General features: G+C 39.7%; 3 protein-coding genes and 1 long non-coding RNA gene across 4 annotated transcripts; 3 read left to right on the forward strand and 1 right to left on the reverse strand.

Moving 5' to 3' along the window:
• Positions 1–24419: 24419 nt before the first annotated feature.
• On the forward strand, positions 24420–26315 carry LOC138875500 (uncharacterized). Its single transcript, XM_070154333.1, has 3 exons — positions 24420–25070; positions 25191–25386; positions 25930–26315. Exons 1-3 carry the CDS (start codon positions 24420–24422, stop codon positions 26313–26315), a joined length of 1233 nt encoding a protein of 410 aa, XP_070010434.1.
• Positions 26316–26369: 54 nt separating this feature from the next.
• Positions 26370–28057, forward strand: LOC104216316 (uncharacterized). Its single transcript, XM_070154334.1, has 2 exons — positions 26370–27027; positions 27864–28057. The coding sequence occupies exons 1-2, from the start codon at positions 26370–26372 to the stop codon at positions 28055–28057; spliced, it is 852 nt and encodes a 283-aa protein (XP_070010435.1).
• Positions 28058–29578: 1521 nt separating this feature from the next.
• On the reverse strand, positions 29579–39393 carry LOC104216314 (uncharacterized). The gene is made up of 2 exons (XR_708449.2): positions 39322–39393; positions 29579–29938 (listed from the first exon to the last, which is right to left on the reverse strand). It is a non-coding gene; the product is annotated as an uncharacterized lncRNA (long non-coding RNA).
• Positions 39394–45759: 6366 nt separating this feature from the next.
• Positions 45760–50346, forward strand: LOC138875501 (uncharacterized). Its single transcript, XM_070154335.1, has 6 exons — positions 45760–46157; positions 46471–46706; positions 47051–47511; positions 48792–49112; positions 49317–49547; positions 50170–50346. The coding sequence occupies exons 1-6, from the start codon at positions 45760–45762 to the stop codon at positions 50344–50346; spliced, it is 1824 nt and encodes a 607-aa protein (XP_070010436.1).
• The last annotated feature ends 21743 nt before the right edge of the window (positions 50347–72089 follow it).

The raw sequence follows: 72089 nt of genomic DNA on the forward strand, positions 1-72089 counted from the left end.
ACAGGCTACCTTCAACATGCAAACGAGCTTCAACTATGTCATCTCCAAATCACAAGGCTTCGAGCTACTCAGCCTATGAGCTAAACCTTCCAAGGTGCTCGAACATCGCCGTTAACGCCTTGAAATCGAGGTTCTTCCCGAACCGACGACCCGTCAGGAAAAATCATTTCAAAAACCCCTTAATGAGAGGAAAATAAAGCCTACACATGCCCACGGGCAAAATCGTAAGAGCCATTGTCGCCAGCAAAACGAGCCTCAAGGCCACACACTAAAAGGTCGCAACGACCAACAACGTAAGAGCCACTGTCACCAGCTTGAAAATTGAAAACTTGAGGATTAAGATGAGCTCAAGTCGTAACCCGATTTGGAGACCGGATCCAAAATAGTTAACTACACATGCCTAAGGGCACAGCGTAAGTGCCATCGTCTCTAGTTCCACAAGCCTCAGGTCCATATACATAAAATGTCGCTTTGACCCAAGGCATAAGAGCCATTGTCGCCAGCCCATGTAGACGTAAAACTTGAGGGTGGATCGAGCTCAAGTCGGAGCCCGACTCAGTGAATGAACCCAAAAATGGTTAAAATTCATACGCCCAAGGGCAAAAAATAAAAGCCACTGTCGTCGGCCTAACAAACATCAGGGCCATATTACAGGTCCGAAGATTTATACCAATCCAAAGGTCAAATCGACCCTATTGAGATCTTGATGAACAAGAGTACTGAAGATACAAATTGCAGGGTTCCCCCTCTTATTTTTACATATCGACGGTGAGGCGCAATATCAATCTACAACATATTATGAAAGCTATGTGCACAAGAAAAAGGTAGGGAATAAACATTTACCCCTTCAACTACTATGGCCCAGCGGCTCCCTCCTCACCGTCTTCAGCATCGGACAGATGGAACTTGGCATAATACTCCTCCCCTTTGGCTTGCTCGATCTCTCCTGAGAGATCAAATCCCCTGGCATGAATCTCCTCGAGGATTTCCCTCCGGGATCTTCACCTCGCGTACTCCTTGCTATTGCTTGCACGATCAAGGGACCTCTTCAGCTCAGCTTTAGCAATGACAGCATTCCTCAAATAGGCCGCCACTTTCTGCCCTGCCTTGGTATTATTCATCACAACCTCGGCCCGAACATTCACCACCTCAGTTTTAGCCTTCGAAAGCTTGGACAAAACCCTTGCAATCATTTTTGCCCGAGCAGAATCGTTCGCACGAACGGTCTGGATTTGCGCCTCAAGAGCAGAAACCCTGGCCTGAGCCCTCTCTTTGGCCATAAAATGGGCACTCGCATGTACCTATAGCTCGTTAAATTCGCGTTTGACTTGGACAACCTCGCCCCAGGCTATCCCAGCTTATCCGCTTTGTCCTTCAACTGAAAAATCAAAACACCAAGACACCAAGATAGAAAGGAAGTACAAGCCATCATGAAATACAGGGTACCTGTTTCTCCAGGAAGATCTCATAGGTCCGGCTCCGGTCAACCTCACGCCGTAAGGAAATGAGATCGCTTACCGTTGCCGCACAATGAAGCTTGAGGGATTTCTCCCTATCCAAAGCCTCCCGCAATGGGGCCTCGCTACGAAGTAGCTCGAATTTAAGCATGTCAAAGGCCTATGAAAGAAATCCAGATAAAGAAAACAAAAAGGGGAAAAAGGAAAAGCATGAGCCCGGAACAATCTTACAGCAGTCAAAACTCACCATAAGGCCAAAATGCTGAGCCTCACCGAAGGCCGAAGAAACGTCCGATGGCGTACCACTTCCGCAAGGTGGACGATCGATCGAATCGACTCTCCTTAACCGCTGAGAGGGAGTCGCCTCACTGAAAGCCTTTTCGCACCCCGGAACATCTTTTCTTTTATCAACACTCTTTGATCCCGAGGCCAGCAATCTCTCTTCCTTCCCCGGAGGACACAACCCCACTTTGAAAGGACCCCCGGCACCTACGACAGTTAGATCAAATAAAACGGCAAGAAAGGCGCCTTTTTTAGGAGGCAGAGTGCTGGGCACCTACCGTGATGCTTTGCCTTCCACCTTCCTTTGGACAGATCTCGCCACCGGCGCCTATCATAAACCGGGCAAGTTGCCAGCTTATGAGACCACTCGGCTAAATCAGGGACCTCGCTCGACGATTAATGAGTTTCTACAAATAAAAAATAGAAAGATATCGTTACGGAGCCTGCCTCTGGTCAATACGAATATAGTTCATATGAGGCACTTACGTATGAAGTTCAATTTCTCATGAAATGGCAAAACTTCTCCAGGAATGACATCGGTCGTTCGAATATGTACGAACCGATTCATCCATTCCCGGTCCTCGTCCTCCTCGCTGCCGACTACAGGAGCTCGGGTGGATCGACGTTGAAGAGCAATCAGGCCCCAATAGTGCAACAGCCGATATAACCTCATGAGATGGCTAAGAGGAAACTCTATCCCGGCCTTGTCGGCAAAATATCTCATCGCCTGCACTATTATCCAAAGGGAGGGATGAGCCTGCGCCAGTGTTACCTGATATCTCCGATAGAAATCAAGCCCGACCTGGTCGGGGGAACCCGACACGAAGACATGCGTGTATACGCTCAAAAATCCCTCAACATTTGTCATAACGCTCTCATCGGGGGAAGGTACTTGCAAAAGCACGCCTTCCCCCCATCCGCAATTTTTTATGATCATCTCGAGGTCTTCCTCTCCCACTGAAAAAATGATCCTTGATACATGTTCCCGATAGCCCGGAACATTGGGAGGTTTCCCCGGCGTAATAGCTCTCCTCGAGGCAGGGCATCCCAAGCCTCGTTCACCTATCATCGGAGGTGAGCCGCTGGCACCAACCGAATACGGAACGCAGAAGGGACTCCCCCCCACCCGATGATAGGGCGTCGACATAGTAGCCATGGCTACGGCAAAGTAAGGGGGGAGAAATGATGATATGAGCAAAAAAAATTGAAATAGGGGAGAGGAAGGACTAGCACAAAGCGCCAGGCTCTGCGGAAAATATAGCCTTTTCAAAACAGCAAATTCGCCGTTGGAGAGACGGATGGAAAAATATATAGGGGCAAAGCAACAATTGCCCGCCAACCCAAGAGGTCCAATTAATTCTGGCCACATTAACGTCACCCTCTCCAAGGGAAATGTACTAGCAGAATCACCCCGGGCCCTTTTTATAAAAAAATCATACAAATATTATTACCCCACGTAACTCAAAAACCTCTGAGGCCTCGGGGAGCCCCCTGACGTCACGAGCATCAGTCCGAGAGAAGTTGCAATTTAACCCCGGGACATGGCCAGTTTCAGGGTCCCGATTGCTCCGAGATTATGTTTCGAAAGGCTAACATCGAGAGGGAGAATCTACAACACGAAAGCAAAGGGCAAAGAAAAAAGAGACTAAAAAGAAACAAAGGGATGACAGAATGAAAACCCCCCTTTTTACATTGTCAAAAAACATCTTTATACAACCCATCACCCCGGGGTCCGCATACAAGGGGAAAAAGAAGGGATACAAAATTACTCGGAGACTACTCCTCAGTGCTATTGTCTTTGCCCTCATCGGGGGCAACTAAAAGAGCCACTTCTTCCTCCAATTCACGTGCGTCCTTGAGATCATGGCAGCGTCTCGTTCAACCTCAGACTTAGGCATGGCCAAGGCAGCAACCTCCCTACGAGCATTCTTGAGAAGATCCCGGGATGTCGCCAACTCCCCGGACGCTATTTCATTTTGCTCCCTCAGCCCGGAGATCTCCATATTCAGTTGGTTAATCTGTGAGCCACTCTGCTCGACCTACAAAAGAAAGGTAAGAAAATATATGTGAGAACACGGGAATATAGTAGGGCACGAGCAACGCAAAATACCTGAGCAGCAAGATCGGCCTTCTCCTAGAGCACCGTTTCCAAAGTGGCTCGGAGTTCTCTTAGTTCTTTCCCTCCCCGGGTAGAGCGAGCCTCAGAATCCCGCAGCTTAGAGGTAACTTTCTTACACTCCTTTTCATAATAAGAAAGCTCCTCACAGAGCTGAAGGATGGCATAATCGTACATCTCCTTGCACTACGGCATAGCAAAAAAGTTAGAAAAACAGAAAATGACATTTGAGGATGAAAGAAATGCATGAGAAATGGCTATCACCTGCTGCATGAACTTTTCCACCACTTTGATGGCGCCGGGAATATCAAGATCGGTGGTATCACTAACACCATCAAAGATGTTTGCAATAGAGCCTCCCCTTGGAGAGGAATCCCGTTGTGACGCCGACCATCCCTTTAGCATCCCGCAGTTCCCCTGACAAAACCTAGAAGCACGAGAGGAAGTCGTTCAAGTCACCGACTTCTCCAGGAGGCAACCCATGCTCCTGAATGGCTCCGAGCCCCAACCCCTCAAGATCAACGGCAATAATCCCTCCGACGGAAACTGCATCGAATCCAGTTGCGCGATTTAATGCTATATCAGCATCCTCTTCGAGGGTCCCCGGTTCACAAGCCTGACCAGAGTCAGCTGTTCCGGACTTATCAGCCTCCGACCGAGGCGCCTGCGAGGGTCTCGCATTCGACCTTGACCTCCGCTCTAGCGGGCATTCGTCGTCATCCTCTCCCTCGGCGTCAGGATTCACCTCTGAAGTTGAAGCAAAAGTACCAGCAACGGGTCAATGCTCGAGTGACCTGGTTTTCTTTGCTACAGGAAGGACAACAGTTGCCTTGCTTTCCTCTTCTTGCTCGTGATAGGCTCCAAAGCTCCTACTTCGCCACCAGGGGGCGGCCTCATCTGCATATTCTCGCTAAGACCTGCACCAGCACAGTAACAGAAAAACTTCACTAAGGGCTTAGGAAGAAACACAAGTACAAGGTGTAGGTAGTAAAGCAACTTTACCATGATTCTTAGCCACTCAACACTTCTTTGCCAGGTCGGTCCAAGGTCGAACATGATATGGGAACTTCTCATCCAACCTCTTGATCCATTCTGACAAATCTGGAACCACCTCTAGGTACCAAGCAGCGGCTGCAGAAAGCACAAAAGAGATCATTATTTCGAAAGGAAGAATAGTTGAAAAACATCTAAGGGAAACAATTGCTTACGTCGTGTATTCCACCTCTTCGGAAAGGGCATCCTCTGGGCCGGGATGATATCTGAGGTCTTTACCCGGATAAACCTGCTCGTCCATCCTCAATCCTTTCCCTCATCGACGCTCAAGAAAAAAGATTTTTTGGATAGATGACGGAGCCTGATTAAACCTCGATAAAATTGAGGGCTTTACATCCTGATCAGATGATTGAGGGTAAAGATCTCACCCTCAACCCCTTCGGTGAAATGGCGAAGCATCAACACTATCCTCCAAAAAGAAGGATAGATCTAGCCAAGCATCACTTGGTATTGGTCGTAGAAGTCAAGGATAACCGGGACTATCTCCAGGGGAGAGGACTCGAAAGAATTATTGGGACCTAGGGTGAATAGGTAGTTGTACACGTGAAGGAAGACGGCCATATGGTCCGTTATATTATTATTGGGACAGGGAATCTCCAACCCCACTGCCTCGCTCCATTGGCAGTCTGTCCTCACCTTGCTAATATTGGTCACGGCGCTAACATATCGGGACACATGCTCGCACCAGCCTAGTGTAGATGAAGTGGCATCGACGCTAAAATCCTATTACATATCGGGATCAGGTGGGGTACATTGTTCCAAAGAGGGAATCGCTCTGGTTTCCTCCTTAGGCAATCGGGAAGATAATGCAGCGTCGTTCCACTAGGGAACCGTCCTAGAAGTCCTAGCCATGTCAATGGTAAAAATTCTTCTATAATAAGATGAAAGAATGTAAAAGACAAAGGATTTTGACTCGTGAGCTTGGAAATGGTGTGAAAGTAAGAAGTGTCAAGCAGCCTATGCATTTATAGGAACCGCTTGGGGAACAGAAAGGACGAGCAAATGGCAGTTCGTGGGTTCCTCGATTATCGCATTTGACGGCGGCCTTGCACAGTTATCTGGAACATGGTATTTAATGCTCTTAAATAGTTGACGTCACGGCAATGATGACCTCGAGATGACGATTCAAAATCGTTTCCTTTTACTTCGTTCTAGGAAACGCGGAGACTATCTATATATGGTCCTCCGATTTCTCGCCATTAAGGTGCGTTCGGGGAGTCATATTGGTATCTCGAGGCTGTGGGGTTTCGGTCAAGCTCCCTACCCCAAGGTTTATTCACGTCCGACCCAACAAAGATTTTGAAGGTGGGGAACTCCCGAGGCGAGCAACTAGTATCGTGCCTAGCCGTCCCATCCCCGTGTCTTTACACATAATGCATTCTGTACTATATTGTATTCCCCCTCCTATATAAAGGGGATCCTCAGCATCTTGTAAGGGGCTACTATTGCTCCAACCATTCTACACTAGATCAATAATATCTTTCTCTCTCTTTCTTCTCTCTAACTTACTCGCTCTTGCTCGTTTGAGGCCTATCTTTGCATTTATTGCTTTCATACTTTTTCTTCATTTATTGCTTGGTATTGGCCATAACGAGACTTCTTTAATTATATATTAATTGTTATCCCTTTCCCGGTTACTCCCTATAGCTCGAGCTCGAGCCAGATATCAACCCTGAGGCCTTTCATCGACTAGTCCGAAGCCCGGGTAGCAAGCCGTTCGGTTTGATCACTGCCCCATTTTAGCTTATACTTCATCGTTAAATCTCATATGCCTAGCATCAACTGCTTTAACAACTAGCGTAAAAATAGATGACGTATTTCTAGAGTCCCATTTACAAATTTAATTGTTGTTACCATTTTTACGGTAAACATCTACGATGTCGATCCACCTGGCCCTTTGTTGCCAGTAATGAAGAAGATGGGGACCGAGGGTGGATGAGTCGATTTGTCTGAGTGCGGACTATCGATATTATCCCCGTAGAGTTCCCGCCATTTCCTGAAAATGGAATTTCACACGTAATTGGCACACTTGTGTTTTTATCATTTTTGTTCATGGCGGAGGCAGACTCCGTAAAGACATTTTCCCTCTCTTTTCTACAGCAATCCCGTGGCTGCCAAATGAGGTCTCCGACCTGGTGGATTGGACTCGGAAACTGGCAGCTTGCTCGACTTAAGATGAGCATAAGGGGAGAGATCTGTGCTAGGGTATATGGGAGGCAAAACACCACGGTACGTGCTATGTGGTTTATTTTCTTTTATGTGTTTTAACTCCGTCACCGCAGGCATTGGAGAATTTTCTGAGATGAGATCATTCTCCCCCGGAGAGGAGGAAGAATCGACGGCTTTGGGGCCGAGGAATGATAAAAAATGGAAGGAATCCTTGACTGAAGAGGGTGTTCATAGCGAGGCGAGACCTTCTTGAAGGCTCAAAGGAGATGTATCGGCTGAGCTTGCAGCACCGGAGGCTTCTAGCCTTGTAATGATGGCTCCTCCTTTGCCGCCGTCTTCTTTTCCCATCGAAGGTACTTCGAGGGATAAAATTTTCAGCCACCATCTTCTTCTCCCGTCGAAGGTACTTCAAGGGATACAATTTTCTGCCGCCGTCTTCATCTCATGTCGAAGGTACTTCAAGGGATGCTATAGGCCAGGGGCCACCTAAATCAAGCGGGGCCTCGAGTGACTATGTCACCACTAAGATTAGTTCAACTGGGGTCGGGGAAACCAGGCCAGAGATGTACGCTCAAGTTTTGAGGAGGCTCAGCGGCTCTGTTCTGTGGTTAGTTTTGGTTAACTTTTTTGGTTCGTTGGTTTTGCATTTTCATTTTCTTACTAAGCTTCCTTTTTATAGGCCTTTGACAAGCTCAAGTTTGAGCTGCTCTGATTGAAGCCAGGTTGCGAAAAGCCTTGGACGGGGAGAAATCCCTCAGGTTTCTTTGTGACAAAAGGGCAAAGGAGCTGAGACACCTTCGGTATGAGATGAATCAAAGCCTGAACTACGAAGGCCGCCTTAAGAGATAGGTAACCTTTGTTTCGAGGGGGTGCATGTTTCTTCTCCTATTTTTCGGAGATTAATATTTTGATACTTTAGTTGCAGAGTAAGATGGAGGACCTGGAATGCCTTTGGGGCAATGTTGGTTAGGCCAAATATGAGTTTAATGAGCTAAGGGCTCAGATAGATGCCCAAGTTGCGGCCGAGAAGAATGCTTTGGCCAAGGCTTCTTCCCTCGAGGTGCATCTCCGGAACACTCGTGAAACCTGCTTGGTCTAGATGAGTAGGATGTCAAGGCTCAAGTCTGACGTTTTGAAGATGAAGGCCAAGGTTATGGATAAGAAAGTGGTCGTCTATTTAAAAGATGATGCCGACGCTCGAGCTGAGTTGAGAGGGGCTTCCGATCGAGAGGCAGAAGCAATGAATATGCCCGGTGCAAATCCCGGAGGGAAACCCTCAAGGAGATCCACGCTAGGGGCTTCAACTTCTAGGAAGAGATAGAGCAGGCCAATGCGGATGAATACGACACCAAGTTCCTCGCATCCGATATCGGAGATTATGAGGAAGAGGCCGATGGGCCTGCAGTCCCCGAGGGGAACATAGGCTAGGCCTTTCCGTTCTGATTCTACGTATAATGCTCATAGAGAACCCTACAAATGAAGCTTTGTATTTTTTCACATATACATATAAAAAGAAGCCTTTCAGTTTTCTCCTTTCATGAATTTCTCTTTGCTTGTGTTTGTCTTTCTTTGTCTTGTATTTTGACGTTTGTCAATGATTAGCCAGATGAATTAGCCTTCGAGAAACCTTAGTTTTACAAATTGGTCCTGAGGCTTGTTAGGCTGGCCCGTAGGCTCTTACGCATTTACCCTTAGGTGTTTTTTAGCTAACTGTCATGGGCTCAGTTTTCAAGTTGGGTTTCGACTCGAGCTCATTGAGCCTTAAGTCTTTTACTTTTAAGCAGGCTTTTAGGCTCTTACGCGCCGGGTCGGTACGACCTCTAATATAGGCTGGCGCTTAGGCTATTACATAATGGGTAGGTACAACCTCTAATATAGGTTGGCGCTTAGGCTCTTACGTGGTGGGTCGATACGACCTCTAATATAGTCTGGCACTTAGACTCTTACCCGGCGGGTCAGTATGACCTCTAATATGGCTTTATTTTTCCCTCGTTAAAGACTTTTTGAAATTTTTGTGTTCGTCCGACTCTTTGACGGTTTGATAAGGACCTCGATTGTGAGTAGTTATGTGATGATAAATGAGCACCTCGGTAGGTTTCGATTGATGGATAATTTTTCTTGAAGCCTTTTTATTGTTTGGAGCAGATAGGATCGAAGCTCTTTTGCTTATGCTGAGGGTAGCCTGATTAACTGGATCTTTTCGAAGTATTTTTAAAGTAATTGAAGGCCCGTGATTTTATGGCAACGGTTGGGCATCCCCGAGTCGCGTTAGTTTGGCCTAAGACTTATGACCATAGTCATTGTGTTTGGTTGTAGCCTTTTAATCCCCGAGTCAGGTAGCCTTGGCGTTTATATTGAGGGTATGCCTTTTTAGGGGTCTTACAAGTTCGAATATATAGCCTTGACTTGAAGATCGGGATTATGCCTTTTGTAAGGTCTTACAAATTTGAACATGCTTTGCTTGAGGTCTTACAGATAGGTTACTTAGTACAAGTTTTATTCATGCCTTTCTTGAGGTCTTATAGGTTTGGTATTGCCTTGTGGAGGTCTTTCGGGCTCGAGGTTGCTCAATTGGGGTCTTACGGCCTCGAGTTTTTCATAGCTCGATGAGGTGACAGTCAGCGACAGTCCCCGAGACATTGAGAGTTTTTGGCTCTGGATCTGTTCTTTGATGTTGCCTCATTGAGGGCGTATGAACTCGAAGTTTTCGGCCCGGAGGTCTTATGGTTTCGAGTTTCTGACGTCAGTTCCCGAGAGTTCGGGAAATTCCTGGCCCTGGAGCCGTTTCTTGTGAAAATAACAAACTTCTTTGAAGCGCAAAGTGTTTTGATGGTAAGAAATCAAAAAATATTCCTTGATTACATGGCACAAGTATACATAGTTTTCGTCATCGAGGGTTCGATTATTCTATGCGGACAAGGCTCTTTCGACCATTTGGCCCTATACATTATTTTTCTACTGGGACCCTCTTTGGCTCGTCTTAATTTTTTCAGGGAGATAATCTCCTGGGGAGATGCCCCCCAGTATTCGAGGTTGGTCGAAGAGAAGCCTTGAATACTTGTTAAGTTCTCCTTAGGTAGCATATAGATGTTGCCTCGTTAAAAACCTTGCTGGTAAAACCCTTCTTGGGATAAAATCCGATCGAAGGAAAAGAGTGCAATGCATGCTTTAAAACCTAAGGTATTCAAGCTGGAAGGTGCACAGATTCTTCGAACCGGATGCTGATAAGTTAGGATTTTAACATGTTTTATGACCCTACTTGCCTATGCTTTGATCATATATTGTTACAAAATAGTCCTAAAAGGCTCACAAGTTGTGCTTGATTGCAGGTTTGATCGACAAAGTGACGAAATGTCAAAGATCGTCTCAAAAAGGAGTGAAACCTGCTCAAGTATCAAAGACCAAGAAATCTAAGGAAAGAAGGCCTAGTGCGGACCGCGCAAAGTTGAATGCAGCCGCACTAGGTGGTTCAGAGAATTGGTAAACCAGGCTAAAGGCAACGCGGCCGCAGTACACATCTCGCAGTCTGCGGTGAAGGCTCCACGACCGCACTACTCTTTTGTGTGGTCCGCGGTCATGAGATTCAGAGAGATGAAAGTTTGAAAAGCCAATGCCATGCGGTCCGCGATCATGATTGTGCGGACCGTGCCAGCTCCCTCCGCGGCCACAGTCCATTCTACGCGGTCCGCGGAGTCCAAGTTCAGAGAAGCAAAAGTCAAAATCAAAGAGCCCAGTGCGGCCGTGGTACATTTAGTGCGGCCCGTACTGACCCTGCAGGGGTATTTTTGTCCAGTTTTTCCCTTCTTGAGAAAGAGAGTCTATGACCCCAAAATTGACCCAACAAGGAATTGGGATGGACTCATGAGAAATGATAGTCCCAATTAACGGGTTAATCCTCGAGAGAGTAATTACCCTACTTGAACCCTAGTTGCTTGGTCTAATTTGCCTACCCATTTGGTCTCGAGAGAGTGAATTGGGCAAAATCACTCTCTCTATTGAGAGGTGTGAGAGTGGGTAAAATTGTGCAATGGTTATAGCATAAGCCCCAATTATGTCAATCGAACCTTAGTAACATCTACCTGTCAATTAGCCACCTAGGTAGTGTCATGACCCTAGTGCCCTTTTCCCATTAGATACAACTTAGCAATATTCTAGTAGCATAATTTAATGTTAATCAATAATTTTTATAAAAATAGTTATAATTCGAAAACCTAAAAATGTTTCAAGTGACATTAGGAGTACAAACACATCTCTAGGCTAGATAGACAATCCAACTCCACTACTAGCTCCCTGAGGAAATCGATCCCGACCCTCATATCGGGTAAAAGCTATTGGGACCCGCTCTTCCTACCTTAGTGTAGTGTCGAGTTGGCAGCGATCAGATGCCTGCACACAGGTTAGTGTAAGACGTAAATAAAAGGGGATACGGTTATACCTTAGTCATTATGGCGCTCGAGCCTTGATATGCTTCAACCGCTCGCTCCGAGGAAGCGGTATGATCATTTGCTTATTTAATCGGGTGCAGCGGAGCATGTAGCTTCTAATATCTACTTTGTTGTTTGCTTATCCTTTGGATCCTTCGATGTTGAAGGTGTCGACGCCGATGACATATCGTGCTCCGCGAACATCTCTATTGTTGCATGCTGCTCTCCGTATACGGTTTTTATTCCGTCATTTGTTGGAAACTTCATCATTTGATGAAGGGTTGATGGTGCTACTCTCATGCAGTGTATCTATGGCCTTCCGAGCAAGGCATTGTATCTCATGTCTCGTTCGATGACATGAAACTTGAAATTTTGGGTTGTGCCGACCACGTTGACTGAGAGGGTGATTCCCCTTTCATTGTCTCGCTCGCCATGTTGAATCTGTTGACGACTCGAGAAGCGGGAACGATCTGGTCGAGTAGTCCGAGCTGCTTTACCACCCTCGATCTAATAATGTTGGCCGAGCTACCTGGATCCACAAGTACACGTTTAATTTGAAATGTATTCACATGAAAAGAAATTACCAATGCGTCGTTATTAGGTTGCAATAGGGTCTCGATGTCCTCTTCGCTGAATGTGATAGCGTCCTCGGGTATGTGACCTCGAGTTCGCTTTTCCCTGGTGATGGATATTTTTGTTTTTTTGATAATGGGTTCCTATGGGATGTCGATTCCTCCGATGATCATGTGGATGACATGTTGTGGCTCTTCTGTTTCATTTTTCCTTTTTGTCTCTCTTTCCCAAAATTGATTTTTGGCTACCGTCGTTGAGGAATTCTCGGAGGTGCCCTTTGTTAAGTAGCCGGGCTACTTTTTATTGGAGCTATTTGTAATCTTCGGTCCTATGACTGTGTGTGCCGTGAAATTTGCACATCAGGTTAGGGTTCCTTTGCGACGGGTTTGATAGTATGGGTTTTGGCCACATGGTATCTTTAATTTTACCTACGGTTGATACGATGTCCGAAACATCGACGATGAAGTTGTACTCAGATAACCGGGGTGCCTCCGTCGACCCTGTGTATCTATCCAATCCGGCTACACTCACGAGTCCCCGGGGATTCTGACCTGGATCTGCCCTTCGATCGTTTCGGGTTATGTAAGCCTTGGGGAGTTTCTTCGATCTTCAGTGTGGTTGGTACCTTTTCTTGTTTGGCTTTGGCTCCTTCGCCAAGAGCCTACTAGGATATACTGAGCCCGAGGGGGATCCCAGTTCATCATCCTCGACCCTAATCTTTGATTGATACCTGTTGTGGACATCCGCCCAAGAAACGATGGGATATTCAACCAAGTTCTGCTTTAGCTGCTTCGAAGGCCTGCACTGCCCAATTATCGGAGACTGGTGGTAGCTCCATTCGCTTCATTTGAAAGCGAGATACAAACTCCCGTAACTCCATTCTCTCTGTTTGATTTTAAAGATGTCGGATTTCCTTGTAGCAACCTTGATAGCACCGGCATGTGCCTTAATAAAAGAATTTGCCAGCATGGCGAATGAGTCTATCAAATTCGGGGATAGATTGTGATACCACATCATGACAAATTCAATTTCATCGTCATTCAGGTCATTTCCCTTTACGGCATAAGTGTAAGCAGTGACGTGCTCGTTGGGATCCGAGGTTCCGTTGTACTTCGTGAGATTGGGCATTCTCAATTTCTTCGGGATGGGCTTCAGAGCCGCACTTGTTGGGAATGGCTTTTGTACGAATTTCTTTGAATCAACAACCTTCAGGATCGGGGGTGCCCCCGGGATTTGATCGACCCTTGAATTATACGTCTCCACATTTTTATCATTAGCTTCTATCTTCTTTTCACCCAATTCAATCCTCTTTGTGAGGTCCTCGAGCATCTTCATAATAGAGGGGTCGGCTACTGACCTGTTGTTGCTCGATCATTCCGGTACATATTCCGCTGGAGGAGCCGTTTTTGGTACTGCTGTGCTTGGAGTTTTTTGTTGGCTTTGCAGTTGAGCAATCGCAAGTTGTTGTGCCTGCAACATCTCAAAAATGATGTGAAGGCTAATCTCTTGTTCCTCCAGAGCTTGGGTTTTCTGAGCTTCTTGTTGGTTTTTTTTGGCGTATACTCTCGTTAGTGTGGGAGCTTATATCGACGTGTTGGGCATTGCGCGAGACCACATCCACGGGGATTGGCTCTAGTACATCCTCAGGGTTTCGCAGTGGTACACCGACACCTGGAACAACTACACCATTCTCTCTGTGGTCCTCAGGACCGTTGTTTTCATGTGCATTTACTGAGTTAGACATTTTGACCTGAAATCAAAGATTCTTGGGCAAGAAAAAGTGCAAAGAAAAACTTGTGTTTTCAATAAACCAGCACGAAAATAATTACTATTATTTTTAGCCCCACAGTGGGCGCAAAACTGTTTACCTTGAAAATGGTAATTCCAATTAGATTTGATTTTGTAGTTTTAAAAATACGTGATTTATTTTTATGCTGGTTGTTAGGCAATAGATGCTAAGTATGAGCTAAGAAAGTAAAGTAAGAGTAAAAGACAATGTGGTTATTCACACCGAACGGTTGCAAGTCGGGGTCTCGGTCCGGACTAAGCACGGGCTCGAGGTCGAGCTAGACGGGCTTGATTGGGGATGGTCGATGAAGCACTAATAATTCCAAGGGCCTCAACAATGGCCTTTATGAGCAGTGATGAGTAATAAATGAAGAACCATCAATGAAACACAATAAATGTAAGCAATAAATCAAAGGAAAGATAATGGAGAGTGTTTAAGTTAAAGAGCAAAGAATATTCTTGGTCTTGTATTGAATACATGTGTGCAGGAAATAACAAGAGTCCCTCATCATCACTATAGTTTAGGGTCGGTCGATGCTGCTGGGTACACGTGCTTCCCGTGCTCAGTCTACACTTGCTGCACGTTTTGTGTGCAAGTAGTGATCAGGGTACGAGTTGAGTATCTTTCTTGGAGCTGATTTGAGGTATTTCGTGGAGTTCCGGGGTATGCTGATGAGTGTCCCGCAGGATCATACTTCATTCTATCTTTGCTATTCCTGTCTTATTTCTAATTAAAACAGTTTATGTAGTAGCATCAAACTTGTACTCCTCGTAGATGCTCATGTGCTGTGACTTCCAGGTTTTGGGGTATTGTATTGGCTTAGACTATACTTCCTTGGTAGAGTTATTATGAGACTTATATCGCTTTCTTTATTTAATTTCCGTACATAGTTATGTTTCGCGAGTTAGTCTTGTTTAGGAGAATTTGGGTCGTGACACCATCCAAATAAGGGTAAAGGTTAAACTAGTTAAAAATATATCTTGAATCCACATCTTCTCTGTAACGCAACCATCTTCTCGAAATTCTAAATTCACCTCCATGTGTATATGGTTTTAGATGCTCAAATTATTCAGGAACTCAAATATGATTGACTAAAACTGAAGGAATTGTTTAATTACGTCTTTTTAGTGCGGAGGTTGATCTATTTTTGTTCTCTTATATAACTGTAAAAGATATAATCAATATTTATTAAGTTAGGAATATTTTGGTCTAACATAGTGGAACCTCAATGTACTTATTTATATAAGTTAACGTACTTAGTGGCATATAACACACAAGATTATGTAAGAAAGCTAAGTACAATATATAAGGTTACGAAAAGACATGCATACTCCTATTCTTGACGGATCAGTTGAGATAAAAATTTATCATGTTTTTCTAAAGTTTACCTATTTGAATTTATTTACTCGTCAAAAAAATAATATCTTGAAGTTTTGTTTATGTCTACACAAATAACACTTTTTTGTTATAAATATATTATATTATGGATGTTCATTTAGTACTCTGTTGTAAATAATCTTCCTGAAGAAGCTTATCCATATGGGACTCCACCGTAAATATGTTTATCTATTTAGTACTCTATTGGAAATAAGCTTCCTGAAGAAGCTTATCACTTCGGTACCCGGTTATGGATAAACATTACCCTAGGTAGAAGATTATCCATACCGGGTATAATAAGCTTATCCATTCAGTACTCCGTTATGGATAAACATTGCTCTCAGTAGAAGATTATCCATATCTGGTATAGTAGCAGCTTACACAGCAGCTTGCAGTAGCAGCTTACACAGCAGCTTGCGTAGCAGCTTACACAACAGCTTCCTTTCTTCTATAAATAGAAGAGATTTCAGTTCATTATGTACATCAGTTTGAATTCGAATAATATATCAGTTTCTCTCTATACTTGTCTTTACTTTATAGTCTTTATTTTATAACACGTTATCAGCACGAGACTCTGCCATCTCGAGCAAATATTTTGAAAGTATCTGAGGTAAGAACTTTCTTTTCCTAAATAATGTCAAATCTTTCTAAACTTGAATTTGTAGCCCTAGATATATCGGGCAAAAGCTACATGTCTTGGGTGCTTGATGCTGAAATTCATCTTGATGCGATGGGTCTGGCAGACACCATCAAAGACAAAAAACAGGCATCAAACCAAGATCGTGCCAAAGCAATGATATTCTACGCCATCACCTTGATGAGGGCCTGAAAATGGAATATCTTACTGTTAAAGCCTCCAGTCATACTGTGGAATAATTTGAAAGATAGATATGACCACCTGAAGATGGTCGTTCTTCCACAGGCACGATATGATTGGACTCATCTAAGGCTACAAGATTTTAAATCTATCAGTGAGTATAATTCTGCTATGTTCAGAATTATTTCCCAATTGAAGTTATGTGGTGATAATATTACTGATCATGATATGTTGGAGAAAACTTTCACCACTTTTCATGCCTCGAATATGCTCCTGCAGCAGCAATATCGAGAGATGGGATTTAAAAAGTATTCTGAACTTATCTCACATCTTCTTATAGCCGAGCAACATAATGGGCTATTAATGAAAAATCATGAAAGCCGACCTACTGGTTCTTGTCCATTCCCTGAAGTGAATGAGACGAACTTCCACCAAGCTAAACGTGGAAAAGGTCGTGGCCCCAGTGGTGTTCATGGTCGTGGTCGGGAAAGAAAATCTAATCATGGTAATAATAATGCACCAAAGAACACTCCTCACCACCAGTAGTGGAAAAAGAAGGAACAAAAGCATGAAGTGGTGCAAGCACCAAATGCAGAAAATGCATGCTATAGATGTGGAGAAAAATGGCACTGGTCACGTACCTGTCGTACGCCAAAGCACCTGGTTGAGCTTTATCAAGCCTCCCTAAAGAAGACAGAGAAAAATGCTGAAGCAAATTTTATTTCTGAAGATAATTTAGACTTCATTCATTTGGATGTAACTGATTACCTTGCACTCCCAGAAGGAGAAACAAGTCATGTAATCGGTGGTGAATCTGTAGAAATGTAAATATTTTAATTTTTGTTATTTGTAATAGATAGTATGGTTATGTAATTGTTGTACATAAAGAAAAATTATGATTTGATAATGATGTTTACTATAATATATCTTGTTTATGTCATTTTGAAGAATATGGATAACATTATTAGATCAACTTAAACTCTAGCAGAGTTTGCAAGAAATATACAACCACAAGAAGTGGTTATATTTTGTATATCTCATTGTAATTATATTTTGTTAACTACCAGAAGTGGTATATGCCTATGATCACCAGAAGTGATAATTTAGGCTTTCTATGGTTACAATTGAAGATAAGCTACATAAATATTCTCTATATTAAATGCACGCCTCGATTTGCTCCTGAAGTAGTAAATATTTTAAAAGAGGTTGAGGCATCACAATTTGATGTGATTAATGCGCATTCAGATAATTATGTTCGATTTCCTGAAGGATGAGAACTTTTGATAATATTAATCCATTCCCTGAAGTGAATGTGACAATACTAATAAGTCGGGTAAATATGAACGCGCTCTTGATGTGAATACATTACAATTCACCTCCAGAAGAGTTAATATAATTGAGAGAATATATACTCAATATTTCGTATTTTAAATTTGCTCCTGAAGAAGTAACACAATTGAAATTGCCTCCTGAAGTGGAAAAATATTATGAAGAGGAGTTTTCGTGTGCTTAAACAATTGTTTTACATTGTTTATTTGATTGTGATTTTCTCTCATGACACCAGCAGTGTCTGAGCAATATTTGATAGTACAAAATGTATCAACAACTCCTGAAGAGCTAAATGTTTGCCTAAAGAATACATGACACCAGTAGTGCCAGATAAATATTAGATTGTGGATAATAAATGAAGGCTCTCGAAGAGCTTATATACAAATATGTCATTCATATTATATGATTATGGTCAAAACATATGTTGTAGTAAACCTGAAGTTTACTAATACAAATGGCTATCATATTGAGACTACAAATGATTGGAAGATTGATAATCTTCATGTTTCCACAATCATAGGGGGTAAAATAATATGTATGTGAGAAGTTACCCGCCTTATTCTTTAATTTGTACTATATCATGTATCACAGTAAACCAGAAGTTTACTAAAGCAAAAGTTTATGCCATAGTAAACCAGAAGTTTACTAAGAGATAGCACATGACATGATAAACTTGAAGTTTTCATTTGCCATTTTTAAATGAGCTATTTGAGAATTCAGATAAGCATATACTAAAGAACTAGAAGATTCTTCAGGAATTCTCATGTGTTGCTTGTTCTCATAATGAATTGATTATACCAGCTAAAGTTGGGACTAAGACCCCTGATTCTGAAATATATAAAAGGTGAATATGGGCCCGTTCACCTATCATGTGAACCACTTATAGGTGCATATATGAGATGGTTACATGTGTAATTATTGTCAACCTGCAGTTTGGCATTTGGAATTGCTTTTCTCGATTAAGAGCATAATTTTCAGATTATGAAATCAAGACAGTTCATCTTGATAATGTTGGTTTATATCCAAGCTGGTTTAGCATTGAATACCTCCTATTAATGGCTAAACCATTGCTTATGATAACAAAGCTTCATGTGTTGGTCTAAGATTTTCTAAATTGCATATAGCAGCACTTGTATGCATCAGATCAACAATATATGATAAGTCCTCCCTTCACAATTGGTTTAGGATCAGAAACCAAATATTTTTACTATCTTTTGTTGCGTGGTATATGATTAATTTCTCTACCATAATACACAAAGATATGTTTCCCAAAGATGATTGGGGATATATGTTAGTTTTTCTAACATTTGGGGGATGGAATAAACAGTTGAAAAACATGTTATATGAATCGAATTATCATGATCCTCACTTAGAAGATAATTCAAGTCGAATGCCAGAAGCATTTGCTGATCCAAAATTAAATATCATATTTCAGCTGCAAATGCTCCTATTAAAATTAAAGTCCCTGAAGGATAGAGTTTACTGTACGCATGAAGCGTGGTAGACCAATCGGTTCCAAAGGTAACAATCCTTGAAAAATAGTAGGAGCTAATGATCAAAATGAGGAGGAAATAAGCTCTAGAAGAGCCCACGACATAACATTTCATGAAACTCCCGAAAAAGTTCAGGTACCTGAAAATAAAGAAAGTGATGAGATCTCCACAAGTTATGTCGCTTCGGAACTGACACAAAATGATCATCGACGATATATTTAATACAATATAGTGCACAATATTGTAAACGATTGTGAGGATCGGACTAGCAGTCCAGACACTTAAAGATGTCATACCATTTAGATACAAGTCTTAACCTATATGACTTATTTGGCTAAATCTATATGAAGATCCTTGAAGGATTGAAAATGCCCGAAGCATATAATTCAAAGTCTTGAGAAATGTACTCGATCAAATTATAAAGATCTTTGTACGGTTTAAAGCAATCTGTGCGCGTGTGGTATAATCGCCTCAGTAAATATTTGCTGAAAGAAAGTTACATAAATTATGTTATTTGTCCATGTATTTTTATAAAGAAAATGTCATCAAAATTTGTTACACTTGCTATTTATGTTGGTGACATAAATCTTATTGGAACTCCGGAAGAGCTCCAAGAGGGTCTTAAAAATACTTTTACATGGACAAAGTGTACCCATTAAGTACACCAATGAATATTCAATCACTTGAAGTGAATAAGGATCCGTTCCAACCTCTAGAAGAGGATGAGGAGCTCCTTGGTCCTGAAATACTCTATCTCGGTGTAGATGGTGCACTTATTTATCTTGCTAATGCTAACAAAAGTGGTGCAGATCGTATTGGTAATGCAGATGCAGGTTATTTATCTGATCCCCATAAAGCTCGATCTCAAACCGGCTACGTATTTACATATGGAGGTACTATCATATCATGGCGCTCCACAAAGCAATCTATTGTTGCTACTTCTTCAAATCACGCTGAGATAATAGCTATTCATGAAGCAAGTAGGGAATGCGTATGGTTGAGATCAATAATTCATTTTATTCGAGAAAAATGTGGTTTGGAATGTGAGAAAAGACCCACAATTTTATACGAAGACAATGCTGCATGCATAGCCCAATTGAAGGGAGGATTTATAAAAGGAGATAGAACGAAGCACATTTCACCAAAATTATTCTACACACACGATCTTCAGAAAAGTGGTGACATTGATGTGCAACAAATCCGTTCAAGTGATAATCCAGCAGATTTATTCACTAAATCTTTGCCAACTTCAACTTTTGAGAAGATGGTATACAAGATTGGAATGCGGATACTCAAATATTTGAAACAAGGTTTTCATCAGGGGGAGTAAAATACGCGATGCACTCTTTTTCCCTTACTAAGGTTTTTTTCCCATGGGGTTTTCCTTATAAGGTTTTTAATGAGGCACCTACCAATGCGTATTACTAAATATGTGTATTCTTTTTCCTTCACTAGGATTTTTTTCCCACGTGGTTTTTCCTAGTAAGGTTTTAATGAGACACATTATCTTTTAATGAACATCCAAGGGGGAGTGTTATAAATATATTATATTATGGATGTTCATTTAGTACTCCCTTGTAAATAATCTTCCTGAAGAAGCTTATCCATATGTGACTCCACCGTAAATATGTTTATCTATTTAGTACTCTATTGGAAATAAGCTTCCTGAAGAAGCTTATCACTTCGATACCCGGTTATGGATAAACATTACCCTAGGTAGAAGATTATCCATATCTGGTATAGTAGCAGCTTACACAGCAGCTTGCAGTAGCAGCTTACACAGCAACTTGCAGTAGCACCTTACACAGAAACTTGTAATAGCAGCTTACACAGCAGATTGTAGTAGTAGCTTACACAGCATCTTGCGTAGCAGCTTACACAGCAGCTTCCTTTCTTCTATAAATAGAAGAGATTTCAGTTCATTATGTAGATCAGTTTGAATTCGAATAATATATCAGTTTCTCTCTATACTTGTCTTTACTTTATAGTCTTTATTTCATAACAATTTTCCTTTTTTGCTGCTTTTCTTAGAGTTTGAGAGATAAAATTAATGTTTTATCTTCTTACACTTGTTTGCTCATCACAAAAACAGTTTTAAGGTAAAATTTTGAAATTTTTTCTATTCTCTTATTATAGAAGCAGCAGTGACCATCCTGTTTCATCAACATGTCTGCTTCACACTCCATCTCCATGTATTTTGCTCCTGTTAAAACACTAGGTTTCTCCGAAAAATTCCACCGATTCTAACAATTCCACGTAACTAAACTCTTGCACTGGCGTTGCATCTTCTAATTTCAACTCTGCTCGAAACCCTAATCCTGTCAATTTTCTATTATTAGAAGTGTTATTGTGTGATTGGCTTCTTCTTCACCACATCTGTCTTTTCGAGCTTCTAGGGTTAATTTTTGGTAGATCAACTGGCTTCTTCTTCTCCACATCTGTCTTTTCGAGCTTCTAGGGTTAATTTTTGGCAGATCAACAAACTATTCGGCTGGCTTTGTTCTCCTCCACATCTGAATTGGTTAGTCATTAGAATTCATATTCCTCTATTTTCCCGATGTCATTCAAACTGTACTATTTGGATTTCTGCCCTTGTGATTACATCATAGCTGTTGACGGAGGTGAGAGTTTGATTTATTCAAATACTTGTATGTCCCCTTTTATTTTGCTCCTTTTGTTCCTCGATTTTTGTTGATTAACAATTCATAAAATTCTCGTTCTTAATAAAAATTCATGCTTTTCACGCTTTCTCTAAATACGCATTAAGAGTTTCAAAATTTTTAAACTAATTGGGATCAAGACTTACTTGCTTAAAATAGACTTAAGGCTAAGCAGCATCTTGAAATGGGTGTTTTTGATTTTGGATGCTTCGTTACAATCTCTTAAGGCTTGAGGAAATTCCTAGAGATTTAAATGGGCTTCGGCGCTATTACAAAGAGTTAAACAGAGGGATTTTCTGAGAGGTATTTTCGATTTCGGATGCTTCCTTACAATCTCTTAAGGATTGAGGAAATTTCTGGAGATTTAAATGGGCTTCGGCATGATTACAAAGAGCTAAACAAACGAATTTTCTTTGTTTTGAGAGGTTATTTGAATTATGATTTTTGTGGGTGTTTGGGTTCTATTGTTGGAACTATTTGAATGAGATGAAAATGTAATTAGTGGCTCTATTTTGCCGAGGAAAATATTTTCGTACAATAAACAGAGAGACACCTTGAACAAAAACTTTGATTAGCACCATTAAGAATATAAGTTTCACAAAGCCTGGGTATTTAATCACAAAATAAAAATTATCTATGAAGATCTTTAGGATTCTATCATATTCGTATCTCTTTAAAAAGCATTTGCATATGCTGTCTTGATTTGCTGTGCTAATTGCACTTCATATTTTGTGTAATGTTAATTTCATTATTCTTCTCTATCTTTTAAATCCAAGGAATTAAAATTTCGTTGTTGATGTTGTTTTCAATAGTTCCTAATTTGTATTTTTGTTTTTGTAAAGTTTCTATCGCATCAGGTAATCTGAGTTCCTGAAATTAAATTAATATTGACTTTCATCAAGTGTTTTCTATTTAATAAATTTTTCACTATAGGTCTTGCACCAACGCATATTTGGGAGCAAGAAATTTGAATATTGATGGACTTTAGACAAACAAACAAGCGTCCATGCTTTGAGAAAATATGTTTAGATCGGAATGTTAAACGATGTGAATAATATAAACTTAAGATGGCGAATGAAAAGAGTGTCTTAGAATTACAGGAGGTACCTACAAAGCAAGTGCTGAAATATCGTCCCTTTGAAAGAGCGACTTCTATCATTCCTACTGAGATAACAACAACATCAGGACATTTTCAATGTACTACTACAAAGGACTCTTGCTCTACTCCCAAAACAGGTTAGTATATCAATTTTATATCGCAGTCTTTATAGTATGCGCAATTGTTTCATTATTTAGTGCAACTGAAATTTCGTTGTGTGCATGAATATGTATGATAAATTTAATATTGCGAACATATGTTGTGCTTATTGCCTATCTGTAGATAGTGACGTCACAATCCTTCCATCGTTGCTTGCTTTTGACAAAGAAAATCCTCTTTGCACTTATGAGAAAGGCAAGTTACTGAAAGTTACCATAAGCTTATGCCAATATACAAGACATACTATTGTTCACTAAAAAACTCAACTTCACCAAATGAACAATATGATACAACTAAGATAGTGATAACTAGAGGTTTGTATTTGTATCATCTTTGAATAATGTTATTTTTTTCTTCCCGTTTCACTCCTTACAACTTCTAGAACGTGCAGGTCGCAATCAAAATAACATAACTGCTATGAATATTAAACTACGATCAGACTATATACCATTAAAAAGGTTCCCAACTATAAATTCTTCTCTGCGAAAAGATTTGAATATGAATCTGCTGAATTTTGTTGTAGCAACGGTACAATTAAGATAATTTCACATCGAATGCCCGCCAAGCTACATGATCTATATTTCAAGAATAATGAAAAATCCCAACACTTTCGGACATACATCAGAACATATAATAATTCGATTTCATTTACATCGCTTGGTGTAAACTATGATACAGACTTAGCGAGAAGGAATCGTGGTATCTATACTTTCAGAATTCAAGGACAACTGTATCACCTAATAGACGATTTGTATCCCGGAGAAAAAAAATCGAGAAATCTACAACTGTACTTTTACGACAACAACAATGAGTTAGCAAATAGAATGGCATGCTCTAACAAAGTTAATGAATCTATAGTGAGAGAGCTAATAGATATTTTGAGAGTTAACCCATACTCCTTTTTTATCCGATTTTTGATAGATATTCCCGAGCTATAAAACTTCCATATTTGACTCAAATGTGATCCTGGTTTAGATCAACGAGTATATAATTTGCCAAGTTCATCAGAAATTGCTGCAATATGGGTTGAGAACAATGACAATAGTATAAATCATGCACCACATATTCAAATTTACACGCAGAGCAATAGAACACAAATAGTGAACTATTATTATGGATGCTATGACGCCTTGCAATATCCTTTGTTGTTTCCATATGGACAAAATGGGTGGCATTGTGGTATTAAGAAAATTCCTAAACCAAAAAATATTCGTGGAAGTTATACTCATGAATGTCAACAGTTATCGAGCATACAAAATCTTTGCTCTCTTGATTCATATCTTCAAATGGAATCTCAAACTTTAGCAAGGGGAAAGAAAGAAAGAGATACAGTTTCTGCTCGTGAATATTACTGTTGTAAACTTCAAATGAGAAATGATGATAAAGATGAGTTGCTACATACTGGTAGAATATTTCAGCAATATTCAGTTGACGAATATATAAAAATTGAAACCCAAAGATTGGATTTTGCTTCGTTTAAGCAAGATTTGTTTAGGATAGATATACTGCAAGGTCTTCTAGATATTTTAAGATTTGGAGAATGAGATTCTTCTAATATTGGTAAGTAAAAATGCCTTTCAGCTTCCTTTATAGGTGGACCTAGAGATATGCGACAATGATATATGGATGTTATTGCATTAGTACAACGTTTTGGTAAACCTGACATGTTTATAACTATGACCTATAATCCAACTTGGCCGGAAATAAAAGAACATCTATGGACTACTGATGAAACACAAAATAGACCTGATTTGATTAGTCGAGTATTTAGAGCTAAAGTTGAAGAACTGAAAACAGATATAAGCAAGAGAAATATCTTTGGAAAAATTGTTGCTTTTATGTATACTATTGAATTCCAAAAAAGAGGTTTATCACACGCTCATTTTCTTATAATTTTAGATAATGAATATAAGTTATTGACATCAGAGTCTTATGATGGAATTACTAGTGCTGAATTACCAGAAACTTATTTGGATAAAAAGTTACGCTCACTTGTTCTTAAACATATAATGCATGGTCCGTGTGGTAATCTGAATCCAACAAATTCATGTATGAAAAAGAATGATCTTTGTAAATTTAATTATCCAAAAAGTTTTGCTGAACAAATAACAAAAGGACGTGATTCTTATCCCATCTATAAAAGACGAAACACACGAGAAGTTGTAAAAGTATGGGAGCAGTATTTAGATAATTCTTGGGTTGTTCCATATAATTCTTTTTTACTTGGTAAATTCAACTGTCATATGAACGTTAAGGTTTTCTCTGACATAAAGGTTGTTAGATATCTTTACAAATATATTTGTAAAGGACATGACAAAATTGCATTTTATATACATGATAATGATACAAACAAAGAAATAGATGAAATAAAAGAGTATCAATTTGCTAGATAGGTATCACCACCTGAAGCTGCATGGCGTTTATTTGGTTTCTCTATTAGTGAGATGTATCCAAGCATTTATTATCTTCAGCTACATCTTAGAGGGCAACAATTTATTTCTTTTAAAGGCAATACAGATATAAACACAATTGTTAATAATCCAATGATTAAGAAAACAATGTTGACAGAATTTTTTCAGATGAACAGAAGTAACAAAGATGCCATAAAGCTTAACTTATTGTACAAAGAATTTCCTAAACATTTTGTATGGTCAACAACAGACAAAACATGGACACGACGACAATAACGTTGTGCCGTTGGTCGTATTGTAACGTGTCACCCAACTGAAGGAGAACAATATTTTCTGAGACTACTACTGCTGAATGTGAGGGGACCGAAATCATATAAAGATCTTCGAACTATAAATGGGGAACATTATGATACATTTAAAGCATCCGCAAAAAAGGGGACTATTACACTGTGATAACAGGTTAATTGATTGCATGTCAGAGGCAGCAAGTTATCAAATACCATATAGTTTAAGGAGTTTATTTGCTACATTATTGGTGTATTGCAATCCAGCCAATCCAAATGAAATATGAAAATAATTTGAAGAGTCAATATCAGAAGATTACAGAGTGTTACCTAATGTTGAAAGAAAAGATATTCAATATCAAGCTTTAAATCAGATTAATGATGTTTTGCACTCTATGGACATAATATAAATGAATATGAGCTTATCCCAAAAACAGTTCGACCATCTATATTGGAAAAAGAAGCAAAGGAGGTATTCTTTGAAAGAACCATCACAGTTAGTGAAGAGGATATACTGTTACATAAAAAGCTGAACACAAAACAATTGAAAGCATACAATGTGATTATTGACCAAGTATTTTCCAAGAAACCAGGAGCTTTTTTTATTGATGACCCTGGAGGAACTGGAAAAACTTTCTTATATCGTGCTTTATTAGAAACTGCACGTAGTAAAGGATACATAGCTCTAGCAACTGCTACTTCCGGCGTTGTTGCTTCTATTCTTCCAGGTGGGCGAACTGCACATTCACGTTTTAAATACCTATATACATTGATGAAAATTTCAGCTGCAACATCAGCAAACAAAGTTCAACTGCAGGTCTGATTCGTGATGCAAAATTAATTGTATGGGATAGAGTATCTATGGCTAAAAAAAAGAATGCTTGATGTTTTTGACTTGCTCTTAAAAGATCTTATGGATACAAATATTCTATTTGGGGGAAAAGTTGTTGTTTTTGGAGGTGACTTTAGACAAACTCTTCCAGTTGTTCGAAACGGAAAAAAAGAAGATTTTATTAGTGAAAGTTTGCTATATTCTACCATTTGGGACGAACTTAAAAAATTGCAACTGTCCGAAAACATGAGGGCAAAAACAGATCCTGCTTTTTGTGATTACCTTATGAGAATTGGAAATGGACAAGAGATGATCAACACTAATAACAAAATTGAACTTCCAGATTCTATGATTATTCCTTTTACAACTGAAGAAGTATCTCTGGACCATTTATTCGCTGTGATATTCTCAAATGTACACACATGCTCCTCTAATCCATTTTTTGCAGATTCTCGCATTGTTCTGATGATGAAAAATGATTTTGTGAATAAAATCAACGATATTCTTATAGCAACATTTCCAGAAAAAGCAACTACATTTGTTGGCTTTGACGAAACCATTAAGCCTAATGATCAAAGTCAATTTGAAGACCTACTACAAAATTTAAATCCTGCTGGTTTACCTCCTTACAAATTAACTTTAAAGGAGAATTACCCCATTATATTGCTGCATAATTTGAATCTGTATGAAGGTTTATGCAATGGTACACAATTGATATGTTGTGATATTAAAAAACATGTTATTAGTGCTAAGATCGCGACAATCGATTTTAAAAATAAGCACGTATTTATCCCAAGAATACCATTATTATCGTCACAGGACGAAAGAATACCAGTTCAATTTAAGAGAACACAATTCTCAGTAAGATTATGCTATGCTATGACTATAAATAAAGCGCAAGGTCAAACTCTGGATTTCGTCGGAATATATTTGCGAGAACCTATTTTTTCACACGGTCAACTTTATATTGCCTTATCCAAAGCAAAGAGTTCAAGTTGCATCAAAGTACTGATCTGACCGTCCACACTAGACAACCGTGATGATCATTCTATATACAACATTGTTTATAACGAAATCATCCAAAGAGCGTCCTTGTAAGTCTTCTCCTACCCCAAGATAGAATAATTCTTTTTTTATTCTGTTTGTCGTTTTACTCACGTACATTTTGTTTCATTTTTTATTAATCTTTGAGTAGTTAAACAAACAAACTTATAATGCTCTTGGCTATGTAATATTATCAGCACTGTGTTGCTACATTCATTCTTGTGCTATCTAATTATTTTATGCCAATTCATACTCTCCATTTTCTTTGATTTACCTTTTCCATTTTCCCCCAGATTCTTCCATTTATCTATTACAGAGAGAAACTAGCAAATTTAGTTGAAACTTTCTCAAAATTACAGTAAATGAATGGGTTGATGATGCTCTAATCCTTGTTGTATTATTATTTACTCTAGCGTTACGTGTGTTATATGAGATGGATTTAATAGTTTCCTGTTGTTGGAAAATCTAATGTAAGAAGCTTGAACCAACTTTCAGTGTACATTCTATTTGAGAATGCTATAAAGGCCATGCGCTTTCAAGAGTTTGATTCTGAACCATATGTTTTTGCTCCTGCCATTATGAAGGTATTCTTTGCTACGTCCTTGATCAAGATTGATTTGTTTTGGATCTATTTTGGGTGGTGCTCTCTGGCTTCCTATTATTTCTACTCAGTCTTTAATACAAATTGAATTTTTCTTTTGCTCTTTCTGATGTATCCAATAAAGTATTTTCGCTGAATTTGATGTATAAGTCCAATATTTCCATATGGAAATTCGTAAAAAGGATAAAAGAGAAAAGGTGATGCCTCCTTTACCATTTCAACAGTGGAATGAGATGGGGGATTTTTGCTCTAATTTGATCTGGTTGGTTATTGGGAAAGGGTCTCTCTATTTGGTATTGAATTGGCTGATGTCAATCTTGAACTGGAATTGATATCAATCTCTTATTAGGTACTCCATAGTGATATAAGAAAGTATCCTCTTATGACTTTGGAATAGAATTTGGACTCCAAAGGTCTCTTTGAATTTTTCCCTTTTCTCTTCACATGTCATAATTAACATCTTTCCCTGTAGTTATGGATAGTTATGGATCTCCACTATTTTATTTACAGCAGACAGACTGAAAAAAAGAAGTATCAATGGTTCGAAGAGGGTGTTTAAGGATGCATCCTTTTCACTGTAAGACATGCTTCTGCGCCTTCATTTGTAGTCTATCATATTTTTTGTTTGAATCAATCTAATTATTGAATATTTGAGTGAAACTGGCCAACATAGAGAATGAATAAGGCATAGTTGGTGTTATAGGGTCGGCTTGATAATTAAAGACATTCAAGAGTCCCTCAAATGCATGCTTTTGGTTGTTATATACAGCTGTAAAAGTCAAGCCTGTTTCGGAGCGTTGAGTTTTGGAGAAGGTACATTTTTGCATAGTTGTCCCAGGAGAAAGAATATAATACTAGAAATTTTGTAAAAGCATGTTACTTAATATTTGGCAGAATTATTTCTAAAGCTACTTATATTATGGATTTCAAAATGTGAAGTAAAATTTAACTCCTTAATTTGATAATAGACAAACTGTCATTTGAAGTAAGGTTCAAATTCAGGTGAAAAGTTTAAAATGAGCTTATAATAATATGCTTTTTGGCCTCACTATTATTAGGTATTTTCTAAATATTTAAAGAAGTGTTATCAATTACTTTATGAAAAAAAAAATACTTGAACAAGTGCTTTTCCACTCTAAAAGCTCTTATATGCCGCATTCCTAAAAGATGCGAAGTGAGTTAATATACCTTTAGATTAAAAAAGTTTATGTCTATTTTATAGAAGCTTCTTATATAATAGCGAATTATGATACACGAGTTGTTCATCATAATAAAGATTTATACACTTTCCTGGTTTGAGGTAACAGACTTGAAGGATGGTTAGTCAAAACAGTTAGACGTTTCTTAAAATTATTTCTTGTTCTCTTCATTCTCCAAATATTGATGTTAGTTTAAGGTTGAAATCTTTGAATACTTAGTTGTTACTCAGCATTAATGAAATCGTTTTTAGCTGTGTTTCTTACAATTTTGTATTACTTTATTCAGTAATTCTTTGTTTCAAAGAGGTTTATTATTCTAACTTCAATGTTAATCAGTCATCACCTATATTAGACCTTAGACATGCTTTTTTTGGTGAGCACCAAATTACTCATCAGTCATTGGAATGCTATTTCAAAGGTTATCTTCTTGTAATACAGAACTAGCTTGCTCTAGAGAAAGATAGGTACAAAATTCATCTAGCTTTTATAGCTGCTCAAGAGAATTCCTTGATTGTATCTGACAGTGAGCAGGTATCGAGACGCTTACCAGTTATAACAGTTTGCATTTATTGAATTGCTGACGAAATGTTACCATTTTTCTTATAATTAGTTGGGATTTACAATTCTTACACATCTTGCCAACTGCAACAGCATGTTGGATGCTTCCAGAGCTGGTGGAGACTTTCATTTAAGGACTGCTACGAATATGTATCCTCACATCCATGAAGCCGTTGAAAAAGCTCAAGTACTTCTTGAATGTCATCTTCAACCTGCTGAAGAAAAGCCATCATGCTTAATATGTTGGACTTTTGTCCTTTGAGGTTCTTTTTGTTGGCTAAACGTGGCTTGAAGCTGAAGCAGTTCTTTGTCTGATTTTGATCGGGTAATTGAAGCTAACGGTCTGATTTCAGTTAATTTACTAGTGTACTTATAGTTGGTTATCATGTTATAGTAGTTTATTTGCTTAAGTAGTTTTGTTGGGTTTTTTGCTGTCTTGGTTTCTTAAATTGTACTCAATTGTTTGAGGAATAATTTGACTTGCTTTTTCTTGTTTGGTGATTTAGTGATGTTGCTACCTTTTTTTTGATTTCCTGCTTTTTATTTTGTTATTATTGACCAAGCAGCTCTTGTGCGGTTGCATTTCTTGTGTTTGTGTTTTTCTGGCTGATTAATTTAGTAACAGAGCAAAAATTATGATTCTGCTTTTGGATCATAATAGTGATAACATCAGCTTGAGCATTAGTCCAAGTGGAGAATTGTTCTTGTTAAAGGGTTGAACTATTTGAAGAATGGTTTCTCACGTTTAAAAAAATTGAATTCGCCCTTTGTACTTGTGGTTTATTATGTTATTCTAATACTGAGATATTGTGTAGTAGTATATAGAAAACTACTATGTGGCGATATTGAATTTGGAATGTGAAAATTATCTAGGGATAGAGGTGTGCTTTCTTCAATCAAACTGCTGGTCAAACATGGGCTCTCAAATTAGACAACTTAGTCTGTTATTGGGTGTGGTTTTTGCCATTGTTTTGATGATTCAGTATCTTGGTTTCCCATATGGGCAGAAAAAATAAGAATAGCAATGGATGCACCCCTGTGATGATCAAAGAAAGGATTATCAATCAAAGAGTATGGTAAAGTTGTTTTTTTTCAGAGGCAAATGAAAGTAAGCATAAAATATCACTTTATGATCTGAACTTTCTTGCTTTTGTAAGATCATCTTGACCTATCTGTGTTCACTACTACGGTATTTGATAAGCAATTTCCCTTATATTTTTTTTAGAAGAACCTATTTTAGCTATATTTACAAGCACCAATAACGGCACCCTGAAACTGACACCACCGGTATCTAAAGCCATCTTTGCTAAAGGTAACTGCAAACAGTACTTATTATGGATGGTAAAACTTTTCAGATTAATACATAGAAGATAAGATAGCTGTTTGATTTAATAACCATTGTATTTTACACCTTGTTAGCTACTTCCAAGTGGAAAAATTCCGCTTCTTCAAAAGAACAAGAATTTTGTGCAAGAAGTTAGATTTATTGGAATTTTGATACAGGATGCTTTTGCTCCTAAAAGAAAGAAGGCAGAAATGCTCAATTTTGCTGCTGCGTACGAGAGAACTACTGTTAGACTTGCCTCCAAATAGAAGGTACTTCAGCATTTTGAGACAAAATATCTGTTTAATTCCCTTCATTTCTATAGAATTTGTTGGGTCTGCATGAGCTACAAGAAAACATAAAAAAAGGTAGTATAAGGTCAAATTCTTCTTGAATTACTCTGTTATTATATTTTACTTGTTTCACTGTTAATTGCCTCCTTAAAATTTTTCTCTTTGCTTATTTTTTCTTCTGTTTACATTTAAGATCTAAATTTTTTGTAGTGATAATATCAATCTAACGTTGTGGAAGATTTCAGATTCCCTTGTAGTTTCAACGTTGCAACAAATAATAAGTGGTATACTCCAAAAGATGGAGTTCCACACTTGACTGTCTAGCACCATTCTTCTGCTTCTCAAATCTTGCTCCATCATTGCCATGATTCTAAACCTCATATACTCGCCCTTATTTCAATGTTGCTAAAGCTTATTTGACAGAATACTTTATCATCTTTGTTGACAATAATGCTAATTGCTGCCATTTTACACAGGTTTGTCAAAATGTTACTGGAAAGCTATAACTTTTTGTGTAACAATATGAATTAGAAATAGAAGGATTAGAAAAAGCAACATTTATGTAGCATCTAAAGACCATTGTACATTTTCTTCGTTTTTTTTTGGATTGAATTAGGATAAATAATCTGTAATTGCTCCAAAAGGTCTGGATTTGAGTGAGCTTTTCCCTTTTTCTTCCTGAATATAATATGCTAATATTTTTACATTTCAATTGCTCTTGCAGGTTGCTATTTAAACTAGAACTCTGATTTTTTTTTTACTCCACCGACTTTGTGAGACTTGGATCTGTTAAATAGAGATCAGATAAGTCTGGATGATTGTACTTATGCAACCTAGAAACACCTCTGACTTTGGTCTGAAGTTCATTATAATAACTGAGATTACTTATTGTTAAGAAGTCAGATCGTAGGGCAGACATTTTGACCAATATCAATGTTGTTATATTTAGGACAGTGCCTTAAGAATCTCCTATTCTGCTGCAAAATTGCAAAGTCATTTACATTCATTTATCAGTGGAATGCCTTGGATAGCGGTGCATAATGACTACAAATTTAAACATAACTTGCTGCTTTAGAACTTTCAACACGGAGGAGAAAGAAAAATAGCATGTCGTGGATAAAGCTGGTCAGCAAACTCATATGTAGGACTTTGTAACCAAGGAAAATTCTAGGAAAACAGTATGTTATCCATTCTAGCGTATTCTTACCTTTATAATTTAAAAGGAAAATTGTGCCACTTCCATTGTACTTTTCCTTCTCAAGGTACCTTAACATGGGTCAGAAGCGCGCTGGCTTTCCCATATATAAAAAAACAACTGAATGAGTTCAATTCTCGAATTAGCTGTGCATATGAGGATTAAATGAGCAGTTATATTGTTATTTCTGGTGTTGTTGTGTTTTTGATATGTGGAATACCTATATTACATACGAAGGCATTCCTTACATAAATCAGAGTACTTCTTGGGCAATCTGTTTTATCACTATTAATGTAAATGTGTTTAATCATGTTGCTCTATATCTTCGTCAACTGTTACTTTTAAAGGTTATTTCCTTTCATTAAGAGTAACATTACTTGACTATATTTCACAACTTAAATTAGATTTGACATTATTAAATTGTTGGGCCCGTGCTTTAGCACGGGCTAACTACATTTAGTATCTACAGAAATAACACTTTTCCTTCTTTGCTGCTTTAATTAGATATTGTCAGATAAAAATAGAAATTTATTTAACGCTTTACCACTAATGCTACAGATTTATGATGAATCACAAATTAGAAAAATTAATTTAATTTCCATTTTTACCATTATCAATTTTTATTTGATTTACAATATATAGGCTTTGAAATTTCTCCATTCTTTTATACATATATATAAAATCTTCACTTATCGCTTTCATCAAAGCACCATCCCACTATTTGCTTCTTTTACCTTATATGCACTCATTCTAGTCCTTTCATTCTGGATCATTATCATGAGGTAGCTGATGAGGATGAAATTGGATAGATAGAGCCAGTTGCAACAAATAGTTTGACACTCATGGGTTTGTGCCAGTAATTCCCGCATTGAGGGAAGCAATTGAAGCACTGGGGAAGGTGAAAGGGAAGAAGACAATGAGTAACGAGCAAAAGTTTGGTGAAATTTGCATTTCCCTATTTTTAATATCTGAAAGCTGGTCAAGAAAAAATTTTCAACTAAAAAATTTCAACTTGTGTTAAAGTTAAATGCATGTCCAAACACAACTCTAATTTCCAAAGATAATTTCTTAACTTAACTTCAAATACTAATTATTTTTAAATTTTCGTGGTTTTATGCCCAAACGCCTATTTAGATTCCATAACTACAACCCTCCTATATCAGACAGGTTTACAAGGAGCTCACAGATATGTTGCGTCAGTCGATACAATCACATGACTATTGAAACCTCTTGTTATCGAGTGATAGCAATAAGTATGTTGCTCAAAAGGCTCTTGTTGCATACAAGGGAAGCGGCACATGTCTCTCATATGAGGGATTTGATCATATTAAACGGCATAAGCCACGACCCATAGTAGACCTTGATCCACAGACTAACAGACTATGGACCCTCTTAATGGGAAAAAAAATCAGTGCAGAGACAATGGAAAAGGACAACAACAACTAGATGATTAAGCCTTGTCTTTGTCCATTGTTTCTGCACTAACTTCATTTCCCCTTAAGAGGTTCCATAGTCTGTTGGTCTCTTGGTCAAGGTCCACTTTGAGTCGTGACTTACGTCTTTTGATTGGATCAAATCCCTCATATACGAGATAATTATGCCACTTTCTTTGTATGGAACAAGGGACTTTTGAGCAGCATATTGATTGCTATCGCCGATAACAAGGGGTTCAATCGTTGTGTGATTGTATCGATTGACACTGCATATTTGCGTGCTCCTTGTTAGCCACTGTGACAGGAAGGTTGTAGTTGTTGGAAAAGTAGGTGTTTGGACATAAACATGTGATAATATTAAAAAGTAGTATTTGAAGTTAGGTTGAAAAATTATATTTTAAAATTGAAATTATGTTTAAACATGCTTAAATTGTTAACAAGTTGAAATTTTGTGAGTAGAAAAGATTTTTCTGTACCAACTTTCAAATTTTGAAAAGAAGGAACACTCATCTTCAACAATATTTCAAAAAATTAGCCCAATGTATAATCAAGCACGGGAAGTAATGTTTTCTTTAATCTTCTAATGAAACAACACTTCCACACCCATCGAGCGTCGAGTCATGATCTTCAAGATTTAAAATCGGAAAAATACTTTTGGAGCTTTGAGTTAGTTATTAGATCAACAAAACCTTTATAAACACAATCTACCGTATCACATAATGATGTGTCAAGGCAATGTTAAAGTAGAAGATTAGCATACTTCTTCCTATTCTCACAGTCCACAACAGTATCTTTTCCTTTGGGACAAAGCTCGACCACTTATTGGACCCCAACTCCCCAACTTCACTAGAAAATGTCAAAACTTAATGTATTTTGATTCATTTTTTTCTGGAACCATCTCCAGTATCTGTTTGTAGCTATTATACAAATATGGATCTGCATCCCTATTGTCTCCCAATGAATACCCCTTCCGCAAATTGCAAAACAAACACACGATCAAACACAATATCATTTAGAATTTTATGCATTAACGCCAATAATATCGTTTATAATTGTCGTCTTAGATTTTCTTTCCTTTCTTGTTTTAACAAAACAGATGCAAAATTCCTCTTTTAAGTTATCCAATCATATATGATATAGTGACTATCTAACAAGTAAATTTTACTTTCTTAATTGGTCCATCCAATTTCCTTATCAACTCATTTTCTTCCAATTGGAGGAAAATATTTTCCTTTTCAAAAAAAGAGAAAATATTTTCCAAAACTCCTTCTCAACATTCCCCACCTTCACCAACCCACACCAACCCACCCCACTCCCTCTCCAAAAAAGGTTTTTTTTCTTCTCAAATTTCAATTTTTTCGTTATCACCCACCCTACTATCCCCCCCTCCCAAATTTTTTTTTACCTTACTTTTTTTTTTGCAATTTCAAATTTCTGTTTTTTCGTTTTTCTTACACCACCCACCCCCAGCCCCCAGACAAAAAGATATTTTTTTAAACTTTTTTTTTTTGTAATTTCAAATTTCTTCTTTTTTCATTTTTCTGCCCCTCCCCCCCAAAAAAAATTATTTTTTAAATATATTTTTCAATTTTAGTTTTTTTTATCGGTTTAAAGGTTTAAATTTTTACAAGTACCAAAGTTATGTGTTCGGAGGTTTATGTGTTTGGAAGTTTATGGGTTTAAAATTATAAAGTTTACGGGTTCAAAATTCCGCAGTTCGAAAGTTTAGCAGTTCGAAAGTTTATGAAATTTGTGGATTCGGAAGGTTGTTGTTTTGAAAGTTTATAGCTTCATGTTTATTATATCTAAATTATTTATGAATACTCTTGAAAAGTCATTTTTCTTAATTTGCGTACCAAACACCGGAAAATGAATAAGATTACTACTTGTTTTCCAAGAAAATATTTTCTTCCGTTATACCAAACACACCCTAAGTGGTCATGACTATTGTCTTTTAATTCTATCTAGAGATGGATCGATGTTATAGTAGTTTTATCCCAAAGTACCCTTTCCGAAGTTTCACTTTGGTATTCATGACTAGCGAGGATGAGTCTCGTGATTTCTGAAGCAATCGGTTGAGTTTCATATCAGATTTAGTGAAATTGGAAGTTTTTAGTTAATGACCAAGGAAGTTTAGCCGAAGTCAACACCGAAAGTAAATTGGTCTGTATCAGAGTTTCGTCGAGTCAATTATGTGTGGAATATGATTTATGATTTAGTCGACTTCTTGGTTAAGAATCTAGTTAAGGTAAGGATTGGAGTTGACCACAGTCAACATCGGATTAGGACATCCTCTTTTGGATGTTTTGAGTGAGCGAGCAGGTTCACAGTATCTTTTATGACTATATAGCATATTTTGTTTGTGTCTTGGGTTTTTTGGAATAGTTCTGAGGGTCAGATCCTTAACTTCAGCTATTGCTGGTATTTTCGCACCTGCAAGCCTTGGCCCGCACCTGCAGGGTCGCTGTCACAACCCTATTTATAAAGCCATGAATGCACCAACTCCCACCAAGACGGTAAGCCATACACAACCCATTTAGAGCAATTCAATAACAATCAATGCGGAAAACTAATCATAAAAGTCATTTTTAAAGACTTCATAAGTCTGATAATCATAAGGACTTAAAGAAAATTTTACACCCCAAATTCTAGTGTCACTGGTACAAGAACTTACTAAAAGGAAGTACAAGTATACGATACAACCCCAACTATCTAGGAAAAAAAAAGATAGAAATTAAAGGATCGAGAGAAAGTTTTGTGCTACAAATCATCACGCAGATCACCTCGAACTCAGCATATGGCCTCCTCAATGACCATCTTAGTCTCGAGATTCACTCGCGTCAGAACAGAATCTGCACAGAAAAAGGTGCAGCAAGTATAGAGCGAGTACAGGAATCAACGCGTACTCAGCATCATCGTCGGCCGACCCTAACTAAAACGAAGATGAGGGTTGGTCTTTGATTACTACTTCCACACTTGTTGTTAGTGTTAGGTGGAAAGGGCAATATAATTACTTTAATTGAATTTTCCTTTTTGTAGAAAGAAATTATAATTCTCATATACTTGGCTAGTCCTTTTTCTTGTAGGAAAAAGTTTGGATTTCTATAAATTGAAGATTTGTCTTTCTCATTCAGTAACATCCACAATGTAGCCATAGGGGCTTGAAAGTAGTGTTTAGGGGGAGAACTTTACGGGACAAGTGTTAGTGTGTCACTTGTGTTTGCCTCTTCGTGAGGTTGTTCTCTCGATATTTTGTACTCTCTTTTTATATATTGGATTACTCATCTCCGCGGTGGACGTAGGTCAGTTGACCGAACCACGTTAAATGTCTGTGTCTCTTTTGGTATATTTCTCCTTTGTTGTATGATTTATCGTCGCTCAAGGATTGCTTTGCTAGCTTCCGTATGACACCTGATTTTTACGGTCCTAACAAATGGTATCAGAGCGAGGTTCAAGACAAGTTCATCTTGGCGGGTTCAGTTCTAGCCGCAACATATTTGACGATAATCGTGATTTTTGTCTGAGAAATTTGACCGGTATGCTACGCACGTTGAGACAAACTTTGTGGTGGAGATTTGGAGATGCAACCTGTTGAACGCTATGTGAAGAAGGTGGATCAAGTTTATTTTGTCAGAAAATTTCGGCCAAGGGGGAAAATTTTTAAGTGTTTGCCATAATTTTCTTACCATATTTGGTTTTCCTATTTGTTGAAGGAAAGGGCAATATAATTACCTTAATTGGGTTTTCCTTTTTGTAGAAGGAAATTATAATTCTCCTATACTTGGCTAGTCCTTTTTCTTGTAGGAAAAGGTTTGGAGTTCTATAAATTGAAGATCTGTCCTTCTCATTTAGTAGCATCCACAATGTAGCCATAGGGGCTTGAGAGTAGTGTTTAGGGGGGGGGGAACTTTACGGGACAAGTGTTAGTGTGTCACTTGTGTTTGCCTCTTCGTGAGGCTGTTCTCTCGATATTTTGTACTCTCTTTTTATATAGTGGATTGCTCATCTCCGCGATGGACGTAGGTCAGTTGACCGAACCACGTTAAATGTTTGCGTCTCTTTTGGTATATTCCTCCTTTGTTGTATGATTTATCGTCGATCAAGATTTGCTTTACTAACATCCGTATGACACCTGATTTTTACGGTCCTAACAGTTAGTACATAATAATGATGATCACAATCATCACAAGTTACAAGCCTAAGTAAGAAGCCTCTAAATCCTCAAATCCGCCTAAGTAGCCAAATAAGCATGTGGGTACAACTCAACCAACAGATTAAGCAAGTCATTCAAACAAGAAATCCATGAGATGGTATGTTTTGCAAAATGCTATGCAATGCAATGCAAGACCTTTCCATGTTCAAATACTATGAATCATGACCCATGGGGGACTCACGAGATCCATATACCACTCAGAATCATTTTCCATCTGGTTCCTATCCTCTTTAGGTTTCCAAATCATCATACTTAGCCCGCAGGTCACTTAGCCGATCTGGCTCATATTGTCAACATCACTCCATCCAGAACTATTTCCCCTAGAACCTTACACATGTATCCTCAAATGCACATGAAATACTATATAAAGCATGAATATGACATGCACAACAATAAGCAACGAAGCTAAGCAATAAAGATGATATCTTTAGGTCGTTTAACTTTTAAACGAGTATTTTGGAGTGATGAGAACACATAACCGCAAATGAGACAGGTAATAAGCATAGAAGGAATAAATAAGGGAACTCATATCCCATTCACAAACACAAATCAATCTATGCTATCAGCTAATGTCCAAAGCATAACATTCAGACCGAACCATACCATGGAAATTGCACAAATACCCATATTACGGCACGAGTACCCGATACAAGTGCTCGTCACCTCACAAGTATCGATACCCCCGAAATTACCCCATTACCCCCTCTTATTTAGTTCATTCTAAACCAACCATGAAGATTTAACAAGGTCAAGAAGGTCTCAACTTGCTTGAATGAAAGTCCGACGGTCACAACAAAGCCTTGTCATTTTGTAGAGCCTCCAAACAATCCCAATCTATGCAAATACGTATTATACGGTAGAACACGAGTTTGTACACACAAAGTTACGCAAAATAGGATTCCGAGCACGAAGGGTAAAAGATTATATTAGCCCCAAACTTAGTTTACCCATGACCCAATGAGTCTAAATATCAAAGGTAAACTTAATCAAATATTAAATTGATGATTGATTAAAGAAATTATTCCTTTTTAACTTAGAGTTCATAAACCCCAATATCCCCATCCTAAATCATGATTTCTTGCATGGAATTCCAAAATAATCGACGATATAAATGTAATAGTAGGAATAGAAACTTACCTACTTGACGAATCTTGCAAATCCCCTCAAAAGGCTCCTTAATCTGAGGTCTCAAACTCCAAATATGTGAATGAATAGTTTAACCTCGAAATGGGACATTATATTAGGTTATGTCCAATGATTTCCGCATAACGGTCAAATCCTCGAATTTGTGGGCCTGCTTCTGCGGCCCAAGCCTCGCAGATCCGAGGTCCACTTACTTGACCCAAAACTGCAGGTGCGGCCCTATTCTTAGCAAACTCCCTCGCATATGTGTCCTCCATTCAAAGGAGTGGGTTTAGCCCACTCGGACAAAACACTGCACTTGTAGCCCACCTTGTGCAGGTACAACCCAAAGCACGCAGAAGCGAGACACCAGAAATCTAGAAAAATCTGCCAACACACAAACTTTGATCCAACACCCAAAACTCATCCAAGACCATCCGGACACAAACCGAATATGCACGCCAATCCAAAAACATGCAACAAACTTGCTAACACAGTCAAAATAATCACACGAGGTCTCCTGACCCAATGTTGACCGAGATCAATTTCAATCTCCTATGTAACTAGATTTCCAACCAAAGTTCAAAAATTCCCTCGACATCCTCCGGAATCGAACCAACTACTCAACCAAATCATAATTGAAATTTTAGACCTAATAGAATCGGCAAACTAAAAAGACATAATCACCCCGATGTTGACTTTGGTCAACCCAAAGGATTCTCAAAAACTCCTTTCCTACTCAAAACTCACCAAAATGCTTAGGGAATCGCACCACCCATCCCAATATGCGAAACGAACCATAAAGAAGCTAGGGGGAAGTGACAGTTGGGGTAAAATAGGCAAAATAACTAAAACGATTTAATGGGTCGTTACATCATCTACCACTTAAACACATGTTCATCGTCGAACATAAAAGAGAATGGTTACCTGAATCGCCGAAAAGCTGGGTATATCTACTCCATATGCTCGACTCGATATCTAAGTAGCCTCCTAAACCGGACGATGCCTCCATTGAACCTTTACCAAAGAAATCTCCTTGGACCTCAACTTCAGGATCTGTCTATGCTCTTCCTCGAATGTCAAGTTCTAATCCGAAAACACTGAATCCCTCTTAATCACATGAGAACTAGCCAAATGATACTTCTTGACCAAATCCAACTCATAGGCTACCTCACCAATACGCTAAACATTCTCAAATAAAATAATGTACCTAGGTCTTAACTTTCCCTTCTTCCCAAACCTTATCACACCCTTCATGGGTGAAACCTTCTATCACGACCCAAACCGATAGGCCGTGACGGGTGCCTGAGTTCTACCTGTCAAACACCCCTAAGCATGCGTCTAAGATATGAACCTGAATTACATCTGCTAAATTACGAAAATAAAATACATGAAGGAAACCTGCCAACAAGGTGTATATACGTATACATGCAGAATACAGTGGGCAAGCCGGCAAGGCTGCTATAGACAAATATACATTCAAAGCTAAAAGTTGACAATGCCACATACAACCTAACTAGATATACTCTCTACAAACTTTTAATAGAAACATAACTATACAAATACGGGACTGAGCCACGTCATACCCATATATATATATATATACACACAAACGTATCATACCAAACTCAAAAGCAGCTCCGGATCAAGTAGAGCACGCCAACTCTCGCTGATCAGGGATCCTAAAAAGGGGGACCGTCAGCTTGCCTACCTACACCTGCGGGCATGAAACGCAGGCACCGTGAAATAGGAAGTCAGTACGAAAAATGTACTGAGTATGTAAGGCATGCTAATTAGTATGTAAAAGACGTAGGTGAAACATGGAATAAAGAAACACATCCTTAAATTTGAAAAACTTTGTAAATTCTGAAACATTTATAATGTCATGCACGCGCGTGTAAATGTCGTGTCATTCATAGGTATGGGTGTACATAATATCATCAAGCACTGAGGGCATCCCATCATATCGTCTCGGCCACTGTGGGCAATATCATCAACATATACCAGCTGGCCAGGTGGTGGTGCGTATATAACGCTGTAACCTTTTCCCATATCCTATATGCATATATTTACATATATATGTGTATATAACTCCATCTTGTCATGGGTCAATACACATGTATAAATGGGCGAAATGCATGAAAAATACATAAAAATCTCAATATTCCTTCCGAATAAACTTTTTCAACTGCATATTATTCTGAGATCCATGAACAGAAGATAATAATAATTCAGATGGGGAATCAAGAATGTAGACACCCCTAGTATTTGTATGAATAGAGTAATTTATGGAAACTGTGCGTTTGCTCATTTCTTCAGTATAATTTGGACCATGCCAAAATAAATAAGGGATAGCCTTAATATACCTGGAGTAGGGAAAACTTCATATAATATTCCTTTGAAATCCTTCATGGATTGAACTTGGAACCCCAAAAATCGGATTAAGCTTCTTCTTTCTGAATCCTTGAACGAAATTTCATCTTTGCTTCTTTGAAATTTATAAACGAAATTGGCTTTGGATTTCTTTGAAATTTTGGACGAATTTGATTCTACTTCTAACGCTGTCTCTTGAACCAAAGACAAAATGGATTTGATATTTTGATATCAAAGACAGAATGTCTTTGTTGAACCAAAGACAAAATGCTCTAAGTCTTATTTTGATAAGACTTATGTTTAAGTCTTAGTCTGGTTACACTTCTATAACTAGCCACATGGAAATAATGACCAAGAGTCATATTTAGCTATTGTGGTTTTATGCCACGTTGGGGGTATAATTTTATAAAAAAATTTATCCACTTATTAGTTAATTGGGTAATGTTTTGTTACCCGGTAATTAACCAATTGCCTTCATAATTTAAAAATTGCCACAAATTACTTAAAATTCTACTTATTTTTAATATACTTCATATATACTTTATACATTATACTACCTTGATCATATGGTATCTTGCATGGTAGTAGTTCATAATTATCGGGTATTATCGCTCGACCCGTATTTTATCCTAAATTGGCCACGTTCAACGAAACTCACTTTCTTTAATTCGTGTATGTGATGACCCAAAGGGTCATCACTTATTTTAAAAGTAAATTTTGTGTACCGAGGTCTTGAAACTTCTTTTTGTCTCACCTCGTATTGCATGCGCAGTCCAGACGCATTTCCGAAAAGCCTTTATGTGAAATATAAAAAAAATTAGGAAAATGGGCCTTTAAAAATTGATTAAAGTTGACTTTGGTCAACATTCTTGGTAAACGGACCCGGACTCGTGATCCGACGGTCTTGTAGTGTCCTTAGTAAAATATGAGACTTGATCATGTTCCCGGAATCAAATTCCGAGGACCCAAGCCCGAGAAATGAATTTTTTGGAAAGAAATTGTTTAACTGAAATATTAAGAGTTTGGAAAATGTAAAGATGCTTGAAATTGATGGTATCGGGCCCGTATATTGGTTTCGAATTACGGTACAGGTCTTATATAATAATTAAGTTGAAATTGTGAAGTTTGGTAAGAATCGAAGTTTGTTTGGTACAAGTCAGACCTTTATTTGAGGAAATAGTAATTTCAATGTTCTTGAGTGATTTTTATGAAATTGAGGTTGAATCTGCAGTTGTTGATGTTATTTTGATGATTTGATTGCACGAGCAAGTCCGTATGATATTTTTAGACTTGCGTGCGTGATTAGTTTGGAGCCCCGAGGGCTCGGGTGAGTTTTGGATAGGTCACAGAGTGAGCTTAGACTTAGAACATAACAGTTGCAGGTTCAGAGAAAATTGCAGGTATCTGAAACCAGGCTCTGCGGTTTGCGGTGGAGCCTTCGCGACCGCGGTAGAGTTTTCGCGACCGTGGTGGGATTTATGCGGTCCGCGGTGATCAAGGCTATGTCTTCGCGGCCGCACTCGATATTTCACAGTCCGCGGTGGAGCTCCGCAGCCGCGGTCCTTTTTATACGGTCAGCTAGGACGGTCTGAGAGGGGTATATTTAAAATAGACTTTTCAGCCATTTCTCATTTTGTCAAACCCTAATACATAAGAGGCGATTTTTCAAGGCACTCTTTCTTCCCCAAAACACAAGTAAGTGATTTTTAACTTATTTCATACACTCCTTAACTTCTTTTTACAAGATTTCATCCTCGAATCTAGGGTTTTCATGGTGGAATTAGAAATTTTGGGTAGAACCTAGGAATATTGAAATTTGGGGATTTAGACCTCAAATTGAGGTCGGATTCCAAAATCAATTATATACCCGGGCACGAGGGTGAATGGATAATCGATTTTTGGTCCGAATTTCGGGTTTGGACCAAGCGGTCCCGGGGTCGATTTTTGACTTTTGGGGAAAAACACTAGAAAACCTATTTTCATGCATAAGAATTGGTTCATTTAGCGTTTATTAATATTATAAAGTAAATTGTGACTAGATACAAGCAAATTGTGAGTGGAACCAACAGGAAAAGAGGTAGTTGAGGCTTGAATTGTGTTCGTGGAATTGAGGTAAGTGTTTGGTCTAACCTTAGCTTGAAGAATTAGGAGTTGCGTCCTATTTGCTATGTGCTAATTGTTGAGTACGACGTATAGGTGTGGTAACGAGTATCTATACGTTGGTGTCAAGCATGCCCGTGAGTCTTATACTATGATTGACGTGACTCCGTTTCCTATTGTTCATGCTTTATATGATGATTTCTATTTTTGAACAAGGCTTGTGAAAGTATTATTGGTGATTGAACATTGTAGGGCATTGGCTAAAGTTGAGAATTGAGTTGTGAAGTAATTGTGGAAAAGAGAACAGGTTTATGATATTATCTCCCTTGCCGGGATGTTATTGCTTTTGATATTATCTCCCCTGCCGGGATATTTTTACTCATGATATTGTTTTTCCTTGCCGGAAAATTGTTGTGTCCTTATTGTTCCCTTGTCGGGATTCTTTGTGATTGGTGTTGAATTGTGGGTTCGGGTTGCACACCGCAACAATATTATGTGGGATTGGGTTGCATGCCGCAATAATATTATGTGGGATCAGGTTGTACACCGCAACATGGAGTAATAAGGGAGGACAGGAGGGGTCGGGTTGCATGCCGCAACAGTGATATATGATTGGATCGGGTTGCACGCCGCAACAATGTTAAATTATTTGGATCAGGTTGCACGCCGCAACAAGAAATGATAAAAGAGGATATTGACTTGTTACTGTTTTCTTATTCTTACTGTTGCAAACCTTAAAGTGTTCTTTATGTTTTTCTCCTGAGTTACTATTGATATTTAATATTCCCCTGCAACATGTTTCCCCTTCCCATCTTTAACTACTAGTTTCCATTATTATCACTTGCCGTATATGTTTTAACTACACAAGTTTAGTTGGTAGTCTTGTCCTAGCCTCGTCACTACTTCGTCGAGGTTAGGCTCGACACTTACCAGCATATAGGGTCAGTTATGCTGATACTACACTCTGCACTATATGCAGATCTCGGTACCGTAGCATACAGACTTTAGCTAGGGGTTGCTGCCTTCAGTCCATCATGAGATCCGAGGTAGTCCTGCAGGCGTCCACAGGCCTTGGCGTCCCCTCCCTATCTAGTTCTCTTCTGTTCTTTACTATTTCAGAGACATACATGTATTTATTTTGTTCAAACCCTACGTGTAGTATTCCTAGATAGTCCGTGAATTTGTGACACCAGTTCTGGATGGTTATGTTTGTGGATACATTTTGGTATTAGCTCAAATTTTTAAATTTTCTTTTCCGCATTATTATTTTTTCGCTGTTTATGATATGTTGACATAAAATTGTAAGAGGTTTAAAATAATTAATAAAAGGGTAAATAAATCAGAATAGTTGGCTTGCCTAGCTTCCACTAGTAGGCGCCATCACGACTCCCGAGGGTGGAAAATTCAAATTGTAACAAGTTGGTATCAGAGCTCTAGGTTGCATAGGTCTCACAATTCACGAACAAGCTTAGTAGAGTCGGAGGGATCGGTACGGAGACGTCTATATTTATCCCCCAGAGCCTACAGAGTTAGGAAAACCTTCACATTTATTCTTTCCTGTCGTGCGACTTGATTTCTCAATGCTAATTGAACTTTTACTCTGTTCTTTTGTTGATGGTGAGGACACGTACCGCTTCATCAATTGACCAGCAACCCGAGCCCCCAGTAGCAGCTCCTGAGAGGGGCGGAGATCGAGGCCGTGCTAGGGCCCGAGGTAGAGCTCAGCCCAGAGCTCGAGTAGTAGCACCGGCGGCGGAGCCTCAGGTTGAGTTTGACGACGAGGTTCCAGCCCAAACAGTTCCAGCAGGACCAGCTCAGGTCCTAGAGGGGTTTATTGCCACCCCGGTACTTCAGGATGCTCTGGTCCGTCTAGTGGGCCTTATGGAGAGTGTCGCCCAGGCAGGCTTGCTTCCTGCAGTACCAGCCGTCTCTCAGGCTGGAGGAGGAGCCGAGACTCTTGCTACTCGCACTCTAGAGTAGATGACTCGCCATTTTCAGACTCCAGCAGCTCAACCAGTTGGAGCAGTTCAGCCGGGTGTAGTAGCTCAGACCGGTGATGGAGCAGCTATGTCTGCCAATGCTTTGTGGAGATTAGATAGGTTCACCAAGCTGTTCACTACTACTTGTGGTGGTAGATCATCAGAGGACCTCCAGGATTACTTAGACAATTGTCATGAGGTTCTTTGGAACATGGGGATAGTGGAGACCAATGGGGCTGACTTTGCTGCTTTTTGCTTGTTAGGTTCCTCCAAGACACGATGGAGGGATTATTGTTTGTCTAGGCCAACTGGGTTACCTGCCTTGACTTTGGATCAGTTCTCTCAGCTATTTCTAGAGAAGTTTCTTCCTATCACTCAGAGGGAGGACTATCGGAGGCAGTTTGAGCGTCTCCAGCAAGGTTCTATGATTGTCACTTAGTACGAGACCAGATTCATTGCTTTGGCCCGTCATGCTCTTATCATACTTCCCACATAGAGAGAGAGAGAGAGAGAGATAAAAGAGGTTCATTGAGGGATTCGCTCAACCGATCCAATTCCAGATGGCTAAGGAGACTGAGAGCGAGATTTCTTTTCATGATGCGGCTAATGTGGCTAGGAGAGTTGAGATGGTTCTATCGTAGGGTAGTGGTCAGGGGTCTAACAAGAGGCCTCATTATTCAGGCAGGTTCACCGGTGCCTCATCTGGAGGCAGGGATTCTTTTGGTAGGGTCCATCCTCCTAGGTCGTTTCATTCAGCACTTCAGACTTCTCATGGTGCTTCAGGTGGTCGTGGTTCTCATATGCAGTATTCTGATCAACAGTCCTATCGTGCACCATCAGCTCCTATTAGAGCACCTCCTATTCATAGCTATTCTTATGGTCAGCCGGCCTGTCAGGGTCAGTTTCTATTCCCTCAGGCGCACCACTCAAGTGGATGCTTTGAGTGCAGTGAGTATGGTCATATCCGGAGGCCAAGATTAGTGGGTGTTCAGTCATAACAGCAGGTTTCCCGTGCTATGGTTCAGGCACCAGGTATTCCACTGCCCGTTCAGCCAGCTAGGGGTGGGGTAGAGGTGCTAGAGGTGGAGGTACAGGTATTAGAGGTGGAGGTCAAACCGCTAGAGGTAGAGGCCAGCTAGCAGGAGGCCGTCCCAAGGACGTAGTCCAAAGTGGTAGGGCTCAGCCTCGATTTTATGCCCTTCCAGTCAGGCCCCAGGCTGAGTCCTCCGATACAGTTATCAAGGGTATGGTTTCGGTATGCAACAGAGATGCTTTAGTTTTATTTGATCCAGGGTGTACATATTCCTATGTGTCATCTTATTTTGCACCTTATCTTGTTGTGCCTCGTGATTCTTTGAGTGCACCTGTATATGTGTCTACACCAGTGGGTAATTCTATTATTGTAGATCGAGTTTATCATTTGTGTGTGGTTACCATTGGGGGTCTTGAGACCCGTGTGGATCTCTTACTTCTCGATATTGTAGACTTCGATGTCATCTTAGAGATGGACTGGTTATCCCTTTATCATGCTGTATTGGACTATTACACCAAGATCGTGACCTTAGCCTTGCCAGGTATTCCTCGTTTAGAGTGGAGAGGGACTTCTGGTTGTTTCGCCTATAGGGTTATCTCATATATGAAGGCTCGACGTATGGTTGAGAAAGGATGTTTGGCCTATTTGGCGTATGTTCGTGATTTTAGTGCCGAGGTTACTTCTATGGATTCTGTGCCTGTCGTTACTAAGTTTGCAGAGGTATTTCTTTCAAACCTACGGGGATGCCACCTGATAGGGATATTGACTTTTGCATTGATTTTGCTCCGGGCACTCAGCCCATTTCTATTCTGCCGTATCATATGGCCCCGCTAGAGTTGAAAGAATTGAAAGAACAGTTGCAAGACCTCCTTTATAAAGGCTTCATTAGACCTAGTGTCTCGCCTTGGGATGCAATGATTTTGATTGTTAAGAAGAAGGACTGACCGATGAGGATGTGTATAGATTATCGGCAGTTGAACAAGGTCACAATCAAGAATAAGTATCCATTGCCGAGGAATGATGATCTGTTTGATCGGCTTCAGGTTGCCAAAGTATTTTCGAAGATTGATTTGAGATCTGGATACCATCAGTTGAGGATTAGGGCATCCGATGTCCCTAAGACAACTTTTCGCTCTCGGTATGGGCATTATGAGTTCTTAGTGATGTCATTTGGGTTGACAAATGCCCCCACAACTTTCATGGATTTAATGAACTGGGTGATCAAGACTTACTTGGATTCATTCGTGATAGTCTTCATTGATGATATTTTGATCTATTCCCGCAGTCGGGAGGAGTTTGAGCAGCACCTAAGAGTGGTTCTTCAGACTTTGAAAGATAGACATTTATAAGCTAAATTTTTGAAGTGTGAGTTCTGGTTGAGTTCAATTGCGTTCTTGGGTCACGTTGTATCAGTAGAGGGTATTCAAGTGGATCTGAAGAAGATAGAGGTAGTCAAGAACTGGCCTAGACCCACATCAGCTACATAGATCTGGAGTTTCTTGGGTTTGGCGGGCTATTGCCATCGGTTTGTGGAGGGGTTTTCATCTATTGCAGCCCCGATGACCACGTTAACCCAGAAGGGTGCCCAGTTCAGGCAGTCGGACGAGTGTGAGGCGAGCTTTCAGAAGCTGAAGACAGCTTTGACTACGGCGCCAGTGTTGGTATTGCCCACAGGTTCAGGGCCATTTACAGTGTATTGTGATTCATCGCATATTGGACTTGGTACGGTGTTGATGCAAAATGGCAAGGTTATTGCATATGTTTCACGACAATTGAAGATACACGAAAAGAATTATTCAATTCATGATTTGGAGTTAGCAGCCTCTGTTAACGCGCTGAAGATTTGAAGGCACTATTTGTATGGCATGTCATGTGAGGTGTTCACGGATCACAAGAGTTTGCAATACTTGTTCAAGCAGAATGAGCTAAATTTGAGGCTGAGGAGGTGGTTGGAGCTGTGGAAAGATTATGATATCACAATCTTGTATCATTCGGGAAAGGCCAACGTAGTGGCCGATGGATTGAGTAGGAAGTTAGCCAATATGGGCAGTCTTGCGTATATTCCAGTTGGTGAGAGACCGCTTGCTTTGGATGTTCAAGCTTTGGCCAATCAGTTCGTGAGGTTGGATGTTTCTAAGCCGAGCTGTGTGTTCGCTTCTACGGTCACTTGTTCTTCATTATTTGAGCGTATCAAAGATCGACAGTATGATAATCCTCATTTGCTTGTCCTTAGGGACATGGTGCGGCACGGAGGTGCCAAGCAGGTTACAATTGGAGATGGTGGGGTTTTGAGGATGCATGGTCGTATTTGTGTGCCTAATGTAAATGGACTTCGTGAGTTCATTCTAGAGGAGGCCCATAGTTCTCGATATTCTATTCATCCGGGCGCCACTAAGATGTATCAGGACTTGCGGCAGCATTACTAGTGGAGGCAGATGAAGAAAGATATTGTTGCATATGTGGCTCGGTGTTTAAATTGTCATCAGGTAAAGTAAGAGCATCAGAGACCCGGTGGTTTGTTTCAGAAGATCGAGATTCCTGAGTGGAAGTGGGAGCGGATCACTATGGATTTCGTTGTTGGACTCCCACAAACTCAGATGAAGTTCGACACAGTGTGGGTTATTGTTGATAGGCTGACAAAGTCGGCGAATTTCATTCCGGTGGCATACTCCTATTCTTCTGAGCGATTGGCAGAGATCTATATCCAGGAGATTGTTCGTCTTCATGGTGTGCCCGTGTCTATTATTTCTGATAAGGTACGTAGTATACCTCACGTTTCTGGAGGGTAGTTCAGTGTGAGTTGGGCACACGGGTTGAGTTGAGCACAGCATTTCATCCTCAGACGAATGGGCATTCCGAGCGTACTATTCAGATTTTAGAGGATATGCTCTGAGCTTGTGTTATGGTCTTTGGAGATTCGTGGGATCAGTTCTTGCCTTTTTCAGAGTTTGCCTACAACAACTTCTACCAGTCGAGCATTTAGATGGATCCCTATGAGACATTATATGGTAGGCGGTGTCGGACGCCAGTTGGATGGTTTGAGCCAGGAGAGGCTCTATTATTGGGTGCAGATTTAGTCCAGGATGCCTTGGACAAGGTGAAGATCATTCAGGATAGGCTTCGTATAGCTTAGTCCAGGCAGAAGAGTTATACCAACCGCAAGGTTCGTGATGTGACATTTATGGTCGGAGAGCAGGGGTTGCTTCGGGTGTCGTCCATGAAGGGCGTGATGAGATTTGTGAAGAAGGGCAAGCTAAGCCCTATGTTCATTGGTCCTTTTGAGATTCTTGATTGAGTGGGGAAGTGGCCTACAGACTTCCGTTGCAACCGAGTTTATCAGTCGTGCATCCAGTGTTTCATGTTTCCATGCTTCGAAAGTATCACGATGATCCATCCCACTTGTTAGACTTCAGCACTGTCCAGTTGGACAATGATTTAACCTATGAGGAGGAGTCGGTAGCCATTTTGGACAAGCAGGTTCGTCAATTGAGATCAAAGAGTTATCCTTCTGTTCATGTTCAGTGGAAAGATCAGCCTGCTGAGGCAGCAACCTGAGAGTCCAAGTCCGATATGCGGAGCCGATATCCCCATCTTTTCCCTGACTCAGGTACTTCTTTTCTATGTTCGTTCAAGGACGAACGATTGTTTTAGAGGAAAAGAATGTGATGACCAAAGGGTCACCACTTGTTTTAAAAGTAAATTTTGTGTACCGAGGTCTTGAAAACCTTTTTTTGTCTCACCTCGTATTGTGTTCGCAGTCCGAGCGCTTTTCCAGAAAGACTTTATGTGAAATATAAGAAAAAAATTAGGATAATTGGCCTTTAAAAATTGATTAAAGTTGACTTTGGTCAACATTCTGATAAACGGACCTGGACCCGTGATCCAACGGTCACGTAGGGTTAGTAGTAAAATATCAGACTTGGGCGTGTTCCCGGAATCAAATTTCGAGGTCCCAATCCTGAGAAATGAATTCTTTTTGAAAGAAATTATTTAACTGAAATATTAAGAGTTTTGGAAAATGTAAAGATGCTTGAAATTTATGGTATCGTACCCGTATTTTGGTTCCGGAGCCGGGTACAAGTCTTATATAATAATTTAGTTGAATATATGAAGTTTGGTAAGAATCGAATTTTGTTTGGTACAAGTCGGACCTTTATTTGAGGAAATAGTAATTTCAATGTTCTTTACTGATTTTTATGAAATTGAGGTTGAATATGTAGTTTTTGATGTTATTTTGATGATTTGATTGCACGAGCAAGTTCATATGATATTTTTAGACTTGCGTGCATAATTAGTTTGGAGCCCTGAGGGCTCGGGTGAGTTTTGGATAGGCCACAGAGTGAGCTTACACTTAGAACATAACAGTTGCAGGTTCAGAGAAAATTGCAGGTCTCTGAAACCAGGCTCCGCAGTTCGCAGTGGAGCCTTCGCGACCGCGGTGGAGTCTTCGCGACTGTGGTGGGATTTATGCGGTCCACGGTGAGCAAGGCTATGTCTTCGTGGCCGCGCTCGATATTTCGTGGTAAGCGGTGGAGCTCTACGGCCGCGGTCCTTTTTATGCTGTTAGCGGTGAGGGTCTGAGAGGGGTATATTTAAACGAGACTTTTCATCCATTTCTCATTTTGTCAAACCCTAAAACATAAGAGGCGATTTTTCAAGACACTCTTTCTTCTCCAAAACACAAGTAAGTTATTTGTAACTTATTTCTTTCACTCCTTAACTTCCTTTTACAAGATTTCATCCTAGAATCTAGGGTTTTGCATGTTGGAATTGGGAATTTTGGGTAGAACCTAGGAATATTGAAATTTGGGGATTTAGACCTCAAATTGAGGTCAGATTCCAAAACCAATTATATACCCGTGCTCGGGGGTGAATTGTCACGACCCCAAATGCCCCGTCGTGATGGCGCCTATCACATTACTAGGCAAGCCAACCCACACAATTAACCATAACAAATTGCTTTTATAAAACCATTTTCTAACGCAGATTTAAATCTCAAATTCCCATAAGAAATGTATAAAACAGCTAAAATGTGCGGAATTCAACAAAACATTAAACAAACACAAGCCAAACATCTGGTGTCACGAGTCTAGAGCCTCTAAATATACAAATCTGACTGTCTAATACATAGCAAGTCTAAAATGCGGGAAAATCGAGGATAGGAGGAAGAAAGCAGGGCTGCAGACGCCATGCAGCTACCTTGTTGTCTCCGGCAAACTCTGACAATGCTGAGGATCCTCACTCTGCCGCTTGGGTACATGGATCTGCACACAAGGTGCAGGGAGTAACGTGAGTATGCCAACTCAGTAAATAACTAAAGTAAATAAGGTCTGAAAGTAGTGACGAGCAGTTAAAAATCATATAGAAAAGTAGATGACAGAATATCAAGTCAAACCCAACAGTTTTAAAACCAGTTTCTTCATAAAGCTTCAGTTTCATTTGAAATACCTTAAATTCATTTACATAGCAGTTTCCAACAGAGGCTTATTTTAAAAGAATAGTGAAATCAGCAAAATATCATAAATGGGCCCCTCGGGCAAGGTACCACTCATAAATATAGCCTCTCGGGCAAGCCTATCAGTCACTTGTGACTAAGATCTCATCACTCAGTACTCACACTCTGCACTCAGGCTCAACAATATTTCATAATAGTAATAATCATAATAACCGCTGCGGCGTGCAGCCCGATCCATAGTTTATAGTCGACTACGCTCACAAGGGGTGTACATACTCCAGAGGAGCTCTTACAGCCCAAACATCATATCGATGCGGCGCGCAGCCCGATCCAATATATATATTGCTGCGGCGTACAACCCGATGAATATAAGTATTGTTGCGGCGTGCAACCCGATGAATAATATATACATATAATATTGATGCGGCATGCAGCCTGATCCATAATATTTATAATCCTCACCATTATGTCCTCAACCTCTCTCAGTCATTAACCACACAGCCACTCGGGCATAATAGAAGAAATTAGGGAACTCAGTCCGAACAGTTCACACATTTAAGAAGTAGAGTGATAAAACCAGTTTTAAACATTAAACAGGTAAAACATGACTGAGGATATGCTTTCAATCAAATAGAGTGAGGAGAAACAGTAAAAATGTCCCTAAGGGTCTCAACAGGTTGGCACAAGGCCCCAAACATGGCATACATCCTATAATACAGTATAAATGTCTAAAACATGAGATATCATAAGATTTCAAATCAAGTACGCAGCTTGATAGTCGCTACAGGACAGACCAAGTCACAATCCCTACTAGTGCACGCCCACACGCTCGTCACCTAGCATGTGTGTCACCTCATTTATCAAAACAATTCGAAATACTGGGGTTTTGTACCCTCAGTTCCAAATTTACAATGGTTACTTACCTCAAACCGGATGAATTACTACTCTGTGACGCCTTTGCCTCTCGCCTCGGCCTCAACGCGCACCGAATCTACCCAAAATCAGAATCATAACATTAGAATATGCTAAAGGATCGAAGCCAAAGCAAAAATAATCAAATTATACCAAAAATCCCGAAATTGGCCAAACCCGACCCCCGATCTCACATCTCGAAACTCTATAAAAATCACATCAATGGAATCCTTATCCTCTGACGAGTTCATACATACCAAGAATACCAAAATCTGACCACAAATGACCCCTCAAATCCCTAGATTAAAGTCTCAAGTTTCCAAGCCCTAACTCCCCAATTTAGGCTTCAAATTCCCCAAATTTCATGTTTAATTAGGTAGAAATCACAATAGGATCGAGTATTAAGTTCAAAATTCTTACCTCCAATAAGTTCTCTTTGATACCCTCTTCAATCTTTCTCAAAAAGCTCAAAAACCGACTAAAAATGGTGAACTTAGGCCAAAACTCGCGAAAATGGCCTTTTAAACATTCTGCCCAGCGATCAGAAGTCCTTCTCCGCAAACGGGGTCAAAACCTCGTGTTCGCGAAGTACAAAAATTGCATTAACCAAAATTCTCTTATGCGAACACGACTACACCATCGTGAACGCAATGCCTCAACCTCTCCAACCATCACGAACGCGCCAGGCATCTTGCGAACACGATGCTTCCTACTCCGACCCTTCGTAAATGCGAGACCCCCTCGCGAACGCGAAGGCCAAATCTCCAGCCTCCCTTCCTGACCCTTCACGAACGCGAGGGTCTACTCGCGAACGTGAAGAACAAATTGTCTGCAACTGCTGAAACAAAAATCTGCAACTTCCTTTAACTCGAAATGGTCTGTTCAACCATCCGAAACTTACCCAAGGCCCTCGGGACCTCAACCAAACATTCCAAAATATCCCAAAACCTCATTAAAACTTGTTCCAACCTTCGGAATGCCCAAAAAACATCAAAACACCAAAATCACATTGGATTCAAGCATAAGAATTCCAAAAACATCCAAATTCCGCTTTCGATCAGAAAGTTTATCAAACCATGTATGAATGACCTGAAATTTTGCACACACATTCCAAATGACACAACGGTCCTACTACAACTCCCAGAATTCTATTACGACCCGTATATAAAAATTTCACTTACCAACCGGAAAACACCAAAATTCCAATTTCATCGATTCAAGCCTAAATCTACTCCGGACCTCTAAAATACATTCCTATCACGCTCCTAAATCCCAAATCACCTCCCGAAGCTATCCGAACCATTAGAATTCACATCTGAGCCCTTTTTCACATGAGTCAACATCCGGTTGACTTTTCTAACTTAAGCTTACTCAAAAGAGACTAAGTGTCTCAAACCTTACCAAAACCTCTCCGAACCCGAACCAATCAACCCGATATCATATAATACTACTGAACAAAGCAATAAGAAGCAGAAATGGGGAAAACGGAGCAGTAATTCATGAAATGACCGGCCGAGTCGTTACATCCTCCCTCCTTAAACAAACGTTCGTCCTCGAACTAGTCAAGAAACATACCTGGAGCCTCTAATAAGTGAGGATATCTGCTCCACATCTCCCGCTCGGTCTCCTAGGTAGACTACTCCACGGGCCGACCTCTCAACTAAACTTTCACTGAAGTTATGTTTTTTGACCTCAACTTTCGAACCTGACGCTCCAAAATAGCCATTGGCTCCACATCATAAGTCAAATCATCATCTAACTGAACCGAGCTGAAGTCCAGAACATGAGAAGGATCTCCAATATACTTCCGGAGCATAGAAACATGAAATACCAGATGCACACTCGACAAGCTGGGTGGCAAAGCAAGCTCATAAGCCACCTCCCCAATCCTCCGAAGCATCTCAAAAAGACCAATGGACCGAAGACTCAATTTCCTTTTCCTCCCAAATCTCATAACACCCTTCATGGGTGAAACGTTCAACAGAACCTTCTCGCCAACCATGAAGGACACATCATGAACCTTTCTGTCAGCATAACTCTTCTATCTCGACTGCGCTGTACGAAGCCTCTCTTGAATCACCTTCACCTTGTCTAAAGCATCTTGCACCAAGTATGTCCCCAATAGCCTAGCCTCACTCGACTCAAACCAACCAACTGGAGATCTATACCGCCTCCCATACAAAGCCTCATACGGAGCCATCTGAATACTAGACTGGTACTATTGTCATAAGCAAACTCTGTAGGCGGTAGAAACTGATCCTATAACTCTACGAAATCAATGACACAAGCACACAACATGTCCTCCAATATCTTAATAGTGCGCTTAGACTGCCCGTCCGTCTGAGGGTGAAAAGCTATGCTCAACTCCACATGATTACCCAACTCTAGCTGCATCGACCTCCAAAACTGCAAAGTAAACTGAGTGCCCCTATCTGAAATGATGGAAACTGGGACACCATGCAACCGAACAATCTCCCGGATATAGATCTCTGCCAACCGCTCTGAAGCATAGGTAGTACACACAGGAATGAAATGCGCGGACTTGGTCAGCCAATCCACAATAACCCAAATAGCATCAAACCTCTTCAAAGTCCGTGGGTGCCCAACTACAAAGTCCATGGTGATCCGCTACCACTTCCACTCTAGATTATCCATCCGCTGAAGCAAGCTACCCGATCTCTGATGCTTATATTTCACCTGCTGACAATTGAGACACCGAGCCATAAATCCCACAATGTCTTTCTTCATTCTCCTCCACCACTAATGCTGTTCAGATCCTGATACATCTTCATGGCACCCGGATGAATGGAATACCGCGAGCTAAGGGCTTCCTCCAGAATCAACTCCCGAAGCCCATCCACATTGGGCACACATATCCGGCCCTGCATCCTCAACACCCCATCATCACCAATAATCACATCTCTAGCATCATCATGTTGAACTCTGTCCTTAAGGACAAGAAAATGATGATCATCATACTGGCACTCTCTAATACGATCATATAAGGAAGATCGAGAAATCACACAAGCTAATACCCGACTAGGCTCCGAAATATCTAACCTCACGAACCAATTGGCCAAGGCCTGACCATCCACTGCAAGAGGTCTCTCCCCAACTGGAATATTTGCCAAACTCTCCATACTCACCGCCTTCCGACTCAAAGCATCAGCCACCACATTGGCCTTTCTCGGATGGTACAAAATAGTAATATCATAATCCTTTAGCAACTCCAACCATCTCCGCTACCTCAAATTGAGATCCTTCTATTGGAATAAGTGCTGGAGAATATGATGATCAGTAAACACCTCACAAGACACACCATACAAATAATGCCTCCAAATCTTCAACGCATGAACAATGGCAGCCAATTCCAAATCATGAACAGGGTAGTTCTTCTCATGGGGCTTCAAATAATGGGAAGCATAAGCGATAACTCTACCCTCCTGCATCAACATACATCCAATACGAACTCTCAAAGCATCACAATACATGGTATATGAACTTGAAGCTGATGGGAACACTAAAACTGGAGTTGTGGTCAAGGTAGTCTTGAGCTTCTAAAAGCTCTCCCCGCACTCATCTGACAACCTGAATAAAGCACCCTTATGAGTCAACTTGGTCAAGGGCAATGTGATAGATGAGAATCCCTGAATAAACCGACGATAATAACCCACCAAACCAACAAAGATGTGAATCTCTGTAGTTGAGGACGGTCAGGGCCAACTCTGGACCGCCTCTATCTTATTTGAATCAACCTGAATACCCTTGCTGGACACAATATGCCCCAAGAATGCGACTAAACTGAGCCAAAACTCATACTTGGAGAACTTTGCATAAAGCTTCTTCTCCCTCAATATCTGCAACACAACTCTCAAATGCTCCGCGTTCTCCTCCTGACTACGCTAATACACCAGAATATCATCAATGAAAACTATGACAAATGAGTCGGGATACGGCCGGAACATGTTGTTTATCAAGTGCATGAATGCTGCTGGGGCATTGCTCAGCCCAAAAGACATCACCAAGAACTCATAATGACCATATCGGGTCCCGAAAACCGTCTTAAGAATATCTGAATCCCTGATCTTCAGCTGGTGGTAACCTGAACGGAGATCAATCTTGGAGAACACTCTCGCTCCCTGAAGCTGGCCAAACAAATCATCAATGCGAGGTAAAGGATATTTGTTCTTAATTGTAACCATGTTCAACTACCTATAATAAATGCACATCCTCATAGTTCCATCCTTCTTCTTCACAAATAGAACCGGCGCACCCCAAGGCGACACACTAGGCCGAATGAACCCCTTATCAAGGAGTTCCTGAAACTGCTCCATCAACTCCTTCAACTCCACTGGTGCCATACGATATGGTGGAATAGAGATGGGCTGAGTGCCTGGCACCAGATCAATACCAAAATCAATATCCCTGTCCGGTAGCATACCCGGCAGGTCTGCAGGAAACACATCTTGAAAATCCCTCACACCTAGAACAAAATCATATTGGAAGTCTCTGCACCGACATACCTCACAAAGGCTAAATACGAGAGACAACCCTTCCCAACCATACGTTGGGCCTTTAGAAACGAAATCACCCTACTGGGGACAAAATTAGTAGAACCCCACTACTCAATCTGTGGAACTCCCATCATAGCCAACTTCACTATCTTAGCATGATAGTCTAATATAGCACGACATGGAGATAGCCAATCCATTCCCAGTATGACATCAAAATCCACCATACATAACAACAAAAGACCCACTCGGATCTCCAGTCCCCCAATAGTCACCACGCAGGATCGGTACACATGGTCTACAACAACAGTATCGCCACCGGAGTGGATACGTGAACAGGTGAAACAAGAGACTCACATGTGTATCCAAATAACGAGTAAAGTATGATGACACATAAGAAAAGGTGGAACCAGGATCAAATAACACAGAGGCATCTCTGCGGCAGACTAAGACAATACCTGTAATCACAACATCTAAGGTAACAACATCTGGTCTACATGGGAGGGCATAGAAACAATCTTGACCACCACCTGATCGACCTCCCTCTCTAGGGCGACCCCTAGCTGACTGGCCTCCACCCCTAGTTTCCTGAGCGGGTGGTGAAGTAACTGTTGTTGAAGTCGAGGGCTAACTCCTCTTCTGAGACGAACCCTTAAGAAAACGAGGACACTGCCTCTTCATATGCCCAAATTCTCCACACTCATAATAACTCCCCGCTGCTGGAGATGGGGACTGAAGGGAACCCCTGGCACCGGAATGACCAGTAAAAGGACCTGGCATGGAAGAACCCTAAACTGATGGAGCACAGGATGAAGTCTAGGCTGGAAGGGTACTGAGTGATGAATGACCCTAATGAGAACTGTGATAACCATGACCCGATGATGCCCCACGATAACCTAGGCGAGCTGAATAAGCCTGCCTGAATGGATAGCCCCTGCCGTGCTGAAACTGACCCCTCGAATGAGCACTACCAAAGCTACCAGATCCCCGAGGACTCTTGGCCTCCCTCTCCTCTCGCTCCTAGTAATGAACCGACGCAATATAGCTGGCGATATCAACAACTTCCTCGAAAGTAGCACCTGACACCCTCTCCCTAGTCATGAGAATTCGAAGCTGATATCAAAAGCCATCAACAAACCTCCAGATCCTCTCTCGATCTGTGGGAACCAACCAGATCGCATGACGAGCTTAATCAGTGAACCGCATCTCATATTGTGACACAGTCATCTCTCCCTGACGCAACTGCTCGAACAGCCTGCGCAGATCCTCTTGGCGAGACTGTGGTACATACTTCTCTAAAAAGAGAATATAGAGCTACTGCTAGGTGAGGAGCGCTGCATCAGCAAGCCTATTCTACTAGGATTTTTATGTTTTATATAATTTTTAAAAAATACCAAAGTAGTCTCACAAATAATATTGTTTATTTTAGCTAATAAGGATTAATTTTACATTTTTATGGTATTAGTTTAGAAAAGAAATAAATATTTTTGGCCAAATTGCAAGAAGTAAAGAATTAAAAGCCAAATTGAGCCCAAATTCGGATTTGGCCCAAACAAGACAGGCCCAATACCCATTAAACCCATTAACCTAAAAAACCCTACTCACTCACCTTTAATACACATTTTTAGACCCTAGACTGTAGATTTGAGGACCCCGCCGTTTTACACCAAGAACCTCCTCCCATCGGATTTGGCTGTTGCTCTTTCACATTTTGAAGAGCGTCTTCATCTTCTTCGTCAAATAAAAATTACAGCAGCCATAGATCTAATAAAAAAAGCTCCTTCTTCTTCAACCTAAGCAGAATCGACACCCAGCAATAGCTATGAAGGTTCAGCCATAAACCTCCATTAAACTACCACCGAATACCATGAAAATGTTGTCATTTAAACCAAAAGATCAGCTTCAAAATGAGCAGAAATATCCCAACAAATCCAGCCCCAAAAGATGCTAAAAATGTAGCCAAATAGTCGCAAAACCCACCTCCATTGACCCCATTCTTCAGCTCCAAAGTTGCTGCAAAAACACAGCTCTTTTACCTCACAAACAGCCCCAAATTCTCTGTTAACCCCATCCCAAACTCCAGCCCCGAAACCCAGCAAAAACGACCCCAAAAGCTGCAAAAAACGCAACAACTTCAACAATAAAAAAACAGTAGTTGTCCATCCCCTCTTCTCCACTCAAAACGACCTCAAAATCAGCTCGTTTTTTCAGCGAAAATCTGCTGAAAAACAGCACCAAACATCCCCAAAATCAGCTCGTGAAACCTCCCAAAACAGCCCGCTTCTACTCCCCCTATTTTAACCCAGTTGAAGTTCGAAATCAAAGAGGTCGAGTTCGCTGTCGCTATTTTCTGGCTATGCTCGCTGGTATTTGGTTTATTTGTTGATTTGCAAACCTTCAAAATTTAAATTCGGAAATAAAGGTCCATTTCCTTAAATATGTATCGTGTCTTCACAAGTTAGTTCATGGATGTTGGGTTGAACAAATATTTCATTAAGTTCCTACATGTCCATATAAATATTCATTACATGTCTCAAAGTGAGTTTGCTTTAAAGTTGGTTTGTGCTTGTTAGCATTAGAATATGTTTAGCCCTTTGTTAGTATGTTTCTTTGTTAGTGTTCTTAAGGTAAATTTATTTGTTATAAGGTTTCTGTTGGCTTCATGATTAGTTGGAAATATGACGTGAATTTGATATGTTTGGTGATGGTGATTTTGGCTTTAAGTATTTTATTAATGGACCGTTTGTTTGGTTTGTGTTTAAGCCGATGGGCCATGTGCTATTGAGATATTTAGTTGATAAAACTTTGGGCCTTTGGTAACTTAATAGATATTGGGTTGTCCTTAATTTATAATATAGGGGATCAAATATCATTAAAACTCTACATATCTTTTCCACAATTTTATATCTCCATAATTTATGGCCTTACAATAATCTCAAATTAGATTTAGAAAAATAATTAATGAACATCGTAGCTTGCTTTAGGTGCGATTAATAAATCATCGCAGCTATGCGTACGGTTCCCGTGGCATGGTTATGATATCTAATCTCAAATTAGATTTAAATCATCTTTAGTTTGCCTTAGTGAAATACAAATCTGTTCTTTTAAAATAAATTGAGATGTGCCATACGCAAACAAAATTCATAACCTATAGCCCTCGCATTAATATTAACTTAGTATAGAATAACACATTTTGAACATTCGTAGTTTGCTTTAGACACGTTTATAATAAAATCATCATGGCTACGGGTACGGTTCTTGTGACGTAGTTGTGATACCTAATTTTCAAATTCGGGAGTACATTTATGTGACTCGGACAAAACTTCTAATAACTTTAAATAAACTAAATATGTTGTAGATCGTGGGTACGGTTCCCGTGACATGATCCGCAATGTGTATCAAACAAACAAGTGTACGACAATCGTGACTTGTTCCAGAATAATTCTATGAAATAATTTAAAAGCGGTTATACATTTTAAAAATGCACAATAGTTTTAAAACATGTAGTAAATCACATAATAGGCAAATTATTAATACTTTAAGCGACCGTGCTAGAACCACGGAACCCGGGAGTGCATAACACCTTCTCCCGGGTTAACAGAATTCCTTATCCAGAATCTCTAGTTCGCAGACTTATAAAGTAAAGTCGAAATTTCCTCGATTTGGGATTTTAAAATAATCTGGTGACTTGGGACACCAAATAAACTATTCTAAGTGGCGACTCTGATAAATTAATTAATCCCATTTCGATTTATGTCACTTTAATTGAAAAAACTCCCATATACCCCCTTGGGTGGTAAAAAGGGAGGTGTGACAGCTCTGGCGACTCTGCTGGGGATAAAAACCCAGAACTTCCGGCTAGAATAACTGTTATACTTGGCTTTATTTATTATCTGATTTTTACATGTTTGGGCCTAATGTGCTGAATATCGCTTTTTACTGCTTTGATATTATTTGAACTGTATATAAAATGTTACAAAATCCTTTTCTCATCTTCGGGGATGTGCACGGTGGTGTGATTCCTTTTTTTCTAGTGTCATACCTTAAATTAGAAAGAGGCTCGGACAAGTTACAAAGCTGGATGGCCTTTTGGTTCCCGGCGTAGCCCCCCCTTGGCTCGAGTTGTCTGCTTGGGTACACCAAGTCTAGAACAATATACCTACGTTTTAAACCTAGAATAACATAGCCTCATGTCGGATCCCTAGTTGGAACGCTTGTTTGCATCATGTGGATTTGACTTTGGGGACTCAACACAGGGGTTGGGTCCGTCTAGGATAGGTTTACCTAAATTAAAAAGACCATCCTGATGCATCTTACATGCTACTTGCGCTTCTGTTTGTTTCGGCATGCATGTTGGCTGGCTTCTAGAATAGGGAAAGAAAATCAAAAAAGAAAAAAAAAAGAAAAAAAAAAGTGAGAGGTAGATATTAAGAAAATTCTGAAACTCTGCCGAAATTTTGAAAAAAAGAAAAGTCATTTCAAAAAGAGCCAAAATTTTCAAGTGCCATATTTCCCTAGTTCCGTCAAAACTGACCGAACTACGCAGGTCTGATTCCCACCGGGCATGAGATACGTAGGCAAACCTCTTTAGTTCCGACCCCAATTTTCAAAAAAAATCCAAAAATATTTTCTTTTAGTTCCTTCTTTAGAAATCTTTCCTTAGAAAATTCAAAAAAAGAAGAAGTTTTTAAACTGAAAAATAGCTTCCTTCTTTCTAAAGTCTTTCATATGGAAAGAGAAATAAAAAAAAATCAAAAAGAATAAAAATTCGAGATACGGGTTTCCTTTATTTTAAAGTATTTTTCTCAAAAATTCAAAAAAAAAAAAAGAAAAAATCTTTTCCTTGTTTAAAAGTCTTTCTTTCAAAAAAAAATTGAAAAATTGAAGTCCAAAATATTTTTGCTTTTCTTTAGAAATGCTTTTGTAAATAAATAAAAACTCAGAAATCCAAAACATTTTCTTAAATGTACCTCTTTCAAAAATTAAGAGGCAACATCCAAAGTCCAAAAATATTTTCTTTCTTCTTTAGAAAAATAGAAAACAAATGAAAATTCAAATAATTTTTTTTTTACTTTTAAAATTCCCAAAGTACAATCAAAAGCAAATGAATTTTTAGAAGTCTTTCTTTTAAAAACAAAACAAAATTCAAAATCAAAAAATCAAAAAAAATAAAAATTGCTTTCTTCTTTTAAACATTTCTTTCAAAAATTCCAACCAAAAAAAAGTTAGTTTATTTACTCTATTTTCGATCTTCCCGAACTACGCAAGATTTGATTCATGCATCGTCATGGTACATAGGCAATCCCCATCGGATTCGATCATAGCCATAAAATTAACTGAGTGAAAAATAAACTGAAAAAAAAAAGATGAAAGAAAAGTTGAGTGAAAAAAAAGAATGAAAAAAAGAAAGAAAAGAAAAGAGAGTGACAAAAAATAAAAGAGCGACAAAAAAGAAACAAAAAAATCAAGAATGATTAAAGAGAGGCAGAAATAAAAGAATAGAGGTACATACTGGAAGGATTAGTTAAGGCTGGGATGAAACATGTAGCCGTTCAAATACATGGTAGAAGTGTTTAACTGTTAGGTGCATTGCATCCCATCGTGCGATTTCCTATATGTTAAATATCTCAAAACTAACAAGGTTGTTGGGTGCGCAAATTAGCCAGGTTCTGTTCAGGTGGTTGATTTTGTCGGTAATTTGGATTCCCATCCTTCACAAGATCCAAAGGCACATATGGCCTCTGGAAGCAATCTACCAATCATCAGTCCAGAGCATAGCCTGTCATCGGCTATTCTGCAGCTAGAATCAGCATTTGCTGAAGAGAATAGGATGTTGCGTTTCCGCATATTAGAAATGTGGGATGCCTGGTCTAATGGTAGGGAACTGCCAAGTGCCATTCCTGGGTTCCCTGAATTTATCCCCAGGGCAGGTCAGGTTACCAATGCCCCTGTGCCCAACCCGCTCATCCCATGTGGGCACCCTCCAATTCCCTCCAATGATCCTGGCATGCCTTTTGTGGTTCGCCCCCATGCACCGGTTTCAAGGGCACCGCCTCCAACGTTCGTCTTTCAGGGTCCACAACTTCAACCAGAAATAACATATGTGACCCCGTACCCTTTCACTCAACCTCCACAAGATGATCTCTCAGTGGAGCAAGAAAAGGTTGTTAAAAATCCCGAGCAAGAGGAAATTGCTCGGAAGATGAAGAACCTAGAACATAGCCTGAAAAACATGCAAGGTCTGAGTGGCCAAAAGAGTGTCTCATACTCTGACCTCTGTATGTTTCCTCATGTCCACTTGCCAGTTGGCTTCAAGATGCCAAAATTTAAAAAGTACAACGGGCATGGAGACCCGGTCGCTCATCTGAAATGATACTGTAACTAGTTAGGGGGTGCTGGTGGAAAAGAGGAGCTGCTAATGGCCTATTTTGGGGAAAGCCTCACCGGAATTGCTTCTGAGTGGTATACGTATCAATAAATTACCCATTGGCACGTGTGGGACGATATGGCCCGAGATTTTGTCCGCCAGTTCCAATATAATTTGGACATCGCTCCCGACAGAAACTCTTTGTCCAATTTAAAAAAGAAAACCGCGAAAAGCTTCCGCGAATATGCCGTCAAGAGGCATGAGCAAACTGCCAGGGTAAAGCCACCAATGGACGAAATTGAAATGGTCACGGTTTTTCTGCAAGCCCAAGAGGATGACTACTTCCAGAACATGATGTCTGTTGTGGGTAAGTCGTTCGTTGATGCTATCAAAATTGGGGAAATGGTTGAAAACGGTTTAAAAACAGGCCAAATCTTGAGTCATGCTGCTTTTAAAGCCACATCACCAGATGTTTAAAATGGTTCGGGGGGTTTGATGAACAGAAATGGGAGTGAGGAGGGAGCCAAGATGGTTTCAAGCTCGAGGGGGGACCCGCAGGTCATTCAGCCAGTCATATGTGCCTCTTATGGTCGCACCACACTATTATCCCCTTCAAGATGATGCTTATGTCGTGGCACCGCCTCCCTATGCGGTGATGAGCGTGCAATCTTACACACAGCCACAACATTACACACAAAACCGAGCTCCACCTCCCAGAGATGCCCATCCTACCAAGCTCTGTATAATCCCCAACCAAATGATCCCCAATAAAATCCTCGCCAAAGAGAGACTTTTAGAAAGAATCAGTTCACCCCTATTGGTGAGTCGTATTCAAGCTTGTTCCAAAAGCTAATCAGGCTAAATCTATTGCAGCTAGTGGCCCCGAACCGGCCGAACCCCGAGTCCCCCTCGCACCAAGCTGATGCTAGGTGTGAATACAACTCAAGAGCAGTGGGACACAGTACATAGGACTGTTGGACCCATAAAAAGGCAGTTGAAGATTTGATTGAAGATGAAAGAATTATTTTTCGGGATGAAGAAGCTCCTGATGTGATGAACAATCTGTTGCCTTCCCACAACATCGGGCCATTAGTCGGAATGATTTGTGAAGTTGAGTAATTTGATCCGGCACTGAAGGCCATTGCAGCCATTGCTGAGACAGAAGAAAAGCCAAAAAATGATCGCCAAGCATGAAAGTTTCCCATCAGATGGGAGTCTTAGTAGCCAATCTTGTTATCCTTTTTGCGTCCGGATTATCTCAGGGTGTGATCCGGATGTTTTACCTTATTGTCTTACTTTCTGATGTAAACCCTTCTATCCTCAAATATTGAAAAAAATAAAAAAAATCAAACATCAAATGAAATTAATATTTCATTGTCTAGGAATATCTCTTTTCTTAATCTTGTCATTTTTCTTATTCTTTTTTTAGTTCTGTTAAATGCAGATTTCAATAACATTACATGCTTGCGAACTTAATGCCCAGATCCTAAAGTGCTGTCAGACTTCAAAATAATGAATCAACAATTAGATTGCAATGAAAATAAGTTTCAAGAAACAAAACAAAGAGTTGGAGCAGCTAAAGGAAAATTGGCTCCAGATTGGAAAGATCCATACATGGTAACAAGGGTACTGCCAAAGAGAGCGTTGTACCTGGAAAATATCGAAGGAAATGCCCTGAAACAATTGGCGATGCAAATGCAGCCAAAAGGCACTACGTTGGATCCTCTATATAACATAAATGTTCTCCAGTTGGGATGAAGAAGGTTTTTATTCTAGCTACCCAAACACTATCAACCCTTTGAGCCGGTTACTTTTCTTTGATTATCCTCTTTGAAAATTGAAAATGCTATTGAAAAAAAAAGAGATTGAAAAAATGAAAAAAAAAATACAAAAAAGGAAGAAAAGACAAAGAAAATAAAATGAAAAAATGAAAAAATAGAGAGGAAAAAGGAAAGGAAAAAAAAGAGAACAAAACAAAACAGAAAACAAAAGAAAATCAAAAAACAAAGTTCCCTGAATTACGTTCGACTTGATTCCGAAAGGATACGTAGGCAGCCTCTCACTGGGGTTCAGTCACACCAAAATAAAAATACAAATTCCCCCCAAAAAGTGAAACTGGGGCAGATGTTATACTGGTTCGGCGATGGTTTCGCCTGAAAGGTTCCAAAGTTGTAACTCAATTTAAATCCTTTTTACCCCAAAACCCTGCTCAAGTCCTTCTGATCAATCGGCAAAGAGGTTCAAAATGGGAGGATAAAGTTACTTGGATCTGATACAACAAAATGAAAGAAATAAAATGAGAGAGTCTTATTGGTGAAAACCCACACGGGCACCGTAAGGCGATGGTAAGCAAAAAAATAAAATGAGAGTGTCTTATTGGTGAAAACTCACACGGGCACCGTGAGGCGATAATAAGCAGAGAAATTGAAATGAGAGAGTCTTGTTTTCCTCGCAAAGAGCACTATAAGGCGATGATGAAAAGAGAAATGAGAGAGGTCAGCTCGTAAAAACCCGCAAAGGGCGCCCCTAATCGAAAAGAGGATCCTCACAGCCATCGGCACTAATAGATTCATGGCAAGGTTTATCAATTTTGAGGCAAAAGTTGTGATGCATTTCTGAGAGTCAGACGGTCTACAAAGATCAGGCATCCAGTCCAAAAGGCATGTCATGTTTATTGAAGTCTGCATGTGCTCCAAATAAGTCCTTCTTTCCTTTCCTCGAAAGGGACACATCTTGTTTAAACTCATTCTCCATTCCAATGTTTGTTTTTCTTTGAATCCCTTTCGGTCTAACTCTGTTTCTGAAACTAAGACAAAGAAATGATGGCAAGACTGATTTACAGGACTTTCGTTTGACACAAGCTAATGTGCAAAAAGGCACCCAGCCTCGTCAGAGGCATCAAGTCGACCTCGACTAGCCATGTCGGCCGATGCTTCAAAAGCAAAACTCTCGGAAGGAGAAAATCAAATTGAAGTGCCTATAAAGGCAAATGAAGTTGAAAAGGTTGAGTCCCACGTGGCTAACCGTCTCGGCAAAAGTTTGAAAAGCCAAGGCATCCAAATCCTCTGAAATTGAAGTTGGAAGAAAGAATCCAGAAATGAAAGGCCTATGAAGGCGAAAAGTTGGAAAAGGTTAAGTCCCAAGCGACTAGCCGTTGCAACAAAGTTTGAGGAGCCAAAAATTCCTCGATACTCTGAAGTTATAAAATAAAAATAAAAATATATATAAAAAAAAGAAGTCAGAAGGGAAAGGCCTACGAAGGCAAAATAAAGTCGATAAGGTTGAGTCCCACCGACCAATCGTCATGGCAAGGTCTGGAAAAGCCAGAGTTTCTCCAGAGTCAGAAATGCGGTCGGTCCTCAAGGAACAAGCAGTTGTATGTTGGGATCTCCATCAAAGAAGCCGGGCCGAGATCAAGTGATTGAAACAATCAAGTCCACGAAACCAACCACTATTTCAAACTAACAATTGTTCTTTGTTTGAAAACATGAAACAGGTGCAATCCAAGGCAACCTTGCAAGAAGCAGGTGCAACCAAAAAGAAACTGCGCAAGGGCTAGAAACAGCTTTGCAGCAACAACCCAAAAAGGGAAGTCTCCTCCAAATTCTTTCCTGCATTTTTATTCATTTTTTTTAGATTAAAAAAAAGGAAAAAAGAAAAAAATGAATTAAAAATAAATCATGGTAGCCTAGGGTCCCCAATCTCTAGCTACGTTTTTTCCAACATAGGGTCCCATTGCCTAATCGCTGCGAGCATACCCTGGCAGTCTTTTCTATTATAGGGTTCCACTCCCTAGTTGATCCCCGGCATAACCCGAGGACCCTTTTCTGGCATAACCCGATGACTTTCCCGGCATAAGCCGTGGATCTCCCTGGCATAACCCGAGGTCCTTTTTCTGGCATAACCCGCTGACTTTCTCGGGATAAACTGAGTACCTTTCCGGCATAACCCATTGACCTTCCCCGGCATAACCCGATAACAATTTCCAGCATAACCCGAGGACCTTTCCGGCATAACCCGTGGACCTCCCCGGCATAACCCGAGGACATTTTTTCTTTTTTCTAGTATAACCCGATGACTTTCCCGGCATAACCCGTGGACCTCCCCGACATAACCCGAGGACCTTTTTCTTTTTTGGCATAACCCGATAACATTCGCAGCATAACCTGTAGACCTCCCTGACATAACTCGGGGACCTTTTTCTTTTCCGGCATAACCTCATGACTTTTCTGGCATAACCCGTGGATCTCCCCAGCATAACCCGAGGACCTTTTTCTTTTCCGGTATAACCTGATGACTTTCCCAGCATAACCCGTGGACCTCCCCGGCATAACCCGAGGACCTTTTTCTTTTTCGGCATAGCCCGATGACGTTTCCAACATAAACTGAGAACCTTTCCGGCATAACCCGGTCATTTTTCCAGCATAACCTGGTGATCTTCCAAACATGGGGCCTCCGATCCCCATTTGATTACATTTTAGATATATGTCCCCACTAACTAATCACTTTTTCTTAGGGATACACAATCTCGATTTTAATTGCTTTCAATAAAGAAATAGTTTAGATTTTTGTTACATTAACTCACGAAATTTTCCTATTGAAAATTGGGCAGAAAAATTTCGTTCGTTTGTTTGCTTTGGTGCCTGAACAGGTTTTCACCGTGAGGCACAAGGTTTGAGATGACCAAAAGATGAAGTCTCAACCCAAATAAAAGAAAAGAAGAATAAGAAAAGAAGTTGAACTCAAAGTACAGAAGCAGAGAAAAACTGTGGAATGCTCAAGACATGATGGAGTCACGAGCTTTGCATGTCCCGCCTTGATCCGAAAAGACGAAGAAGAATGAACCAGTGGTCGCAACTAACAAGCATCAAGATCCAGATCAGAGCCCGCATGCAGAACCAACCAAGACTCAAGATCAAACTTCAGAAGACTCATAGATAGGAATCTTGTAACTCGTAGCTGATAGGCTTAGTTAGTCCTTTCAATTTTGATTTTTGATGTAATAATAGGACCACAGATCAGAACCTCGACAGAACGGAACCTTACTCGGCTCTCCACCTCGGTACATTCCATCACCTTATTCACTTTGGAACTACACGTGGCCTGATTCCTTTTTAGCCAAGGATATGTAGGCAGCTCAGATACCAGGGCTCTGTCGCATTCTCTTTTCTCTTAGTTTTTGGTCTCTCTAAATAAGGGTCAGGTCAAAAAACATGTCTCATCATTCTTTGTCTGAAAACTCTTCGCATTTCCAGTCATAGAGGGGCAGCTGTAGACATGTGATTTTTGACTCTCCCCAAAATTTTACATATTTTAGCATTTAAATGCTTAATTTTAATCTTGACTCTTTTATTTTATTTTTATCACAAAAAATAAAAATTACAAAAATAGTTTCATTAATGTTTTGTAGTCATACTATTCTACTAGAATTTTTATTTTTTATATAATCTTGAAAAAATACCAAAATAGTCTCACAAAATAATGTTGTTTATTTTAGCTAATAATGATTAATTTTACATTTTTATGGTATTAGTTTAGAAAAGAAATTAATATTTTTGGCCAAATTGCAAGAAGTATAGAATTAAAAGCCAAATTGAGCCCAAATTCAGATTTGGCCCAAACAAGACAGGCCCAATACCCATTAAACCCAATAACCTAAAACCCCATACTCACTCACCTTTAATACACATTTTTAGACCCTAGACCCTAGATTTGAGGACCCCACCATTTTACACCAAGAACCCCCTCCCATTGGATTTGGCTGCTGCTTTTTCACATTTTGAAGAGCGTCTTCATCTTCTTCTTCAAATAAAAATTACAGCAGCCATATATCTAATAAAAAAAGCTCCTTCTTCTTCAACCTAAGTAGAATCGACACCCAGCAATAGCTATGAAGGTTCAGCCATAAACCTCCATTAAACTACCACCAAATACCACGACAATGTTGTCATTTAAACCAAAAGATCAGCTCCAAAATGAGCAGAAATATCCCCACAAATCCAGCCCCAAAAGATGCTAAATATGTAGCCAAATAGTCGCAAAACCCACCTCCATTGACCCCATTCTTCAGCTCCAAAGTTGCTGCAAAACACAGCTCTTTTACCTCACATACATCCCCAAATTTCTTGTTAACCCCATCCCAAACTCCAGCCCCGAAACCCAGCAAAAACGACCCCAAAATCTGCAAAAAACGTAGCAGCTTCACCAACAAAAAACAGTAGCTGTCCAGCCCCTCTTCTCCACTCAAAACGACCTCAAAATCAGCTCGTTTTTTCAGCGAAAATCAGCTGAAAAATAGCACCAAGCATCCCCAAAATCAGCTCGTGAAAACTCCCAAAACAGCCCGCTTCTACTCCCCCTGTTTTAACCTAGTTGAAATTCGAAATCAAAGAGGTCGAGTTCGCCGTCGCTAGATTTCGGCCATGGTCGCTGGTATTTGGTTCATTTGTTGATTTGCAAACCTTCAAAATTCAAATTCGGAAATAAAGGTCCGTTTCTTTACGTATTTATTGTGTCTTCACAAGTTAATTCATGGATGTTGGGTTGAACAAATATTTTATTAAGTTCCTACATGTCCGTGTAAATATTCATTCCATGTCTCAAAGTGAGTTTGCTTTAAAGTTAGTTTGTGCTCGTTAGCATTAGAATATGTTTAGCACTTTGTTAGTATGTTTCTTTATTGGTGTTCTTAAGATAAATTTATTTGTTATAAGATTTCTGTTGGCTTCATTATTAGTTGGAAAAATGATATAAATTTGATAAGTTTGGTGATGGTGATTTTTGCTTTAAGTGTTTGATTAATGAACCGTTTGTTTGGTTAGCGTTTAAGCCGATAGGCCATGTGCTATTGAGATATTTAGTTGATAAAATTTTGGGCCTTTAGTAACTTAATAGATATTGGGTTGTCCTTAATTTTTAAAATAGGGGATCAAATATCATTAAAACTATACATATCTTTTCCACAATTTTATATCTCCATAATTTATGGCCTTACAATAATCTCAAATTAGCTTTAGAAAAATAATTAATGAACATCGTAGCTTGCTTTAGGCGCGATTAATAAATCATCGCAACTATGGGTACGGTTTCCATGGCATGGTTGTGATACTTAATCTCAAATTAGATTTAAGTAGAAGCATCTTTAGTTTGCCTTAGTGAAATACAAATATGTTCTTTTAAAATAAATTGAGGTGTGCCATACGCAAACAAAATTCATAACCTATGGCCTTCGCATTAATATTAACTTAGTATAGAAAAACACATTTTGAATATTCGTAGTTTGCTTTAGGCACTTTTATAATAAAATCATCATGGCTACGGGTACGGTTCCCCTGACGTAGTTGTGATACCTAATTTCCAAATCCGGGAGTATATTTATGTGACCCGGCCAAAACTTCTAATAACTTTAAATAAATTAAATATGTTGTAGATCGTGGGTACGGTTCCCGTGACATGATCCGCAATGTGTATCAAACAAACAAGTGTACGACAATCGTGACTTGTTCCAGAATAATTCCATGAAATAATTTAAAAGCGGTTATAAAGTTTAAAAATGCACAATAGTTTTATAACATGTAGTAAATCAGATAATAGGCTAATTATTAATAGTTTAAGCGGTCGTGTTAGAACCACGGAACCCGGGAGTGCCTAACATCTTCTCACGATTTAACAAAATTTCTTATCTAGAATCTCTAGTTCGCAGACTTATAATGAAAAGTCGAAATTTCCTCGATTTGGGATTTTAAAATAAACTGGTGACTTGGGACACCAAATAAACTTTTCCAAGTGGCGACTCTGATAAATTAATTAATCCCATTTCGATTTATGTCACTTTAATAGGAAAAACTCATATATACCACCTCAGGTGGTAAAAAGGGAGGTGTGACAGCTGCGGCCATAGTAATTGAGACCGCCTGAGCCAAACCGGGACACACTGATAGAATCTAAGCTAAAGCCTCCTGAAAGCCTGGAATCACAATAGGCACAGCTGGTGCCTGAGCTGGTGCTGCTGGAGCGTTCGCAACTGGACCTGATCCTGAACTGGGGTGGCTGG

Source organism: Nicotiana sylvestris, chromosome 8, assembly GCF_000393655.2.
Source record: "Nicotiana sylvestris chromosome 8, ASM39365v2, whole genome shotgun sequence".
NCBI lineage: Eukaryota > Viridiplantae > Streptophyta > Magnoliopsida > Solanales > Solanaceae > Nicotiana > Nicotiana sylvestris.

Bases quoted from the DNA above. Each gene is read 5' to 3' on its own strand.
- LOC138875500 (XM_070154333.1), top strand. From the start codon at position 24,420: ATGGATGTTATTGCATTAGTACAACGTTTTGGTAAACCTGACATGTTT. The intron at 25,071-25,190 runs GTTGTTAGATAT...TTTGCTAGATAG, and splicing joins AGGTTTTCTCTGACATAAAG to GTATCACCACCTGAAGCTGC. The intron at 25,387-25,929 runs GTAACAAAGATG...TCCCAAAAACAG, and splicing joins ATTTTTTCAGATGAACAGAA to TTCGACCATCTATATTGGAA.
- LOC104216316 (XM_070154334.1), top strand. From the start codon at position 26,370: ATGCTTGATGTTTTTGACTTGCTCTTAAAAGATCTTATGGATACAAAT. The intron at 27,028-27,863 runs GTACACAATTGA...ACCAACTTTCAG, and splicing joins GTATGAAGGTTTATGCAATG to TGTACATTCTATTTGAGAAT.
- LOC138875501 (XM_070154335.1), top strand. From the start codon at position 45,760: ATGACTCGCCATTTTCAGACTCCAGCAGCTCAACCAGTTGGAGCAGTT. The intron at 47,512-48,791 runs GTATTTCTTTCA...CATTCGGGAAAG, and splicing joins TCGTTACTAAGTTTGCAGAG to GCCAACGTAGTGGCCGATGG. The intron at 49,113-49,316 runs GTAAATGGACTT...GGTTTGTTTCAG, and splicing joins GTCGTATTTGTGTGCCTAAT to AAGATCGAGATTCCTGAGTG.